At 35.2% G+C, this 72089-nt stretch overlaps 1 pseudogene across 1 annotated transcript; it reads right to left on the reverse strand.

The window, feature by feature from the left end:
- Positions 1 to 1093: 1093 nt before the first annotated feature.
- On the reverse strand, positions 1094 to 36731 carry LOC100412499 (induced myeloid leukemia cell differentiation protein Mcl-1 pseudogene; annotated as a pseudogene). Its single transcript, XR_013520603.1, has 4 exons — positions 36725 to 36731; positions 34185 to 35125; positions 12572 to 32091; positions 1094 to 2700 (listed from the first exon to the last, which is right to left on the reverse strand). The product of XR_013520603.1 is annotated as an induced myeloid leukemia cell differentiation protein Mcl-1 pseudogene (transcript).
- Between the last annotated feature and the right edge of the window lie 35358 nt (positions 36732 to 72089).

Below are 72089 nucleotides of genomic sequence, written 5' to 3' on the forward strand. Positions count from 1 at the left end.
AATATGCGTTGAAGTCATTATTCACAGTTGAATATATTTTACTTCTGATAAACTTCCGGGCTTCTCAGAGTGGCTACAAGTAGTAAAACTTTTTGTTTACAGGATTGGATAAAAATACGTACTAACAATCCTAATTACAAAGAGGTGTCTCAAGGAAAGAGTTGTTTGTATAAGACCCAACAGGAAAGATGGACTTTATCACAGCTAATAATTTGAGGTCATTTCTTATGTAATTGTCCATCCTATATTTCCTCATGAGTATTGCACGAGGAAAGAGGAAAGAAGAAGGGCTCCCAGTAGAAGAACATTTTCTTTTCTTTATTGATCTTGCTATAAACTGATTCGTGTCCCCACCCCCCAAATTCATATGTGGATTCCCTAATTTCCAATGTGACTGTATTCAGCAATAGGGCCCTTAAGAAAGTAATTAAGGTTAAATGAAGTCATAAGGGTAGGGTAGGCCCCTGGTCCAGTAGGACTAGTGTCCTTATAAGAAGAGGCACTAGGATTATAAATTGTTCTATTATAAAGACACATGCATATGTATGTTCATTGTGGCACTGTTTACAATAACAAAGACCTGGAACCAACCCAAATACCCATTGATGATAAACTGGACAAGGAAAATGTGGCACATATACAACATAGAATACTATGCAGCCATCAAAAATGATGAGTTCGTGTCCTTTGTAGGGACATGGATGAATCTGGAAACCATCATTCTCAGCAAACTGACACAAGAACAGAAAATCAAACACTGCATGTTCTCACTCATAGGCAGGTGTTGAACAATGAGAACGCATGAACACAGGGAAGGGAGCATCACACACTGAGGTCTGTTGGTGGGGGGATAGGGGAGGGAGAGCAGTGGGTAGGGAGGTTGGGAGGGATGAAATGGAGAGAAATGCCAGATATAGGTGATGAAGGGATGGAGGCAGCAAACCACATTGCCATGTATGTAAGTATGTACCTATGCAACAATCTTGCATGTTCTGCACATGTACCCCAGAAGCTAAAATACAATTATATATATATATATATATATATATATATATATATATATATATGAGACACTAGAGAGCTCTCTCTTGTCTCTCTCAGGTCTCTGTCTCTCTTTCTTTCTTTTCCATGTGATGACACAGCAAGAAGGTCCTAAATGCAACTCAGGAAGAGAGAGATCTCAACAGAACCCAAACATGCTAGTACCCTGATCTTGGACACTCAGTTTCTCAGGAACTGCAAAAACAAATTTCTATTGTTTAAGCAATCCAGTCTATGATATTTTGTTATGGAAGCCCAAGCTGATTAATAAAGGTCTTGAACAATTAGGTTCCTATGAATTTATTAATAAAATGGACGACATTTACTTTCTTTGGAAAGGTAAATCTAGAGCATTACTTGAGAATGTAGTATAACCCCAAGGGAACTCTTATTGTATGTCTTCCAACAATACACTCTATTTTCCCTGTACTTGGTTTGCTCAATCTTAGTACCCTTCCAGTGTTGTTTAGCACCTTTTATTAGATTTGCATCTTAGGCCTTCTACCAGATGGCAGACTTCTAATTCAGATTTTGTTGATGCTATGTATCTCCATAACTTATTATCAACTCTGGCACTATAGACTCCTTAATTAAGACATTTAGCCTGTTGCATCAAACATTAAAAATGCTATCATCAACTCCTGAACTACTCATACCAAATTTTGATATTTAAATAATGATCCTCTGATCATAGGATAAATTAAACAAAAATAACACAAGTATTATGTAATGAAAGCTTACTATATTACTAATCTCTCGTTACCATCCTGGCGATAAAGTCAAACATTCTTAAAGGCAAAGAAAACCCATAATACCTTTGGATAACTACACAGTCATCTCTAATTATTTTCCTCCTTTTATACTATGTCATAATCATAATATTTAAGTTCTGAGTCTGTAAGACTGTAAAATAAGCGCAGTTATTTCAGCTCTTTTCATCAAGTATAGCCTGTTTCCCCTTCCCTTGAATCTTCCTTGGTCTTGTGATTTGCTTTCACAAGTAGAATGCAACAAAACATTTGTGAAGACTGAACTTGGGCCATAAAAAGCTTTGTATTCTTATATTCTTGATCTTGGAACTCTGCAAGCATCATGTGAGCAAGTCTCGGCTAGCTTGTTGAAGTATGAGTGATCATATGGAGAGAGGCCACAGATGATTCAACTTTCTCAAAGGCAGCCATCATAAAGGAATTAGCCCAAGCCAGTCCACAGGTGATCAGAGATGCATTAGTGAATGTATACGAAGATAAGCTGAAATCAGAAAAAGCATGCACCTGAAACTAGCATAAATTGTTCACCTGCAAAATTATGTTTATTCTTTTAAGCTACTAAATTTTGGAGTAGTTCGTTACGAAGCAAAATCTAACTATACAAGTGCTTCTACTGACCAGATTACTCTCATCAAAGTCTCTTCCCTCCCATTAATCTTCAGAGTTCAACACTGATGACCATTCAAGCCTTGTACTTACCCCATACAATTTTTAGAAAGATAATATGGTTTGAATTGCTTGTATTGTTAAGATTCCTTAACAAACTCTGTGCATAAATAAAAGTCTCTGATTGGCATGGTGTGTGTCATGTTGCTTCAACAAAGGAACGAGCGATGATGATATCCCATGACTAACAGACGAATCCAAACCACATAGAATAGAGGAATAGCTATTTTCAAAAAAAAAAAAAAAACAGAGTTAAGCTTTCCAGAGAATGAAAGTTTGAAAGTAATCTGGGCTGTGGAAAGCAGTAGCCTCTACAATTTATTTCTCTCTCTTCTCTGTGTGTGCGTATGTCAGCCTGGGCATGCTTCTACATATTATACCCTAGACATACTTATATTTATCATATTTTATCTACTTATCTGTCTTCACACAAAATTATCACTCCCTGTCAGATAGGGGCAACATTTTATTCATCTCTATTTCCACAAAAATTAACACATTGTAAGACACATTTTAGATAACAAGATATTTGTTGAATTAATACATGATTATTATGTCATACTTTGTATACATAGTACTTTATCTTCACGACCTTGCAAATTATTTTTTATTTTAGATGTGAAAAAGATATTTATTGAAACTGAATAAACACTTAAAGTAAAAAATCACCTGAAGAAACTTTTTTTTCTCCCTTTCATATAGAGTCTTGCTGTGTCCCCTAGGCTGGAGCACAGTGGCGTCATCTCGGCTCACTGCAATCTCTGCCTCTCTGGTTCAAGCGACTCTCCTGCCTCAGCCTTTGAGTAGCTGGAACTACAGGCTAATTTTTGTATTTTTAGTAGAGATGGGGTTTCACCAGGTTGGCCAGGATGGTCTTGAACTGAACTCAGGTTATTCACCCACCTCAGCCTCCCAAAGTGCTAGGATTACAGGCTTGAGCCACTGTGCCCGACCAATAATCCTTCTAAAAGGCACAGATATTTACAATTAACTGGGGGCGGGTGGGGGGGAAGGATGTGGGAAAGCATACTCCATCTGTGAGGTGCTTGCCAATGTGTATGGTTAAAGATGCTCACAGATGAATATTATGAAATTCCCAGAGCACTCTCTGCTTCCATCCTTAAGCATGATTAAAGCTAACCTATGACATTATAGATAATAATATTAAGCTCATTAAAATATTTATAAATAATGATGGTAAACTTTCCAGCAAGCCCAGGGCCTAAAGGTGATAATAATAAAAATGCTACCCCCCTTTTATTTCTTTAAAAATACACTGATTTCCTTGTAAACTATACTTAGTAATAGAATGTAGAAACATTTTATGGTCTGAATTATTTCTGGTAAAAAGAAGCTGGATCGAACAAAATCCTTCAATTTCACTGATTTTCTCTGTCAACTACTGAATATGATCACTGAACAATTCTTAGACTGCTCTGGGACTAATGGGTAGCTGAAATGACTAATTCATAAGTTCTTCAGAAAATGGAATATGCATTGCCAATTTGTACAATACTTTCAAACTTAAAAGCTCTATGTCCAGTAGTTCTGCAGTCCTGATGGAGATAACTATATTTTTTAAAAACTAAAATCTTGATATTTTTATTCATGGAATAATGAGACATTAAAGCACCTTGGAGTTCACCAGTAATTCTAACCCAGTGTATTCCTGCCTTAAATTCCCTCAACCACATGCTATACAAGTTCTTTTTTTCACATCTCATGCAGTTTTCAAACATACAGAAAAGATTATGAAAAAAGTGAAAACCCGTACATCACTGCCTACATTTTTCAATTAACTTTTTTGCTGTACTTTCTTTCTGACAAATCCATTCTTTTATTCATTATCCTATACATCCATTGACCAATCCTTTTATCTTTTAGATTTTTAGTTGCAAATAGTATTACAGTAAAGCCTTCAGCATGCATATAAGTAAATCAAGAATGTGACTTCTTTAAAATTCTTTATATTATGTGATTATCGCAAATAATGAAACATTATTTCTTTTCCCCAAATGCATCAAGCTTTTTTGAAGACATGGGCCTGTGCATATGCTATTTTCTCTGGTTTGAAAATTTGAATTCTTCACACTCTCCTAGCAATAAAACTCCCACTTATCCTTCAAATGTCACTTTAAACTTCATTTCTTAAGACATCTTCCTTATGTCCTGAGTCTAAACTAGACACACCCTACTAGTCTGTGTCAGGACATCTTGTTATTTCAACTATGTATTTACTATTTGTTAGTTATTTGTTTTATATAGGATTCCCCCAGTAGCTTATAAGCGTAATAGTTCTCTGCTATAGACTTGTCACCTAGCCCAACGTCCAGCAGATTGTTTCTGAAAGCTCCTTGTCACATATATACATGGAATATACAAACCATCCATCTACTACTAAGGGATTAATAACCAGAATATGTAAAGAGCTTAAACAACTCAACAGGGAAAAATTTGGTCATCTGCTTTTAAATGTGCAAAATATTTGAATAAACAATTCTCAAAGAAGACATACAAATGGCAAACAGGCATATGAAAAAATGCTCCACATCGTTGATCATCAGAGAAATGCAAATCAAAACTACAATGAGGTATCAGCTAACTGCAGTTAAAATGGCTTTTATCCAAAAGACAGGTAATAATGAATGTTGGCTAGGTTGTGAAGAAAAGGGAACCCTCATACACCCGTTGGTAGAAATGTAAATTAGTACAGCCACTGTGAAGAACAGTACGGAGATTCCTCAAAAAAACTAAAAATATAAGTACCATATGATCCAGAATCCCATTGCTAGGTATATACTCAAAGGAAAGGAAATCAGTATATTGAAGGAAAATCTGCACTCTTGTGTTTACCACTCTTGTTTACTCACAATAGCCAAGATTTGGAAACAACCTAAGTACCCTTCAAAAGATAAACGGATAAAGAAAATGTGGTATGGATACACAATAGAGTACTGTTCAGGCATAAAAAGAATGAGATCCTGCTATTTTTAACAACACGGATGAAACAGGAGGACGTTATGTTAAGTGAAATAAGACAGGTAAGGACAGACAAACTTCACATGTTCTCACTTACTTGCAAGAGCTAAAAATTAAAACAGTTGAACTTGTGGACATAGAGTAGAACGATGGTTACCAGAGACTGGGAAGATGTGTGTGTGTGAGTGTGTGTGTGTGTGTGTGTGTGTGTGTGTGTGTGTGTAGGAGGGGGCTTGGAGGAAATGGGGTTGGTTAATGGGTATAAAAATATATTTAGATATAGTAAATAAGATCTAGTATTTGTTAGCACAACAGGGTGAGTATAGTCAATAATTCACTGTATATTTTAAAATAATTCACAAAGTATAATTGAATATTTGTAAAACAAAGAAACGATTAATACTTAGGGGATGGATACCCTTTTTAATCTGGTGTGATTACTACTAATCAAGTGACTATATCATTATATCTCATGTACCTGGTACATACATATACTTAATATGTACTCAGAAAAATATAAAAATACATGAAAATAAAATACAAAAATAGTTGTAAGAAATGATTGATAAATACATTCAAGAGTTATGTGAAAATGGTGAGTGCGATTGTTAAGCAGAAAATTGCAGTTCCCTCCACTTTTTCAGGAGACGTGTGCGTGTGTGTGTGCGTGTGTGTGTGTGTATTTTTAACCATTATTTGTTAAGGCCACACTCTTCTCTTCTCTCATTGCTTATCTCCCTGCTCTTCCCCACGGCTCCTCAAATATGTCTCGACAAAGGACTCTGTATCTGTGTACAATCAAAGAGGGGAGAAAATAAAGCAAAGCCAGAAAAACAATCTCAAATCTGAAAGAGAAAAAATAAAGGAAAATCCTCCTGTGAGCTGGCAGCACCTCACTTGTCAAGTCTACTCCAAAAGATTCCCAACAGAGTTAGTATCGCAAAATTAATTCATCCACTTTTGGCAAATGAAATGCTGAGTCAATGCTGGCAGGCTATTTTAGTTGCTTTCCAAGTATTACTTTCAATAAATATACAGGAGAAAAATAAGGAAAACTAATCCAAACCTGTTTCAATATAGACATCGATCTTTTGATACTGAAGAAGTAGGCCTGTAATAATAGTCTAGGATGATGAATGCCAGTATCTTTCAAATGTTTCCCATCAATTAAAATTTCAGGGGAGGGAAAAGATAAACACTTGGGGAAAGTGAAACGCTGTATCATTGGAGATTGAGAATACGGATTAGCATTTTAAATGCTTAAAAATTCCATTGTAAAGAAGTATGTTCACCAAGTCTAACATTTCCAGCACTGTTGATCCAATAATTCCCTGACATCTTTCCAGTAGTAACTTTAAACAACCCATATTATTAACTCATATTAATAACTTATATGCATAGTTTATAACTCCATGAAACAGTTTGAGAAATGCTGTACTTCTTAAGTTTTAACCCATTTATATGCAGAGTATTGATCTTAGAGTTAGGGTATATTTACAAAATCATGAAAAATCTTAAACTGATTTTAAAAACAATGAGCTTGCTTCCAATCTGAAGTCAATGAATTTATCAGAGATTTTAGTTTTGGGGGCACTAGTGGAAGCTGCCATAATAATTTAGGATAGTAATACTATTGTAGTTTGGCAGAAATATCTTCATTGTAGGTCCATGTTGTCCCCCCTCCTCCCACTATCTACTTTGCATTACCCTTTTACAGTAAAGTTTATATTGTAAAACACCTCTGTCACTGGAATTTTATTTTAAGAAAGATTCAATTCCTGGGAAAAATAAATATTTATTTCTCAAATACTATAATCCAAATTTCTTAGAGCATACAACTTTGGCTATAATTAAAATAGAATATTTCAGAACTATTTTTTAATCTATGTTTCAACTAGAGTGACATTCTTCCTTTTACTGTCTAATACGTATATGATGTTTTTAGGTACCATATAAAAATATAAGTTCTAAGAAGTCTGTGGATTTTTCTAAGTAAAGTCAATTATATTTATCATATATGTAAGCAATAGGCAATATTTACAGACAAATGTGGCACAAATTCTTCAAGCAGGTATTAATAATTTATTAGTCCATTTTGAAAATTGAAACAATTCTAGGGAAAATATGTATTGTCTAAAGCAATACACAATGCATTGAGAATTTTTTGTTTGGATAGTTTCCAGCAAGGTATTGGAATTATGATGGATTTTAATAAAGTGTGAATGATTCTAAAACTGTCATTACTGAAAATTACCATTATTATTTTCATACCATTCACTACCTCAATGATATACAGCTTGTCAAAAGTTCTCCATTTAGGTTAAAATTAGTTGCATTTCAACTGAAGAACTCTAAAGAGATTAGGATAAATGTATCCTATTATATAAAAGCACAAATTGTCCTTTTTTAGTAATAAGGTATTTTATTCTTTATCTTGCCATGAAAATCTTATTTAAATAATGAATATTATTTTAAAGTGATAAAACAATTGAGTTCCAACTCTACAGGAAAAAAGATAATTTAGTACTAAAACGATCTAAAAATCATTTTTAAAAATCTTGAAACCCTTGCTAAAGCTGTACATATTTTTGATAATTTAGATATATATATATGAATTTTTATATATACTTTATATCTATATCTATATGCATTTTATATAGATATAGGTATAAAGACATGTAAAGACAGACACACACACACACACACACACACACACACACACACACACACACATATTTGAAAAATAAGAATTTGAAAAGTTCCCCAGTAGGCTCAGAGGGGCCAACAGTCTTTCTAGAAGAAGGCAGTCACAGTGCAATGATAACAGATGTCCTGTTTTATATAGAAAACACTGAAACTTATTGCATTAGCCATTTGATACAGTTTTGATCTGAGAAGCTGATACTCTTTTTTATCGTTTTGAATTATAATCCTTTACTTCCAGTAATAGCATATCCCACTGAGAAAATGTCCCACTGAGAAAAACTGAAAATACATATAAAACTGTATATGTACACACACACACACACACACACACACACACACACACACACACACACATATATATACACATAAACATTGTATTTTTGAAGGTATTTGGAAACAAACAAAATAATATTAATGCAGTACTAAAAATAAACCTTAAGAAAGACAGCAACTTAGCTTTCAATCATCTTTGTCCCTGATATTGGATTTAGGTTATTCCTGATTCCAGATACCAATAATCATTAAAAACAAATCAGTTTTTGAGGAAGACAACATAATCTTAGCTGACAAACTATTTTTTAACCTGATTTTGCATGTATAATGGTTAGCAAGTAAGCAAACAAACAACAAAAACGAAGTCACATGAGGAGTCAAGGCAATACAAATGAGTAATAAAAAGCAAAATCAATAAAAGATATCCATTGGGGTCTCGCCAGCAATTAATCAATTTTATTAGTCTGTGTTCAAAGGAACCAACTTTGAATCTGCAATCAAAGTATTTTCATTAAGAAAATTCTACACCTGGATGTCTATACCAGTGAATTCTACCAATCTTTAAGAAAGACAAATTATACAAACCCCTCTAGAGTGAAGAAAAAAATGAATGTATTCCAAGACATATTCTGTGAACCAGGTATAACACTGATACCAAAAACCTAACAAAAATTTTAGGAGAATGGAAAATTATAGATTGTTCACAGTTATGAACATAGATGTAGAAACCTTTTTCAAAAGTCACAGTCAACAAAATTAATCTGGAATGTATAAAAATATAGTACATCACAGACAAATTGAAATTATTACATGGATTTAAGGTAGGTTCTATGTTAAATATCAATCAATGCAATACATATTTATATAATGAGGAAAAAAACATTTGACTATTTCAATTGATTTTGAAAAATATATAAAACAAAGGTATAAGCCAATTCATAATGAACACCCTCAGAAAACTTTCTATGGGAATTCTGAGGGAACTCTCTTGTATTCATAATTATAGCAAGGGTATTAAATATTATAGCAAACCCATAAAGTAGTAAAAAGCTTTTCTTCTTTCGTTAACAGACACTAAACAAGAATGTCTGCTGTTATCTAACAAAGCATAGTTTTATAAAGAATGCAATTATAAGCCATCCCACCAGACTATATTTATGATATTTCAATGGTTTCAGCATGAACTGTGAACAATTGATGACCTAACCTAAAAGATGGTACACAATTAACTTTATAATGAAGAACATTTCTGTACTTAAAGAATACTGATAAGAAGTTTCATGTATTCTTGATTTTAGTGAGTCATAGATTAATTTTTTACTATGCTTTCAATCTATTCAAATTTTATACAAATGAGTATTAAACACTCAAATTTTCTAATAAAATATTTGTAGTTATCAAAAGAGTACAAATATTCTCCCAATTTTACCTAATATTCTACAACATAAAATACATATATTAGCATCTGGCACGTAGAAAATTTCCCTTCATAACCTAATCAGGAGTTTCTCTGTACCAATACTTCTTGCTTAGAAAGTATGCTAATTCAATCAGTATTCACTAATTGAGTGTATTCTGTGGACTATAGTCCCTTCTCTTAAGAAGACAGCACTCATAAAGTGTGAAAAGTGTGAAAAATACAAACAACGGTAATATAATATAGAAAATGAAAAGTGCTATTAGAAAGGAACAGAGAAGGGCACACATGTTCAGAAAATCTTGGTAAAGAGGTGAGTCAGGGCTGGTTACAAATGCCATGTTTAGTATCTATTGAATATATCCTTTACAATTCTTTTTTTTTAAATTTTTTATTGCATTTTAGATTTTGGGGTACATGTGCAGAACATGCAAGACAGTTGCATAGGTACACACATGGCAGTGTGTTTTGCTTCCTTTCTCCCCTTCACCCACATTTGGCATTTCTCCTCAGGCTATCCCTCCCCACCTCCCCCTCCCACTGGCCCTCCCCTTTTCCCCCAATAAACCCCAGTGTTTACTACTCCCCTCCCTGTGTCCATGTGTTCTCATTTTTCATCACCTGCCTATGAGTGAGAATATGCAGTGTTTCATTTTCTGTTCTTGTGTCAGTTTGCTGAGAATGATGTTCTCCAGATTCATCCATGTCCCTACAAATGACACAAACTCATCATTTCTGATTGCTGCATAATATTCCATGGTGTATATGTGCCACATTTTCCCAATCCAGTCTATCATCAATGGGCATTTGGGTTGATTCCAGGTCTTTGCATCGTCACTGGTCATCAGAGAGATGCAAATCAAAACCACATTGAGATACCATCTCACGCCAGTTAGAATGGCGATCATTAAAAAATCTGGAGACAACAGATGCTGGAGAGGATGTGGAGAAAAAGGAACACTTTTACACTGTTGGTGGGAGTGTAAATTAGTTCAACCATTGTGGAAGACAGTGTGGCGATTCCTCAAGGCCTTAGAAATAGAAATTCCATTTGACCCAGCAATCCCATTGCTGGGTATATATCCAAAGGACTATAAATCGTTCTACTATAAGGACACATGCACACGAATGTTCATTGCAGCACTGTTTATCCTTTACAATTCTTACCCTGCTTAGTGGAAGTTGGAGCAAGATGGTATTCATCAATGATTCATGAAAATTCAAAATATGTATTTTCCTTGATCTATCATACCTAAAAATGTATATTCTCTTAGATAAAGAGTATGATCCACTAGATGTAAAACATCTGTTTCAGAAAGTTTATACACAGAGTACAGTTTCATTACCTTATAATTTAAATAATTTATTTTCAATGTTGTTTTAGGACTCTGTCAGGGACCATTTTCAGTAGGCAAGAGGGAAGTACTCTATTGTGTTGGTAGGGCTCCCTCTAAACCTCTTCCTTCACAGGAGAGAACTACTCAACTTTCATCTCTTTTACATATTCAATAGTCTTCATAAAATTTTACTTTCATTTTGGAACCACAGGTTTTCTGGTAAAATTAAAAAATGAGCCCATCTCTACTAAAAATTCAAAAATTAGCTGGGCTTTGTGGTGCACACCTGTAGTACCAGCTACTCTGGAGGCTGAGGCAGAAGAATTGCTTGAACCCAGGAGGCAGAGGTTGCTGTGGGCTGAGATCGCACCATTGCACTCCAGCCTGGGTAACAAGAGCAAAACTCCATCTCAATAAATGAATGAATGAATGAATGAAATAAAAAATTTTAAAAGCCCCAAAAAGGTGTAGTCCATTCACTTGCTACTTATAGAAACGCTATCTTAATTATGCAAAATTTCACACTTTTGTAATCAGTGTGCTTTTGAGGGTTTCATTTGAAGTTTCTCTTGAATGCCCTTACTTGCAATCCTGCCTTACTTTCCCAATACTACTGAAATGCCTGCCAATAATCTTCTGCTTTCAGAATATGTGCATTTCATCATTCATTCATTCCTTAATTCAACAAAAAGGTATTTCTTATCTACTACTCGGGAGATAGAAACAATATATTGGTGGGGGGAAAAAGACACTCCCTGGTAACTTTCTCCCTGGATTCAAACATTTGTTTTCAAACTAAAACTTTGATCTCTGCTGTTGGCCATATCTGGCTGTGACTTCTCATCTCATTTTTCTTGCCTTATTGTTTTTATTTAATTAAGCCTCTCACATCAGCCTTTCTCATTGCCTGTGATGAAGGCGTTTTGGCTGTCCTAGACACACAAGGTCTTATTACTATCTCCATCCTTAAGATGGAGACTATTGTTCTTACAATAATTTGTTTCTACATCTTCTCCACCATTAAAACATTTTAAAAGTATTTATCAAAACTCAAGTTCTATTTCTTCACTTTCTTTTTCCTACACACTCTAAAAAATGTTGAACAAATCACTTTGGCATGGCATGTGTACACCTACGTAATAATCCTGCATGATCTGCACATGTACCCCAGGACTTAAAGTATAAATAAATAAATAAATAAACCACTTTGGTCACATCTTCTGCTCAAATCTGCTAATTTCATCTTGTAAAACTCAACAGATTATAATTTATATTATTGGTTAACCTCTTTTCGGCATTTTCAATCTTAACCATTCATTTTTCTAGAGACACCTTTTTCAACTTCCCTTTAGAATACTTCCATCTTGAAATGTTTTTCCTACCTTGGTATCCACCTTCAGTGCACTTTCCTGGATGAACACGCCTCAACACCTCAATAGTGGAGAGTTTCAGCGCTGAGTCTTATTTCTGTTCCACTTTATATCTGCATTAAAAAATTTGGTGATCTTCTCCAGTCCTATGAATTTAATACCAACTCCTAATTGATCACTCACAAATTCACATTAAGAAACAGACTGATATTGGAACATTTAGCATGTCCAAGATAAAAGTCTTTATTTTCTCATCCATACGTAAATGCACACACATACATACACAGACACACACACACACACACACACACACACACCCTTCATCCTTTCTAAAGGTTCTGTAAATGATAGCCTATCACCCGGTTCTCAAGCTAAGACCTCACAATTACCCTTGATTTCTCTTTTCTCATAGAAGTCTCTTCAGAGAGCTGTTTTGAAATAACTTCTCCCTCTTTTACTGCCCCACTTTACTCACTTATTAAGATTTATCATTATATACTGATTATTCTGTGAAGAATGCAACAGGAGGGCAGGGACATTGTATTTTCTGACAGTATTATCAGAACCTAGAAATTCTAGCATATTACAGGCACTGAATAAATCTTAACTGAAAGAATAAATGTGTATGCAATGGAGATTTAAATATATAAGCACATAACTATGTAGGTACCATCTACTTTTCTGTTGATGTTTTCCTTACCCATCTGATTGTCTCCCAACATTTGCAGAATAAAATGCTTCTTGGGCCGGGTGCGGTGGCTCACACCTGTAATCCCAGCACTTTGGGAGGCCGAGGCAGGTGGATCACAAGGTCAAGAGATCGAGACCATCCTGGTCAACATGGTGAAACCCCGTCTCTACTAAAAATATAAAAAATTAGCTGGGCATTGTGGTGCGTGCCTATAATCCCAGCTACTCAGCTGAGGCAGGAGAATTGCCTGAACCCAGGAGGCGGAGGTTGTGGTGAGCCGAGATCACGCCATTGCACTGCAGCCTGGGTAACAAGAGCGAAACTCCAACTCAAAAAACAAAACAAAACAAAACAAAAAAACCTTCTTAATTCTGTCAATAATAAAATAACCTTTTTTGAAGTTTTTTTGGATTGCTCCAGGAAGTTATAGGTGCTTACCCTGTTAGGATTCTGCACCTTGCACAAATCTTCATTGCAGCAGTGACAATGCATGCTGCAATTTCGTGCTTTTATGTCTTTTTCACCTTGAGTATATGTGTTTTTCCAAGGCTCTGGCTTCCATATCTATGGATTCAACCAACCATGGGTCAAAAATATATTTAAAAAATGGATGGTTGCATCTGTACGAAAGATGTACAGACTATTGTTTTCTTATCATTTTCTAAACAATACAATCCAACAACTATTTAAATAGCTTTTAATAAATCTTTAAAAATACTTTTAATGTTTCCTGAAGCTTGTTGTAGTACAGTAACTATCCATAGCACTGGTATTCCCAAGAAGACACTAAAAGTTCCTGGAATTCCAACTGACAGAAAAGATGGATTTGATTAAAAGGAAAAAATACAGAATATAGTCCTTGGAAAGTATGCTGATATGTTATTATTTTTTCTTTCTTTTTTAAATTATACTTTAAGTTCTGGGATACATATGCAGAACATGTAGGATTGTTACATAGGTATACACATGCCATGGTAGTTTGCTGCACCCATCAAACTGTCATCTACATTAGGTCTTTCTCCTAATGCTATTCCTCCCCTACACCCCTACCACCAACAACCCTTGTGTGTGATGTTCCCCTCCCTGTATCCGTGCGTGCTCATTGTTGAATCTCCACTTATGAGTGAGAACATGCAGTGTTTGGTTTTCTGTTCCAGTGTTAGTTTGCTAAGAATGATGGTTTCCAGCTTCATCCATGTCCCTGCAAAGGACATGAACTCATCCTTTTTTATGGCTGCATAGTGTTCCATGGTGTATATGTGCCACATTTTCTTTATCCAGTCTATCATTGATGGGCATTTGGGTTGGTTCCAAGTCTTTGCAGGTGGAAAGTGCTGCAATAAACCATACATGTGCATGTGTCTTTATAACAAAATTATTTATAATCCTTTGGGTATATACCCAGTAATGGGATTGCTGGGTCAAATAGTATTTCTAGTTATAGATCCTTGAGGAATCAACACACTGTTTTCCACAGTGGTTGAACTAGTTTGCCCTCCCACCAACAGTGTAAAAGTGTTCCCATTTCTCCACATCCTCTCCAGCATCTGTTGTTTCCTGACATTTTAATGATCACCATTCTAATCGGCATAAGATGGTATCTCATTCTGGTTTTGATTTAGATTTCTCTAATGACCAGTGAGGATGAGATTTTTTTCATGTTTGTTGATCACATAAATTTCTTCTTTTGAGAAGTGTCTGTTGATTTCCTTTGCCCAACTTTTGATGGGGTTATTATTTTTTGTAAATTTGTTTAAGTTCCTTGTAGATCCTGATATTAGCTCTTTGTCAGATGGATAGATGGCAAAAATTTTCTCCCATTCTGTAGGTTGTCTGTTCACTCTGATGATATTTTCTTTTGCTGTGCAGAAGCTTAGTTTAATTAGATCCCATTTGTTAATTTTGGCTTTTGGTGCCATTGCCTTTGGTGTTTTAGTCATTAAGTATTTTTGCCCATGCAAACGTCCTGAATAGTATTGCCTAGGTTTTCTTCTAAGGTTTTTATGGTCTTAGGTCTTACATTTAAGTCTTCAATCCATCTTGAGTTAATTTTTGTATAAGGTGTAAGGAAGGGGTTCAGTTTCAATTTTCTGCATATGGCTAGCCAGTTTTCCCAATACCATTAATTAAATAAGAAATCCTTTGCCCATTGCTTGTTTTTGTCATGTTTGTCAAAGATCAGATGGTTGTAGATGTGTGGAGTTATTTCTGAGGCCTCTGTTCTATTCCATTGTTCTATATATCTGTTTTTGTACCAGTACCATGCTGTTTTGGTTACTGTAGTTGTGTAGTATACTTTGAAGTCAGGTAGCATGATGCCTCCAGCTTTGTTATATTTGCCTAGGATTGTCTTGGCTACATGGGCTCTTTTTCAGTTCCACATTAAATTTAAAGTGTTTCTTCTTTTTTTTTCTAATTCTGTGAAGAAAGTCAATGGTAGCTTGATTGGGATAGCACTGAATCCATAATTTACTTCAGGCAATATGGCCATTTTCATGATATTGACTCTTTCTATCCATGAGTATGGACTGTTTTTCCATTTGTTTGTGTCATCTCTTATTTCCTTGAGCAGTGGTTTGTAGTTCTTCTTGAAGAGATCCTTAAGTAGCCTTTACATTTTATTAGCTACATTACAGAGATGATCTAAAATACACTGGAGGATGTGCATTGGTTAAATACAAATATTATGACATTTTATAATAAGACTTTAGCATCTGTGGATTTTGGTATTTGAACCAATACCTTGTGAATACTGAGGGGTGACTACTGTAGAAGTTTATTTTTATTTTTTTTTTTCATTTTTCTGGCACATAAAAGACAATAATGAAAAAATCCGTGATGAAGAAATGAGATTTATAATGCTTTGCATTAAGATGTATTAGAGAGATATAACTAAAACTCATTCCACATAGAGTTTATTTCTCAAGAAATTTAAATAATTTCTTCTCAATAGGCTATGATGGACATGTATTATTTTGTACTGAAAGAAGTGTTCAACATTATAATAAAGGCTTGTCCTTCACTCTGCTGAGAGAGATGTCTTCCTAGTTTCTAAATGCTAATTTCTGTCTAGAGATGATTTCTGAATAAGATAAAGTACCTTAGTACATGTTGGGGAAAAGCAATATGCTAAGAACTCGATTAAGTCTGAAAATAAGAATACAGTTTTCTATTGGATTGGTCTATTCTCCCAAAATGGAGAATTAAGCTACTTGTATAATGCTCATTGATAATTTGCCTATAGCTTAATAGGCATTTGACAATACAATAGAAATAATAAAACACATATAATAGTATGTAAAACTTATATGAATGTATCCTCTTGTTAAACAATACAGGATGCAGAAGTCCATATTAGATGACGTGAAAGCTTCAGTTTGCATTTAACAATATAATAGAAATAATAAAACATATAATATTATGTAAAATTTATATGAATGTATCCTCTCATTAAACAATACAGGATGCAGAAGTCCATATTAGATGATGTGAAAGCTTCAGTTCTAGAGTAACAGGAACTGAATGACAAACAAGGTATTAAGAAAAGGGTGGCAGTGCTTCATTCCTTATATTTCTACTGAGGGATATTTTAGTTTACTCAGTGAATCTCTTTATTATTTCAGCTCTACTCTCTTTCCTCCAGAGAAGAGTTAGATATAAAATTGGTAACATTGGGTATATATGTGTATATATATGTGTGTTTATATATATTTAAAAACATGGAAAATGCTTCGAATTTACCTCCATTGACTCAGTCATCTGTATATTTCCTGCCACATTGATGAGTAGACAGACACTGCACTCTTTACCCCCACAGAGTAAACATAGTTGTATCTCATCCCGGATCTGCCTGTCAAAACAATCTGAAAGATTGCTTCCTTCTTGTCATTTTATTTTCTGACCTGGCAAGCTTAGAAGCTGGCTGGAAGTGGGTACCACATGTTTCCCAAAAAGACTCTACACTCCCAACTTCTCTTGCATGTGGGAACCAAGGTCTATTTTGTGTGAAAAGACAGTGGGGAGCTGCAGAAAAACATTGAAAGTTTAAGTTGTGTTTATTGTCTATACTTATTTCCCCATTCCAACTTCACTAATAATAACACTATTACAATATTTTAGTCTTTATCTGGCTTCTTATGTTTCTTCTTAACCAACATCGTCCAATAAACATGTCAGAATCGTGGTCTGAATTCATGATTACTTACTGACATTCTAAATAAAATAATTTGTAGTTACCAGATCTAGAAGATGACAGTCACAGGAAATAAAATAACTAGAATTTAAGACAGAAAGCAAGGTCCCAGAAGCCAGAAATACGCCAACGTAAGTGAGGCAGTCTAACACTGGAGAGTACAGCTACATTTTCACAGAAAGAGAAAATACACCTAGAACCCAGAACCAAAATACCAAAATAAGAGCCCAAAGCCTCTTACACTCTCCTTTCCCCCAAGTATAAGCATTTTTCTCTAACAGAATAGATCAGTATTTTGCTTTGTTTGGCATCTAAAGGGTACTTCTTGGAATGTGACAATTATATGAAAATATATCTCACCCTTCTTGGGTTAAACTGATTTTGTTCGGTGGATGCAGATTATTTATCTTGGATGTTTAATTTGGCAAAGGTTTCTCAGGTTCAGTAGGAAAGCCAGAAAAGTTTTGAATAATACGAAAATGATGTCTTCAAAACTACTAAAATACAACAAAGTGAATATTTGCTTAAAAATGATAGCATTGGATAGTAAAACAAATACTACTTTTGGAGTTCACAAACAGACTAGAGGATATTAGTCAAATTACTTCATCTTTGAGCTTCAGTTTTTCCATCTGTCAAACAGATATAATAATACAATAGAAAACATGGGATTATTGTGCAGATTAAATGAGAAACCTGGTGAAAGCTCCTTGATTATTTATTCAGGGAGATTTATTTGAACTTATATGTTATTTGAATGATGTTGATGACTCCCATAAAATTTGTGATTCACATCAAGGAAACGTAGAAAATAAGTTATGGTTTCATGTATGAATTTGGTTGAATGTAACCATTTTTTTCAGAAATTTAAAATATTCTTCACTAGAGAAAAATTTTTGATGTTAAATTACATACCGGGCATTTTAAGTATGGTTCCCTTGGTTTCCACAGAGAATAAATTTTAAAAGAATAAACAATTCCCCGGGTTTTTTATTTAAAGCTTTGTCCTTTGAAGTTCCTTTGATGAATATTGTATTTATAGGCTCTGATGGCAGCCAGTTTAAAATACAAGGTTTCTCTAACTGCCTCTTTCAATTGTTACATTAGAAATGTTCAGAGAACTGGCAGCACAAAATAGCATGATTTGCATTCAATGCAGTATCTGCACAGTTAAACTTTCAAGTCTTAATGAAAGGTCATAAAATCTTACAGTACTGACCAAATAGATTTCCTAGAACACTAAATCCCCCATGAATCCTCCTGTACCACTTTAAACACAAGTTAAAATTGCAAATCATAAATACTGAATGCTTTTTTCCTTAATGTAAGTTCACTATTGTAACCTTGTCTGGCAGAGATGCTCCACTTAAAGGTCTGTAACATTTTCATTATCAGCTCTATCTCTGAGGGGTTGGTAATGCAGCTCTTTTTGTTTGTAATGGGTTGAAAATGCTTATACTGATTTTTTCTTTAAGTCAGTTGCTAGTGTAGCTCTTTCTGGGTCCTCAAAGCAAATAAAGTTTCTTTAGTTTTCAGTTGTCTTTTCTATTACTGCCCAGTTAAAATTATAATTCTGAACTGAAACACAATTTTCTGTTAATATATTATATCTAGAGCTTTATTTTACATATATATTGGGTTGCTTCTTTGTGTGTATTTATATCTGTATATATGTGCATGTATGTATGTATATGTGTATACATATGAATGAACAGTATTTTCTCAAAGCTTAATATTTTTGTGGTAAAAGAGATTCAAAGGAAAAAAAAAGACTCCCGTTAAGATGCATGAAATACCTCCACAAATGAAGTTCCCTACTTGTTGGGAAGAGGAGGCTTCTAGTAGTATGAAGTGTGCTTCAAGCGTACAAAATACTAAAATGTTCTAAACTATACTGCATTTTCACAAAAGCAATAGCTTCACTTTTTGATGAGGCTATATAAAATACATTTTTAAATGAAGTGAAAAGTTAATAGGAAATTAGTTTTACTTCTGTGTTTGCTAAAATGCATTTAGTCTTAGCAATGTCACAGGATTCCAGGCTGGGTTCTATAACTAAGAAACCTAAACCACTAGAGTTACCAAGATATTTTGTGCTATTTATCCACCTATGGACAAATGAAACAGGAGGGAGATGCTGAATGGCCAATGACGGGGCTCACTGGATGGCTAAGTAGTCCCTGATTTCATCTCTGAAGTATTGCATGATTGTGTAAACATATTTGTTATCAGAGACAAAACCCAAAACCCATCATCCCATTTTCTATGACTTCTTAAGTTCCTGGAGAAATTCACTAGAATAAAGAGAATAATCTGACTCTCAGACTCTTGGAAGGGTTTACTGACAACCCACATTCACCCAGCCATGACAGTCAGGCAATGATCTCATCTTACACACAGGAAAAGAAAACCCCACTGTTACAATACATTCTCTCATCAGCTCCAATTCCACTAATTATTGTCACCAGATAACACACAGGTTAGGAGATTGTTTTTGATGTTGTCCTGTCCAGACACTATTTCATTCCTTGATGTTTAAGGTCTACAATATCAAAAAATAAGCCACATATAGAAGACTTATGGCATCACATCATATACCATGTATTTCAAGTTGTGTGGATTTAATATATTATATAAAAGTTTATCAAATATTGAATTCTTGATTAACCCTAGGCAAATATTTTGCTAGATTTAAGAAAACGTAATATAAGTAATTATCTTTGGAGAGAAACATGTAGTTTTAAATTAAACTTATAGAAAAAAAAATTGATGCCTATTTTAGACACTTACTTTGAGAACAAAATGCCAAATTTCTATCAGGGTTGAGCTGTGCAAGATCCAAAGTTTTCTGTTCAGGAGAATTTATGTCAATTATTTTTGAATATCTGATAGAGTTATTCTTAGGTCTCTACTATGGCAGGCCTCTATAATGTGTGTATAATAACGTGTTACATAAGTTTGTGCAAAAATAACTAAGTTTTTACCATTTAAAGTAAAAACTGTAATCACTTTTGCACAAACCTAGTGTACACATATATATACACACACACGTGTGTGTGCATATACATTACATACATAGATGATATATACGCATATATATTTGAACTTGCAACAAAAATAAATAGCTCCTGAGCTTCCCTTGGAAGACATTCTGCAATCTGATGCCACTTGAAATCTTTTCCTTCATTTATCAAATAACAACTTAATTATTCTTTTTATTTATTTCTTTCACTGAAATACTTGAAACTCTAATAGATTCTGTCTTACCAATTCAGAAGGAATAGTTAACTGTGGTACAGAATCAGAAAAGAAGCAATTAGATTCACCAGGGGCTCTTTTAAGACTTTTATTTACACACCAGGTAAATGTGAAAGGACCCCATTGGGTCCCTTTAGTCCTATCTCCCTCCTCTACTTCTATCACTGAGACGGTAATGCTCTGACCCTGCAATCCACATCTCCAGATTAGGTAACTTATTTCACTCATTTTCTCCATTATTGAATTGTGCCAGTGCTTAATGCTCTGGTCAAGGGCATGCCTATCTCTTTTTTCTACCTGAATTGGAAGTGCTAGACACTTGTGATCACTCTTGCCTTCACAGTTAGGGTAATTTGCATTTTGGCTGGCTGCCCTACCAGACAGGTGGGGCTGCTACGCTCAGCCACAGATAGAAGTTAGAGATCACTGGGCTAGTATAAAGGGCTTTAAGTTCAGAAAGAAGCCTGGACCATGCATTTTTTTTGAGATAGTGTTTCGCTCTTGTTACCCAGGCTGGAGTGCAATGGCGCGATCTTGGCTCACTGCAATCTCTGCTTCCTGGGTTCAGACAATTCTCCTGCCTCAGCCTACCGAGAATATCCATTTTTGTAAGATAAGCTTGGAATCTTTTGAGATTGTAAGAGTGAGTGAGTGAGTGTGTGTCTGTGTGTGTGTGTGTGATGTGAGCCTATATGATAAGCTTTACTTTGTAAGCTGTAAGCCCATTGTAGCTGGGCATGTAAAAATAAATTAGCTGATTTCACTGACCTTTATCTTCCCTCTACCATGTTTCTTTGGTATTGTTTACCTCATTACAGAGATCCAGACGCCTTCCTCTTCCTTGCAGCACTAAGAATGGCTTCTTATGCCAGGTCTTGTATAGTTTTGACTAGTAGACTTTTGTTCCAATCTTTATTTTCTGTTCACCCTGATTCTATAAAATCTGGTCTTAGGTATTTGGTAGAAAAACAGAATTTAAAAAACCATTTTAAAAGCTGTTAATACTTATAATAAAATTTAATATTAATACACACTTATATATAACTTAGTAAGTGACAGTTACCAAAAACAAGGCTCAAAATTATAATTACTAAGTTGAGAAAAAGATTTCACTTTTCAAAGAATAAATTGTAGAAAAAAAGGTTATTCTAATCATTCATGTCAACTAAATATAATTTGTTTACTTGTATCATTCTGGGATAATTTTCTTCTCTCCCTGCTAGTTCATCACTTCAACTCAAAATTGAATATTATCTTTACATGTATAACAAATACATATTAGAAAGTCATGACTTCATTCATATGACACCTAAAATAACATTATACACTGCCTAGTGTATGCATACCACAATTTAAGAAACTTTCTTTTATTTATCATGTGGCCTATTGGCCATCCAGGGAAAACAAGAAAAGGGATTTAAAAGAGGGCATTAGTTACAATACTGTCTGTACACACAAACACACACACACATACACACATACATACACACAATTTTATATATCAATAAAAGAAGAAAGCTAAAGATTAGCAGTTAGAAAATTATGTGTTTATACACTAGAAAAATATCATCAGATTGTAAAGAGAGAACAAGAAATCAGTACAGAGTAGCATCACAAAGTTGAAAGAATGTTCTAAGGTAGTTATGATCAACAGTTCCAACAGACAATTAAAAATGAATGGCATATTTCACTTAATGCAAAGTCCTCCAGGTTCATCCATGTAGTTGCAAATAATGTTTCCTTCTTGTTTAAGGCTTAATAGTATTCCACTGTACAGATAAACCACATTTTTTTACTCCATTCATCTGTCGATGGCTGTATCTTGGCTCTTAAGAATAATGCTGCAATGAAAATGGGAGTGCAGGTATGTTTTTAACATGTTGTTTTTATTTCCTTTGGATAAATGCCCAGCAGTGGGATTTCTGAATCATACAGTAGGTCTATTTTTACTTTTTTGAAAACGGTTTTTATAATGTTTGTACTAATTTGTATTCCCACCAATAGACTGCAAGGGTTCTCTTTTTTTCACATTCTCTTCAACGTTTGTTATCTTTTTTTCTTTTTAATACATTCTAACAGGTGTAGTGATATCTCCTTGTGATTTTAATTTGCATATCTTTGATGACTGGTAATCTTGTGCATTTAAAAAATATACTGTTGGCTACTTGTGTGTCTTCTTTTGAGAAATATCTACTTAGGCTGTTTGTCCATCTTTTAATCATGCTGTTTGTTTCCTTACAATTGAGTTGTTTCAATTCCTTATATATTTTGGACATTAATCTCTTATAAGATATATGGTTTGCAAATATTTTCTCTCATAATGTAGGTTGTCTCTTCACACTGTTAGGTGTTTCCTTGACTATACAGAACCTTTTTAGTTTGATGTAGTCTACCTTGTCTTTTTTTTGCTACCTGTGCTTTGGTGGGTTTATATCCAAAAAATTATTACCCAAATCAACATCTTATATTTAAGATGTGTTATTAAATAATTACTATATGCTGTTTCATTTATATTATGCTATATCAAATTAACCAGGCACAAGAAAGGATTATAAATCTCATGATCTCACTTACAAGAGGAATTTAAAAACATTTTACTCACAGTAGAGTGTAGAATGGCTAACAGGAACTAGAGGGAGAGAAGGGGACATTAAAGAGATTTTGGTCAAAGGATATAACATTTTAGTTAGATAGGAAAAATAAGTTCAAGAGATCTATTGTGCAACACAGTGCTATAGTGTAATAACAAATCTATTGTATACTTGAAAATTGCTAAGAGTAGATATTAAGTATCCTCATCACAAAATATGGTAATATGTGAAGTAACACATGTTAATTAGCTTGGTTTAGCCATTCTGCAATGTATGTGTATTGCAAAACAACATATTGTGCACGATAAATGCATACAACTTTATTTATAAATTAAATAGATAAATGAATTAAAAAAAAAAAAAAACAAAACAAAAAAAAACGAGGGCCGGGCGCGGTGGCTCAAGCCTGTAATCCCAGCACTTTGGGAGGCCGAGGCGGGTGGATCACTAGGTCAAGAGATCGAGACCATCCTGGTCAACACGGTGAAACCCCGTCTCTACTAAAAATACAAAAAATTAGCTGGGCATGGTGGTGCATGCCTGTAATCCCAGCTACTCAGGAGGCTGAGGCAGGAGAATTGCCTGAACCCAGGAGGCGGAGGTTGTGGTGAGCCGAGATCGCGCCATTGCACTCCAGCCTGGGTAACAAGAGCGAAGCTCCATCTCAAAACAAACAAACAAACAAAAAAACGAATAGCAGCATTTTGTAGTTTTAATATTATAGACTTTGACTTTAAACTAACAACACAGGCTGACAAAAAATTATGAGACTGAAAAGGTGAGCTCCTCGATTTGGTGATTAATTGATCATTGGCAATCCTTCAAATCCTAGCATTAATGGGAATAATGTACTAGTGGACCCTTGGTTAAAGTAGGCAAGAGTTCTATGTCACTTTACTATTAATAAAAGAGGAGAATAATAGCAGTTTAGATCACTACCATTTTCAAGGATACACGCATTTTTGAAGATTCAGTTTCAAGGGTCTGCCAAAAGTATGTTTGATTGATGGACTTCGATACTGTCAGTTTTCATATTTCATTTAATGTGCAACTTCTAAGTTACTATGGTGTTCGTAATCATTAATCCCTATCAATGTACAACTGGAGAACTTGTTAACACTTAGATTGCTGTAATCCACCCACAAAGTTTATTGTTCTGAAAGTGTGAGGCGAGTCTGATAATTTGCTTTACTAACAAGTTCCTAAGTCATGCTGCTCTGGGTACATGGACTGCACTTTATATATATTCAAAGAGGCTATCATAAAAGGGCACTTATTTTTTGTCCATTCCACTAGGTAAAGCTACAGATCATCTTAAATTTAGTTCAACTGAGAACAAAGCAGGAGAACAGGATCATTCAAATTATTATGGTGATGGAATGGAATGAAAATAAATACTATTTTGATGGAATGGAATGAAAATAAATACTATTTCACCTAATACTGAAATATAACTGACCATGCTGCGATAGTTATTGCATAGTCTTTCATTTTTATGGGAAAAACTGTTGACCTGGACAATATTCTTTTGCCAGATCCCACTGCTGAGGATTTATTTTTCTAGGTACATAGATTTTGAAGCTCATAATCACTCATAATTTTCTCCTCTGTATTTACTTATAAAGACAGCAATCAAAATATAGGAATCAATTTTTGGCCATTTGCTGAAATTTAGAAAAACAGTTCATACATAAATAAGTGTTATTTATATATTACATTAGTGATTCACTATGCCCTTTGTTTATATCAGAATTTTTAAAATTTTATGTATCTTGAATCAGGATTTCTTCACATGTAGTTGTCTTAAAACTTTAATGGCATGAAATAAGAGCCATTTTAGAAAAAATAAATCAGATTTATTATTTTATTTTGTAATTAATTTGGCTTTTTGTGTTAGTTAAAAACATAATTAGAGGAGCATTTCATTTAAAAAATGCATTTTTGATGGTTAAGAAGTAAACTGTAGAGTTTCTGGGGCAAAAGCACACCTCTATTACACATATTTGACCCTTGAACAACACAGATCTGAGTTGCATGGGTACACTTACATGTAGATTTTTTTCAACCTAACAGGGATCAAAAATACAATATTCATGAAGTGAAATGGTCCTGGAATGAGTTCCCCTCTGCGTATACTGAGGGGTGATTTTATTCTGATATGTTTACAACTTTTGGGCCATTTGTTAATTGATAGCTCTTCAAACGAGCAGGCAGAATAGGAAGAAAAGACAGCATAAGAAGTAAACATCAGCAAGTTCTCTATGAACTTGGTGGTGGGTAAATGGATGTGGTATTTTTGTTTGTTTGTTTGTTCATTTTCTGAGATGGAGTCTTGCCCTGTCACCCAGGCTAGAGTGCAGTGGCACAATCTTGGCTCACTGCAACCTTTGCCTCCCAGGTTCAAGCGATTCTCCTGCTTCAGTCTTCTGAATAGCTGGGATAACAGAGTCTGCCACCACACCTGGCTAATGTTTTGCATTTTGAGTAGAGATGGGTTTTTCCATCTTGGTCAGCCTGGTATCCAACTCCTGACCTCAGGTTATTCACCCTCTCGGCCTCCCAAAGTGCTGGGATTACAGGATAAGCTACTGCTTCCAGCCTAGATGTGTCTTTTACTGATCTTACTTCTATGTTACATACGTTACAATGTTTTAGCATATATTCCATATTTAATAAAAAATAAGAATAAAATTAACAAGGCCTCTGCTTTCTTAAGTGGTAATGCATAACCCAAGGCAGCCAATATTTTTAGATATGAAAGATTTAAAGATTTGAATCTTCTTCTAATGCCCTAATCATACACAGTAAATTCATTTTATGTTTTGAACACACTAGATGACTTTGGATAAAACATTTGCTTGATGGTAGATGCTTCCCTTACTTTGTCTGTAAAACAAATGTTTGGACTAGATGACCTTTATATTCCTCACAGTAATAACATACTTTGCTCTTCTGATATATTTGATTCTGAACTTGTACAGCCGTCATAAAGAGAAGCTGAAGAATTGGACAACAGCATTATGAAAATATATTTTGAGTGTTTTTGAATATTATTAAGACAAGTTCTTACCTTTCTATCTTTAGATTCCAATTACTGAAATGTTTCAGACATCATATTTTTCTTACCCCATTTCTATTTTTATGCTGATGTAGTGGGCTTTTCTAAAATAGGATAGCTTTTTCAAAAGCAGATAGAAAACTACACAATCTGTGCATGTAATAGGATTACATTTGTACCCCATAATTTTTGTTAGTTTGTTTGAGACAGGGTCTTACTCTGTCACCCAAGCTGGAGTGCAGTGGCATGATCATGGCTCACTGAAGCCTCAACCTTTCAGGCTCAAGTGATCCTTCCACCTCAGCCTCCCAAGTAGCTGAGACCACATGTGTGTACAACCAGACATGGTTAAATTTTTAATTTTCTGTAGAGAGAAGGTCTCACCCTGTTGCCCAGGTTGGTCTTGAACTCCAGGGCTCAAGCCATCCTCTTTCCTTGGCCTCCCAAAGCACTGTGATTAGAGGAATGAGCTGCTGCTCCTGGCTTCGTAAATTTATATACACACAAAAGAGAAAAACTTATCCATTCAGGAAACAAGACATTAGATCAAATTGTCTAACTGTTCTTTACATTCCCTTATAAACTAGAAAACAATTAACAATAAATTGCATCTTTTAAGTGTGTGTGTGTGTGTGTGTGTGTGTGTCTGTGTGTGTGTGAGACGGAGTCTGGCTTTGTTGCCAGGCTGGAGTGCAGGCATGATCTTGGCTCACTGCAACCTCTGCCACCTGGGTTCAAGTGATTCTCCTGCATCAGCCTCCTGAGTAGCTGGAATTACAGGTGCCCACCACCACACCTTGCTAAGCTTTTGTATTTTTGGTAGAGATGGGCGTTGGGAGAAGATCTTGACATTTATGTGATAAAATGTATATTGTTTGCTAAGCAGCAATGGCAAGGAGCACTGAGCCATCCCCAGGCAGAAACTGCTAGAATCAGCAAGCAATACGTACCGGTCATGCACTAGTAAAACCGGTTCCCAAAACCTTATTCTCATTACCGACCCACAAAGAGTGCTTTCTAGCTTATTTCTATTTTAGAAATGAACAGGCACTATCTGCGTGTTTAGTCTATCTTTTTTCAATGAAGAAACACTGAGCACCTGCTTATTAAAAATAATCATTTGTTCACAAAGAATAAATACATGGGTCAGAGTCTGCTCTGGGCTTTCAGCTGGGAAATGCTGTCAGCCCCCTGGCATCCCACTCACATCCCACTTTTGCACTCTTATCTTTGTTTCTTAATTCCTTCAATGTCGCCTGGGTTGGGGTCTCTATGATGGAGCTTGTCTCAGCAGACAGGGTTTCACTATGTTGGCCAGACTGGTCCTGAACTCCTGACTTTGTGATCTACCCGCCTTGGCCTCCCAGAATGCTGGGATTACAGGTGTGAGCCAACATGTCCAGTAGTAATTAATTTTTTAGAAAAAATATTTATGGAAATAAGTACACTGAGAAATGGAAAATAATATTTAACATATGTTCCTTATACTCTGGACATTCCATAAGAATTTTTTTAATAGAGAAGATACGATATGTACAAAATATAATATTCTTGCTCTGTAGTTACAGTGGTACTCTAAACCTGTGAAAACCACAATTGGAAAACTGACTTAATGGAGAATTATCTTTGTTTAAATTCGCAGAGAAAATTATAGTATACTATTCCACAATTAGTATTAACATAATTAGTATACATTAACAATATTTCAGAGTAAGGAAGTCATTTTTCAGTAGTACCAACTGATTCACACCAGAAGTTTAAGTGACTTGTCAGTACTTTGGCAGTGGAAGAGTTGACATTTTACTCAGATGATTTCTTTCCCATTAGTTTACATTAGAGTTTGCAGAGATATATTTTAAATTAATACATTGTAATTGGATTGTAAACTTCCTGCAGGCATATGTTGTCAGTTGTATTGCTCACTTTTGTTTATGTGTTGGATGTATTCTAGAAAAGTCATGTAGCTGTGAAAACAGCAGATAGGTGAGGCTCAATAAAGCTTGATAGATTATGTTTCCACCACCTTCCCTTGCTTGACATATGCCTTTGTCCTAATTGTGCTATCCTACCTGTACCAGTAATACAAATAATTAACAATATTCAACATCTCAAACTTGACTTCACACTTCTTAGTGAGTTCTGTGAAATTTCGATGCTTCATCATTTACATCTACCCACAAAAAGTATGTGTGAAATAACTGTGAAGGCGCAGAAGCAAAATATGAAGAAGTAATAATTCATCTGTAAAAAATAAATCTGTATATGGTATGTGAACACTGACAGAACTTTTTTCTTGGCACTCAGTTCCAACACTATAGAATTCTGCATCTGCCTAAGAAACAGAAAAATGAGTATTACAGGGTTGCCAAAACAAAGTGATGCTGTAATTATCAGGCCTTTTTAAACTTCCCCATATTTTTCCATACACTGACAATGACTTACGCATAGTATAATCATGTCTTATCCGGTGAATTATATGTTTTTCCCCTTTTAACTAAGCTTTTTAAGCAATCCTCTGTTAAAATTCAGCTTCAAAAAAATTTTTTAATTTTATAATTTTTCTCTTTTTATATATTATTATACTTAACTCACTGACAAATACTAAGTATGCAGCAATAGATACAGTCTCCAATAAAGAAACATAATTGACATCATTATTTATGAGCTTTTCTGGTATACAATTCATACTCCTCTCAAAAAAACAAGCACTCACTTTTCCGTAATGTGTGTTTCTGATATCTGTAAGAATGATATCTTACTTCAGGTACATTTATTGAACACTACTGTCAAAAAGAAAAGACTGAGAGCTCAATTCTAATTATTAATACAAATATTCTGTGTTCAATGTGTATTAAAGGAATTTCAATTCATCAAGAACTAATCACATTTTATTCTGTAGTTTTTATTCTTGTTATGGTCAGCACATACAAAGCAGTTAAGGTGTATGATAATCAAAGAACTGTTAGTGGGTGAATAAATTTAATACTCTTGCTTCATCTGCGCAGCATATTAGAAAGTCCCCTGGCATATTTAGCTTGATTGGTTACGATATTACATAGGATTTCTGATATTACAAATTTCAAATACAACAGAGGTGGAGTGAGGAATTGCTTTCATTCATCTCTTACATGACATGAAAATTGGCATGAAAATAATTTTCTTTTCAAAAACAAACACAAATAAATTAATAAAACTATAATCCAATCTTCATCATATTAATGGAAAAATAAATAAATATTCATTTTCTTTTATAAGAAGGGATTACCATAAATATCTCATGTATACTTGGGACTTCAAAAATAATCCAGTGATGTAATACAAGTGGTAGATGGTTTTCTCAGCAACCTCATATTTTTTAAAATCCAGCATATTTTAAATATTAGGTGGGCTATCATGGTCTAATATAATATGTATCTAGCAACATATTATCTACCTCCATATCTTTTTGTAGAGTTATAAAAATTCATGTATTCATTTTTACTTTCTAGTCTTCCTCTCAAAATATTTATATTCTATAAAATTCCATTGCTAATGCACACACAGACAAGTTTTGCAAGAATTTTTGTCTTGTTAAAGTTAAGAGAACTAAACACAAAACAATGACAGAACCACAAATAAAAAATATTTATTCTTACATATATAAACTTCTCAAAACTTTCATTTATGTAGTTTATATATGCTATTCTTCCTTCTGGATTAGAATTCTTTTGGAACAATGTATTTTACTTATTTGATTCCCAGAGTTTAATATGATATGATATATGACACATAGTAACACAACAGAAGACTTGTTTTCTTTTTAAAATTATATTCAGAAAGAACTATTTCATTTTTTGTCTCACCCTCATTTTCCCTCATCTGTCCTGCCCCCCATTCTTTCATTAAAGTAAAATAAGACATGGAAAATAATTCATAATATACTATCTTCAGATCAGAACCAACAAACTGGCATTTGATGTGTCTTCTTCATCAAATGGAAGAAAGACAGGGCAATTAAACAATTATTAGTCAAACTATACATGAACACAAATACTAAGAGTAGAACATGACTTCCAATCAAGTCTTAGGTATACTCTATGGGAATATAATGCCAAAATAAGTAATTGGTAGTTATTACTAATTAGTAAAATGAAAATAGATGAATAAAAATAATTTTCCACTTACTTAAACTTAGTGGCTTACAATAAATGCTGAATTGTAAACTGTATTAAAAATAAACCAACACACACATTTTCTCAGTGAAGGATTGTTAAGATACTAATAGAAGTCCTAAGAGAGCAATATACTTGATGTTTAAGAAACTTGGGGAGAAAGAGGAATACAGTGAGCATATACATTTTGTTGGTGGAATGGCATCAGCATTTTGAATGTATATTGTAACCGCACTTCTTTATAGAAATTCCATAGGTGAAACCTTTTTTTTTTTCTTATATCTAGAGGTTTAGATCTAGCTGACTTACATGTTCCTTAGGTAAATATAAAGGTATTACACAGCTATTGAAGTGTTTGCTACCCAGTGGTATTAAACTACTATATTTAAATATGATATTTAATACCTTAATCTTAAAAAGACCATCAGTGAAAATCAAGTTTAATAATGTATAATCTGAGCAGCTAATTATACTGAGACTTTAGAAGTGCAGGCTTAAACGTGTATGTGATATTCATCTGACACCTCAGGAATAGCTAATTAGATAACTCATAATTCCCTAGGAAATAAGTAAAGGGCACAGGAGAATGGATATAGCTTTGGTTCAAACATGATTTTATTACAGTCTGGACATTTAAAAGTGCTTAAAATGATGTAGAAAGGCAACTGGAAGTCATTTGACTCTTCCTCTCTAATTAAACCTGCCTGATATGGATTAGTGATCCATGAAATAGGGACAAGCTTAGTCCTTCTAATATTAGGAATCTTGACCATTTAATTGGTCCCCAGCATCTTGTTAATGATGCTGTTTTCCAAAAGATCATGCTTTCTTACCAGGTGACAGTGATTTTTTTTCATTTTGGTGGTGTGTTATACTGTATAAATGCTGTCTATTACTTTTTATATCAAGACTGATTCTCCTATAGTTAAGAATTTTCAAGATACACCAATCTTTGTGTTTTCTGTCTATAAAGTTTCAATGAGCACTGGCCATAATACACAGTAACAGAACGACCTTATAAAATGCTCAGTGTCCTCAGACTAAGCAGAGAAATTAAAGGATGGTGAATCATTAAAACTGCATGAAGTTGAATGGGGTCTGAACCTTGGCTACCAGTTCATTAAATGTTTGACTTTGGGCAATTCACTGACTGATCTTGCTTACTCAGTTTCCTCATTTATCCAAAGTAGATGATAATAGTTACCTCCTATTGTTGTTGTGTAGATTGGGGAATATTGGTAAAATATTTGGCCTATTATACTATAGCTGGCATTTAAATTATTCTATTGATTGGTAATGTATTTTATAATTTTTGTAATATATTTTACTGTTAGCAAAGTAAACAATTTGAGGACATTTAGTAGCAGAAGGTGGCAGCACAGGGACTTTTATCCAGTTAGTCCTGGTATTAAGCACTATACTGTACACTCTTACCTGGATCTATGATACCAGGTTTCAATGAGGCTACTTTGGGCTGCACTTCCCTCCGAAGTTCTGACCTGTTACTCTGAAGTGGCTCCCTTTCACTGCCATGGTGGCTGAAAATCCAGTGGTCCTCTTCTCTGCTGCTTCTAGCTGCCAGCCAAGTGTTCTAAAGAAAGAGCAAGTTTTATCCACCTTGAAAGAAAGCAATTATTTTTTTTCTTATGGGTATTAGCAAAGATAAATACTCTTATGTATAAATCCTGACATTTTCTTGCTTACCTTTTCATTGATAATGTTCTTAAATTCTGGATTCAAGAATATACACATTTTGAATGTTAATGAATTCTGGCAAATCATATTCTGAAAAGGCAATGCCAAATCTTACTATCACTAATAATAAATGAAAGGGCCTATTTCACTACATATTCACTAAAAACTGGATATTCTCAAAGTTTTTAAAAATTTTTCATCAATTGTATGGGTTTAAAAATGTGTTATTATATTTTACAATGAGGCTGAAAATATTAAGTTTATTGGACACTTTCTGTTTTCTAAATTAGTACACAAAAGTTAACATATGTGACATACATTACAGAATAATTGGCATGTGTCTGGTCCTATGCTAAGAAGATTTTATTGATAGCCTACTGGGTATTCAAAAATTTTGGGTATGGTATGCTGTATTTTTACCTCTATTTGACTGAAAATTTACAAAAAATGTCTATAGTACCCTCCAGGTCACACAATCAGTAAGAATTGAAGCTAGATACAAATTCATATTTATAATCCAGCTACCTAAATAATTCCACTTTCCAAGCTCTAACCACATATGTTTATATCCCTTATCTATTTTCTTATATGGCTTTTTGTTCTTGATTTATTAATGCAAAGGAATTTGTTTTTTTTATAGAAACAAAACAATAAGTATTTGTTTTATTTAAATACTAGTTTTAGACCTGTGTGTAAAACAAGCATTTCCAAGCCATGATTTTACAATATATTAAGCAAACAAGGGATCAAATTGTCTCTCCCTCCATCTGATGTGATCTTTTTTATGCACACAGCTAATGAGTTCCATTCAGAACAGCTGAAAATCTTTTAGTAGCAGCTTTAAAGATGAGCTCATGAATTCAGTTTAAATTTCACCAATTAAATTAGGTCAAATGAAAGGAACTCAAATGAGTATTACCCAATCAGAGCCCATTATTTGTAAGTGATCGGTAACCTTAAAACTCCACTTAGACCTAATTATTGAAAACCTGCTTATAACTAAGTGAAAAGATTAATTTCCCTTTATCAACCTCTCAATCCCTATAGGTTTTCAAAGAAAAGCCTATCGAAGGAATACTTACCAAAATCAGACAGGAAAATTAAAACCTGCCTAGTTTATCAATCAGATTTGTTCCACTACAACCAGTTTGCATAGTTATACATCAGTTCATTCTGTATACACTCTAGACTGACTAGAGCAAAGTTTAGCATAGAAAAGCTTTAAGAAACAGATTCCTAATTACAGAAGTTGCAAAGTTCAAAAGAGTATGAAAAAACTAATGTGAATTCAAGACTCCATTTCCTTTGTTTCAAAGAAACTGACTTTCCATAAAAATATGCACAATTTTTATAAACACATTTACAAATTGTCTTAAAAACTGAGAATATCCATATTCATAACTAATTACTGAGCCTTCCGTCAAGTATTCTTGGCCATAAACTAGGCTAATAAACTAAGAATCATGGAAACCAAGCCAAAGTATAACAAGTATAAAAATCCTGAACACTTGGACTTTCTATTTGAAGAAGTATACTGGGAAAGCTAATTATAGAGAGGAAAAGCTTCCCTTTTGCTGTACGGAAGCTTACAGTCATAGTTCTATTACTTGTAGCTTTTACACAGATCACTGGCATTATTACTGCTTCTCTTGACACTACAGAAAATTAATGAATTCGGCGGGTATATTTAATCAATTCTGTGAATTGCCTGGCTACTGGCCACTCTCCTGTTCTCAACAAGGAAATTAAGTCTTTCCACCCTACCATCTTCACTAAATCTAAAAGCCCTCCTCCGTAGCCTCCCAGACAAAGTTTGCTTCTTGCAGAAACTGAACTTTGCTTCTTTCAGACAGTGCCTCTTCAATCAAGGGAGAGATCTTTTCCCATGTATTTATTCTTGTTAGCCATAATGCGTGCCACTTGGCTAGGTTGCTAGAGCACAACTCTTGGAAGTTATAGCTGGAGTCCAGCTGATGTTACAGATGTTACCTGGTTTTGGTGGTGGTGGTTGGTTAAAAGTCAACTATTGCACTTACAAGGCTATCTTATTAGATATGCCAAATCAGCTCCTACTCCAGCAACACCTGCAAAAGCCAGCAGCACATTTCTGATGCCACCTTCTAGGTCCTCTACATGGAAGAACTCCACAAACCCATCCCAGCCTATTTGTTTAACTAGCCAGTCCCGTTTTGTCCTAACGAGAACGTCTGATACTTTCTGCTAATGGTTCAATGCAACTTTCTTGGTTTATGGTTTTCAAGTGTTTGGACACAAAGGCACCAAAAGAAATGAGTCACAATCCTACCCGTTTGTTACGCCGTCGCTGAAAACATAGACCTCACTCGAGACAAAGATTTGACATCGTCTTTGTTTTTGATGTCCAGTTTCCGAACCTTGTAAGGCCATCTCATGGTTGCGGGTCACGCCTTCCCCAGCTCGTCGTAAGGTCTCCAGTACCTTCCTGTTGCCGGCCCCAGACCTGCCCATTGGCTTTGTGTCCTTGGCACCAGTCGCCTGCTACCCAAGGTACCGAGAGATAATCTCCAGCGACTGCCAGTACAACTCGTCCTACTCCGACCCGTACGTACTGGAGCCATTACCAGCCTCCCCGGCCAACTCCAACAGCGGCAGGACAGCCAGCCGCTTCCCGACAGGCTCCGGCTCGTACTCATCCAGCTCTTCTTCAGGCGACATGATGGCGTCGACGGCGGGGCTTCCATTTCCTCAAGCGGGGGCCGCGGGTGGGCAGGAGGAACAGCAGCCTCGAGGGGTCGCAGCGACGTCAGGACCTCGGCACCAATGGGCGGCTGCTGCACGGCCCTCCAGGCGTCAAGCAAGAGGGCAGAGCCTCTTCCTCTCGCTGTGCCCAGGCCTCCTTATCCGTGGCCAAAAGCCGTGATCCTGGGGGGTGGCGCCGCCGCTGCCGGCACCTCAGCAGTAGAGGTTGCGTCTGATTACCGCTTTGGAAGCCAAACATCGCCAGTCACCACTGCCGCCTGGTTGAGAAACTGGGGAAGACCCTGACTCCTTACTGGAAGAAAGCTGAAGTGAGAAATTTGTTTGTTTATTCAACAAAGGAGAGTTAGATAAGGGCATTTTAGTTGAAGTTTCCCCAGTGGTCATTAAGTCCATTGACTGGAACCAACAATTACATATATTGGGAATCGAATCACCTCTCTCTCTCTATATATGGGCCAACAGGAAATCAGATCACGAGAACTACAATCATACCTCATGCAGGCCTTCTTCCCTATTCTTTAGGAATAATGGAGGAGCTCCAGAAACCTACCTCATCCTAGACCCCAATATTCAGCATCCAGGCATGACTATCCCATTTCGATCCTTCGGGACTAATCACATTATGTCTTTTATTGGTGCTTGAATCTGCTACAACAAAGTCAAGGATGATACACCGTAAATTTCAAAATAACTAAGAGTAAATTTCACGTCTCACTAGAAATAATGGTAATAGATATGTTGATCACTTTGATTCCATCATCCCACATTGTATACATGTATTAAAACATTACATTGTACCCCATAAATGTATACAATTATTTGTCAAGTTTTTTTATTATACTTCAAGTTCAGGGGTACATGTGCAGAACGTGCAGGTTTGTTACATAGGTATACAAATGCCATGGTGGTTTGCTGCACCCATCACTCCGTCATCTACATTACATATTTCTGCTAATGTTATGCCTCCCCTAGCCCCCTAGCTCCCAACAGACCCCAGTGTGTGATGTTCCCCTCCCTATGTGCATGTGTTCTTATTAGTCAACTCTGATTTATGAGTCAGAACATGCAGTGTTTGATTTTCTGTTCTTGTGTTAGTTGCTGAGTATGATGGTTTTCAACTTCATCATGTCCCTGCAAAGGACATGAACTTATCCTTTTTATGACTGAATAGTATTCCATGGCATATATGTGCTACATTTTCTTTATCCAGTCTGTCATTGATGGGCATTTGTCAAAAAAATTCTTAAACCCCACATTCTGAGCTTACCAACTATCCCCAATTCCCTACTCCTCATCCTTCCAAAGTTCATAAAATTCTTCCACTCTGTATTCACAACTTCAGTTTATTATCAGTAAAATCTGCTGTTCTTGAACTCTTTCTGAAAATTCCCATTACTGTTTTGCTCTTGAGAAAAGCTGACTATGCAGTAAGTACGAAGTGTTTTCTGCATCTTCTCAACTGGTAGCTTTTTTCTCTCCATAAGGCTTTCATTCCTGGGCTGGAAGGAAGAAGATACCTTTGATCCTCATTTTTGCTTTTGGACTAACCTCCTTCCGTAACACCTTCTATATTTGTATCTCATGTCGTCATATTATATGACCCACTACCCCTCATATCAGATGTCAACCCCAGGTCCCTTTGCCTTCTATTCTCAATATTGCTCTACTTTTCATAATGACTTTTTCTAATATTACATGTATTGGAATTCTTAGCAATTTCACCATATATACAATAATCTTTTAACGTATCAGCCTTTAAATTATTAAACTCTTCCCATGAGAGATCTTACCTTCCATTCTATCTGGTGGAACTGCAACACTTTCATAATCTTAATTTAATGCATTCCCTTTCGGAAGACCACATAATTCATACCAGCTCACTTTTAGCCAGCGCCTGATTCAATCTAATAACTTCCAATCTATCAAGCACAACACATTTTCATTGTTTTCCACTCACTCAATGTCCCTGCTTCCTTCCTTGCCCAGATTATTCTATGGCTAATCATTAAAATCATTTGTGTGCATATTCTCTCAATTATCCTGTACCCTTATCTCACTTCCTTACATTTGTTTGATAATGAAAATCACCAATTTAGTTATGTTCAAAACTCTACCTCCCTGCTCCTTGCCTCTTTCAGCCAATAACCTTAGTTTTCATTGCATTGAGCTATAAAATCATCAGACTCTCATTCCCCCATAGAATTGACAACCAACCTCCCCTTATCTAACCATAGTCCAGATTCTCTACTTTGGAACAACTGATATTTTGTGCTAGATAATTCTTCATTGTGGGAACTGTAGGATGTCCAGATAATTCTTTGTTGTGGGAACTGTAGGATGTCCATTTCTGATCTCTATACACTAAATGCCAGTAGAAACTCCCTCCCAATTGTGGCCATCAAATATATCTCCAGGCTTTGCCAGCTATTTTTGGCAAGGGAGGGTGGATGCTCTTTCTTGATGAGAACTGCTGTCATAGATGAATTTTCTGTAGTACTAACTAAAACCAATTATTTTGTTTGCTCTCTCATCTTTTATTTTCTTCTTTCTCCTGTATCATTTATTTTTCTATGCATCTTCATAAGCATACAAATGTGTTTATCTGTCTTTGTTAAAAAAAAAGCAAAAAAAAAGTCTTTATCTCATTTCCCTCTCTATCGCCTTTCCTATGTTTTGTTCTGCCATGAAGCTTAAAAATATAGAGAGAAGAAACTCAAACAACTACCTATTAGCTTTAGTAAGCATGTGTAAAAAGCCAGTGTTTCAGAAGAGTTGACTCACAGGAGTTTTCTTTTAAGGTATTTTTTTAAAGCCATTTTTTTAAAGCCAAAATTGGTAACAAACATTTCAGTTGGGATAATATTTGGGTAAGTGTTTGATTAATAGACCAGATTTTCAGTTTTTTAAATTAGAAAAATACCTAAATTGTTTATATTTTTATGGCTTTTCTCAGTATGAAATATTTTCAGTATCTCTGCTTTTCATGTCTATCTTAGAATGAAAATCTTTTTTTTTCTTTTCTTTAATTGTACTTTAAGTTCTGGGGTGCTTGTACAGATCTTGCAGGATTATTGCATAGGTACACACATGCCATGGTGGTTTGCTACCTCCATTCCCCCGTCACCTACATCAGGCATTTCTCCCAGTGTTATCCCTTCCCAACCTCCCCAACCCCTGCTGTACCTCCCCTAGTCCCCCACCACCAACACACCCCAGTGTGTGATGTTCCCCTCTCTGTGCCCATGTGTCCTCATTGTTTAACACTCACCTATGAGTGAGAACATGTAGTGTTTGGTCTTCTGTTCTTGTGTCAGTTTGTTGAGAATGATAGTTTCCAGATTCATCCATATCCCTACAAAGGACACGAACTCATCATTTTTTATGGTTGCATAGTATTCCACAGTGTATATGTGCCACATTTTCTTTGTCCAGTCTATTATTGATAGGCATTTGGGTTGGTTCCACATCTTTGCTATTGTAAATAGTGCCACAATGAACATACATGTGCATGTGTCTTTATACTAGAATGATTTATAATCCTTTGGGTATATACCCAGTAATGGGATTGCTGGGTCAAATGGAATTTCTGTTTCTACATCTTTGAGTAATTGCCACACTGTCTTCCACAATGGTTGAGCTAATTTATGCTCCAGCAACAGTGTAAAAGTGTTCCTATTTCTCCACATCCTCTTCAGCATCTGTTTTCTCCAGATTATGTAATGATTGCCATTCTAACTGATGTGAGATGGTATCTCAAAGTGGTTTTGATTTCTCTAATGACCAGTGATGATGAGTATTTTTTATATATTTATTGGCCTCATAAATGTCTTCTTTTGAAAAGTGTCTGTTCATATCTTTTGCCCACTTTTGAATGTGTTGGTTTTTTTCTTATAAATCTGCTTTAGTTCTTTGTAGATTCTGGATATTAGCCCTTTGTCAGATGGGTAGATTGCAAAATTTTTTTCTCATTCTATTGGTTGCCAGTTTACTCTAATGATTGTTTCTTCTGCTGTGCAGAAACTCTTAAGTTGAATTAGATCCATTTGTCTGTTTTGGCTTCTGGTGCCATTGCTTTTGGTGTTTTAGTCATGAAGTCATTGCCTATGCCTATGTCCTGAATGATACTGCGTAGGTTTTCCTCTAGGGTTTTTATGGTGTTAGGTCTTGTGTTTAAATCTTTAATCTGTCTGGAGTTAATCTTAGTGTAAGATGTAAGGAAGGGGTCCAGTTTCAGCTTTCTGCATATGGCTAGCCAGTTTTCCCAACACTATTTCTTAAACAGAGAATCCTTTCACCATTGCTCGTTTTTGTCAGGGTTGTCAAAGATCAGATGGTTATAGATGTGTGGTGTTACTTCCGAGGTCTTGTCCTGTTCCACTAGTGTATATCTCTGTTTTGGTACAAGTATGATGCTGTTTTGATTACTGTAGCCTTGTAGTATAGTTAGAAGTCAGATAGCATGATGCCTCCTCCATCTTTGTTCTTTTTGCTTAGGATTGTCTTGGCTCTGTGGGCTGTCTTTTGGTTCTGTATGAAGCTTAAATTGGTTTTTTTCCAGTTCTGTGAAGAAGGTCAATGGTAGCTTGATAGGGATAGTGCTAAATCTATAAATTACTTTGGGCAGTATGGCCATATTTCATGACATTGATTCCATGAGCATGGAATGTGTCTCTATCTGTTTGTGTCCACTCTTATTTCCTTGAGCAGTGGTTTGTAATTCTCCTTGAAGAGGTCCTTTACCCACAGCCAATATCATACTGAACAGGCAAAATATGGAAGCATTCTTTTTGAAAACTGGCACTAGACAAGGATGCCCTCTCTCACCACTCCTATTCAATATAGTATTGGAAGTTCTAGCCAGAGCAATCAGGAAAGAAAAAGAAATAAAGCATATTCAGTTAGGAAAAGAGAAAGCAAAATTGTCTCTATTTGCAGATGACATGATTGTATATTTAGAAGTCCCCATCATCTCTGCCCAAAATCTCTTTGAGCTGATAAACAATTTCAGCAAAGTCTCAGGATACAAAATCAATGTTCAGAAATCACAAGAATATGTATATGCCAATAACAGACAGAGAAGCAAATCATGAGTGAACTCACATTCACAATTGCTACAAAGAGAATAAATGCCTCAGAATACAACTAACAAAGGAATGTAATGCTTTTAGAAATGAAATACCTTTCCATGATATATTGTGGACTAACTTTGTCATAATGTCTAAGGCTGAGGGAAAGATGCTAGATTTTCTTCTAAATTACACAAGTTCTTTAAGAATTGTTTCTACTTACAGTGTCTAGTGTCTCTCCTTTTTGAGATACATTGTAATTTTTTTTTTTTTTTGAGACAGACTCTGGCTCTGTCATCAGACTGGAGTGCAGTGGTGCAATCTTGGCTGACTGCAATCTCTGCCTCTGGGTTCAAGGAATTCCCCTGCCTGAGCCTCCCGAGTAGCTGGGACTACAGGCACACACCACCATGCTTGGCTCCTTTTTTGTATTTTAGTAGAGACGGGGTTTCACCATGTTGGCCAGGATGGTCCCAATCTCCTGACCTCATGATCCACCCACCTTGGCCTCCCAAGGTGCTGGGATTATAGGCGTGAGCCACTGTTCCTGGCCACAGTCTGGTTTTTTATTCTACCAATACACATAAACTGTTTTTGTTAGTCACAGATGACATCCACGTGGCTACATTCAATTGTCAGTTCTTAGTTTTCTTTCTGCTACACTTATTAGCAGAATGGGCACAGTTGATTCTCTGATGCATTTTCTCTGCACATCTTCCATTGTACTGCATACACTAAATTTTTATTTCTATTTTATTGACTGGTTTCAGGAAATTTTCTTTAAAATCTGTTATCATTTTTCTGTCTCTTGAATGTAAGACAACTTCAGGGCTTAACTCTTGCCGTTTTTCTCTCTTCTATCTATACTCACTATTATGGTGGTCTTACTTAACCCAGGTAATTTAAATATCAGTTATAGACATTAACACCAAAATGCATTTCTCTAGCACAGATCTCTTTTATAGCCTCCAGATGTGTTCTTTACTTGAACTGCTACATCTAATGCATTCCTTGAACTTACCATGTCCAAAACCAAACACTTGATTTTTCAACACTCCACCTATAGTCTTTCTCATCTCAGTTACTGATACCTCTCTTCTCCCAGTTATTAAATAAAAAAGAAAACTGGGGCCAACTTTGATACCTCTCTTTCCAATATATCAGGTATTACTCTCAAAATATTTGCAGAAACCAACCACATATTTCCACCTCCACTGTTATTACCTGCTTTGAGCTGCCATTACCAATTACCTGAAATATATCAACTATTTATTACTGTGATAGATTGCATTCTTGTTTCTAATCCATTCGTACATTCACTGATCTTTCCTCTGAGAGTATTATTCAGAGTTGTTTATTTCATTTTGACTTGTATTCAGGCCCAGCTTCATGAGTGTGCCATCTTCACTCAGTTTAATGCTCTGTTATTGCCGCCTTGAAATTCCTAATGGTTTTTGAACAAGGGATAATGTATTTTAATTTTGCATTGGGTTTCTCAAATTATGTAGTGAAACCTGCTTGTGGTGTCACTCTTTGAAGGAGAAGAGTTGGCTAATAAAATTCATGGGTATGCCAGGTACCATTTCCTGGGATCATCTTAAAGAGAAATTGTGTAGTGCCACCATTTATTTTATTTCTTTTACTATAAGAATAATATGCTCAAGACATGAGCTGCCCCTTTATCCTGAATCTAAAATTGAAGGAGACTCAGGGTACTGAGCCATAGCTAATCCCAGCCAACAGCTAAGTTGAATGATCAATACATCTTTTTTATATAAGCACTGAGATTTTGGAGCTTGGCTATCTCAGCATAAGCTAGTTAATGCTGACTAATATAAAAATTTCCCTGCTTCACCCTTGCCTTATAGAGTTTGTTCTAAACACAGTAGTCAAAGTGATCTAGTAACGGTGAGGTTAAATCATATATTTCTTTGATGAAAACTAGGCAATGCCTACTCATTTCATGAAAATGAAGAGCCAAAGTTCCTGAAATGACAAGGATGATTTTCTTCACCCAGACCATTACTTCTTCAACTTCATCTCTTGCTATGCTCCCACATTCTCACTGCACCCCAGACATATTACCTTCCTTGCTGTCCCTTGAAACTGTCATATACACTTCCAATCTTAGACCTTTTCTCTAGCAGTCACACTTTTAGATTGCCCTTCCTCAAGTTATTTGCAGGGCTAACTTTCAAATGGTTGCTCAAGTCATATTTTCCCAAAGAGGTAAACTCTGAGTGCCCTAAATAATACTGCATCCTTCAACCTAGTATATCTGATTTAGCTTTTATTATTCTACATTTTTTTCCAATATCATTTCTTATCTGTTAACATATTAATGTATTTTAGTGTATTATATATTTTTATTCATATTCCATCTCCCTCCATTAGAATGTAAGCTTCATAAGAGCAGTAGTCTTTGTTTTTACTGATGTTTGCCAAGTGACTGAAATACTGCCTAATACATAGTTGGTGCTCTATAGTAATTTATTAAATATTTGGAGATCCAAAAGTTCCGTTTATGAATGTATTATTATGAACACACTACTCTCTGCCTATATGCTTTTAAGTCTCTTGCTTTTTTCTGTCTCCTCATAGTCTTTTGACAACACCTTAACTCTGGTTAAAACTTATCCTATAACTGTTCACTGACTGTATGTTAATAAGGAAGTGTTGCTGGAGAAAAATAATCATATTGAGTGGTTTTACCTTAAATTTAGGACCACAAACAACTATTGGGCCCTTAATTCTGCCAGGCAGATGTGCTACATTTCCTTGTTCCATCCTTTCTCCCTTTCCCAGATAAAAATCAATTGCTTTTTGTTTTCTTTATAAATATCCATCCTCTTATTTTTATTCTCACTCATACTGCAATTTCCTGCTTTCAAATTGGACTAAAAAATAGAAACATCCATAAGAGTACTTCTAACAAACTACACCGATTACATACACAGACACTTACATTTCTACTCACATACTATGCTTTTCCTCCAGTCACATTGGATGAACTCTTCACACTCATATCAGAAGCCAACACTTCCCATTATCTAGTGAATACTATCCTTTGCTTCTTCAAGAATATCATTCTGGCATCTGCTCTTACCCACTCTAGAATATAATCAGGCTTTCACTCTCTAGAAGGTAATTTTCATTAGGATTCGCAAATGATATAATTCTCTCAACTTAAAAGAAAAATTATCTATATTTCCAGTTATTGTATTAGTTTCCTACTTTTTCTTATTATGAAGATCCTTAGCAAAGTCATCTGTCTCTGCTGCCTCTAATTCCCTGCAAGGCAGAATTTTCCCTTACTACTCCACTATTCTACGTTCATGTTTAATGAGTACACACATATATTCAATGAATTAATCAATGAAAACAAAATATACTATAAAGGAATTAAGACTCCCATCATAATATAAATGGATAAAATTACTTACTAGGGGAGTAACATCAGCGAATTGGAGAACTAGGAAGCTTCAGGCCTTTGTTCCCCCACAGAACATGAAAACATTACTAGAGACTGGCTAAAGTAACTTACAGAAGCTCTGGAAATAAGTCACAGATCTATAGAAACCAAATGAATGTCCAGTTATAAAAACACACATTAAAAAAAAATTGGGTGACATTTTACAAACCCTGGCCCCACTTCCTCCCTGGTGCAGCAGGATATGGTTTGAAGGAAGTGTTGTTTCAGTCCCTAGTTCCTTTTTGAGAACTATAGAAAATCAGAGCAGAACTAATTAGTGACATTGAAGCCTGGCTACTGGCTGCCTGAGGAATTGATCTATTGAGCTCTGTGTTGATTAAACTGGAGCTCAGAAAGCCAAACCTGGCACATGTCAGATTACAGGCTAGGTCTTTACCTATAGCTCTTGAAAGCTGTAAGGGAACGAACTATAGACTGCCGATAACCTGGAGCAAGAAATCACTGATGGAAGAATACAATAGAACAGTTAAGACCACAAGAAAAAATAAGAATGAGACTCTTTAGAACATTGAGAAACTTTAAAACAACCATCTATGCAGGAAAATCAGAAACAAGTACACAAACAGGCCTAGGGAAAACATCCCCAGAAAAGACCTGAGAAGACCATTAGCCTTACACAAGAATGATTCAAACAAGCTAATGGCTCAAACAAGCTAAGTAGTGAGGGTCTTACCCTGAACAGAAACAGACTACAAAGATTTGGAAAGCTGGTTGAATTTTAAAAGTCGGATTTTCAACAAAAGGTCACAGGCATAAAAAAGACACAGAAAAAATGTCCATTTAAATAAATAATTAAATCGTTAGTGATCATTCCTGATGAAATATAGGCATTGGACATGGTAGACAAAGACTTTATAACATATGTCTTGAGTATGCTCAGAGAGGTAAAGGAATACACACGGAAACTGTAGAAATAGAATAGTACTGTTTCAACAAAATAAAGGTCATCTATCAAAAACCCCTCAGATAACATTATTTTTAATAATAAAAAAATGAAAACGTTTTCTGTACATTCAGGAATAAGACAAAAATGCCCACTTTCACCTCTTCTAGTTACCTTCAAAGTAGAAATCTTACAGAGCCATTAGAAAAGTAAAATAAATAGAAGGCATCTACATTAGAAAGAAGCAAAATTACCTTTGTATACAGACCACAAGACAAAAATCTTACAACTAGACAATTCTAACAATTTCACAAACACATTTTTAGAACACGTAAACAAACTCAGCCAATTGCAGCATACAAAATAGACAATCAAAAATAAGTTGCATTTTATATAATAACCATAAACCACCTGAAAAGAAAATTGATAAAATAATTTTATTTATAATAGCATTAAGAAACCCAAGAATAAACAAAGAAAACTACCCCCCTTTTTTTTTTTTTACTGAAAACTACAAAACATTGCTAAAAACGTCAGGATGACACCAACAAATGGAAAAACAGGAAATGTTCGTGGATCAGAGATATTTAGATTTTAATACTACCAAGAGTGATCTACAAAATGAAATCATTATAAAAACTTCTACAATGTTTTATGTAGAAATAGAAAAATCAATTTTAAAACTTTTATGGAGTCTCAAATATCCAGAACATATAAAACAGTCTTTAAAAAAAAGAGCAAAGTTGGATGTCTTATGCTTTCTTATTTCACAACTTACTGTATATCCACAGTAAATAAAAGAATTCAATAATGAGATAAAAACAGACAGGTAGACCAAATAGAATAGAGAGTTCAGAAATAAACCCTTATATATATGGTCAAATGATTTTTGACAAGGGTTCCAAGTCCATTTAGTGGGTAAAAGCAGTCTTTTAAACAAATGGTATTTGGAAAACTGGATGTCTACATACAAATATAAAAGATGTATCCTTATCATATACTATATACAAAAATTAACTTTTTAAGCTAATGGATCAAAGTCCTAAACATAATAGATAAAATTATGTAACTCTTTGAAGAAAATACAAGAAAAAAATTTCATGGCATTACACTTGGCAATAATATCTTGAATATGGCAACAAAATCACATGCAACAAAAGAAAAAAATATTAAAATTTAAACCTGTGTATCACAAGATTTATCAACAGAGTGAAAAGGTAATCCACAGAATAAGAGAAAATATTTGCAAATCATATATCAGATAAGAGGTTAACATCCAGGATGGATAAATAACTCATATGGCTCAAAACCAAAAACCAAATAGCCCCATTAGAAAATTCAAATCTTTAACAGCTTTCTCCAAAGAAGACATTCATATTACCAAGAATCACATGTTCATCATCACTAATCATTAGGGAAATGCAAATCAAAATCATGAGATACTTCACATCATTAGGATAGATGTTTAAATGAATACATAAATTAATGAATGAAGATGTGGAGAAAAGAAACTGTTTAGAATATGGAGAAATTGTAACCATGCATTACTTATGGAAATGTAAAATGTTTCAGCCTCTATAGAAAACAATATGGCAGTTCTTCAAAATATTAAAAACAAAATTGCTATATAATCAAGACATTCCACCTCACATTATATACTCAAAATAATTAAAAGGAAGGTCTTGAGGAGATATTTGTACACTCATGTTTATAGAAGTAACCTAGCTGTCAATGGATGGATAAATGGATGAACAAAATGTGGTATATACATACAGTGAAATATTATTTAGCCTTAAAAAGAAATACAATTTGGAAACATGGTCCAACAGGGATAGACCTTGTAGACATTATGCTGAGTGAAATACATTAGTCTTTAAAGGAAAAAATACTGTATTACTCCATTTATATGAGGTATCTAGAGTAGTCCAATTTCATTATGTGTTTGAAATGTTCACGTCAGAGGAGTTAATCAACTTGCCAAAGTGTATACAGATGGTATGTAATAGAGATTGTTTTCTATTTCAGATTAGACTTTATTATCTAGAGAGAGTTTCCTGATTCCTTAATCTGGGTGGGGGATCTCTCCAATATTTCTCCCATTCTTAGCATTGCCATTTATCTTGTCACTCAGGATAGTAACTTATTTAATAAATTGCAAATTCCTCCAGGAAAAGATGATGTCTTTTCTTATTTCACAATTCAGTTTCCAGATTTTATTAAAAATTGTTTCCACTATCATGGTTACTCCTTTCTTTCTTCAATTCTACCTCCATTATTCATAACAACTGTCTTTCATTTAGCATTCACAATTTTCCTGGCACCATGCTGGCTTTCTTATATATTAACTCTTTTATGCTTCCTAACCCGTCTTGAACAATAGATAGTACCATTCTCATTTTAAAATGAATCCATAGCTCCATTATTTACTTAGAGTCATAACCTAATGGAGTCCCTAATGTCTTACCAGAACATCCCAGTTATTGCATGATGAAATAATTAGCATATAATTCTTTCTCTTTCTGTTGGAGTTTCATAACTTTTCTTCAAATGACCATAATGGCCAGGTATCCCTCAATATTTCTAAGAACAGCAGCAGCCAAAGGATTTCAAGGCCTTACTTCAAAAAACATCGAAAATAGTACCTATGACTCCTATTTTAGAGGAACTGACACGTATTCACACTTGCATTTTTCTTTTGGAAACAGATTTACCTCTTCTCTTTGTTTCTCCTTTTATCCTCAATATTACTTTCTTCTGAAAAATAATCTATGGGATGGTAGTACATAAAACATATTTAGTAAATGAAAATATTTTATTCTTTTAAATTGTGATTCATAAGATAGATAAAAGGGAGATGAGTTAAATTCATCTCAAAATTAATGAAAATTTTAAAATATTAATGTATTAATCAGCATATGACTACTGAAATATATATCAGCATAAAATGAAAGTGGTTCTGAAAATTTCAAATGCATACTTTTCCTTTCTTATGTATTTATTGTACAAATGGAAATTATGCCTTCTCATTTTATAATGCTACATAGAAATTTGAGTTTTAAATGTGAGCTTTAACCTGTATTTCTAAGTATTTGGAAAATTTATGGAATGGCAATATAATGTTAGAAAAAATAGATTATAATATTTGCAAAATTCTGCCTTGTTTCTTTCTTTCTCTCCAGGACCAGTGAGCCTAAATATTAAATACATATATTTGGATATGATACTATGTATGTACATTATACACACACACACCCATAATTATATCACATTTTATGTGAATAGTATTACCAAGCTATGAGAATGAGCACTTTTTTTTAATGAGACAGAAAAGACACAGCACTTTCATATAGCAAAATTCTTCTTCTAAATACTTTAGTATGGTCTCAGAGATTCTTGCTTAGTCAGCACTGGTATTTGGATGCTTACACTTAGAATTCTTTAGGCCTTAGCAGCTTATTTGATTTGCAACCATTGCTGCTGACCCAGAAACGTTTACTTATGTAACTTCTTATGAAGTGCTCAAATTGCACTGAGTAGGCCCTGGAAATACATCACTTTGGAGTACAGTGCTCTATACCTTAAAACAGGACATTGCATAAATCATAGTTTTGAATGAAAAGAAAACAGGTGAATCAGACCTTACAAGCTTGCTTTAGTTTATGATAGCATAAGCTAGGATTTTTGAGTTGAGCGGTTCAGGAAATAACTCAAATGACCTCATTATTTTACATATATGAATTCTGAAAAACAGTAAGAGGTGATTTTACTAAGATTTCACAATAAATTTGAATCTGGACTGAGCAATTGTGTGACCTGATACCTACTCTAGTCACATGTCTTTGTTATGAAGTAATATTGGTTAATTAACATCATGGGCACTGCAAAAAGCTCAGTTGGGTTCACATTCTAGCTCTGAGACCTACTAGATCTCTGGCAACTTGTAAACCTCATTTATTCATCTATAATATATGTGCTAAAACTGTATTGGCTTATTACGAGATGTGAATGAAATAATGCATACTTGGCACAATGCAGGACACATGGTAAACACTTAAGAATTTTTGTTGTATTAGTGAATCTTATGGGTTCTTTTTCTTAAAAAATATTTTATTTTTACTTCTAGTTGTCAGTGTCCATAGCCAGAAATGTTAAAGACAGAAAAAGATTTGCTTACTTAAAACGATAAAAGTGTAGGGCCAGACAGGGTGGCTCACACCTGTAATCCCAGCACTTTGGGAGGCTGAGGTGGGCAGATCACCTGAGGTTGGGACTTTAAGACCAACCTGACCAACATGGAGAAGCCCCGTCTCTACTACAAATAGAAAAATTAGCTGGATGTGGTGGAGCATTCTTGTAATCCCAGCTACTTGGGAAGGCTGAGGCAGGAGAATTGCTTGAATTCAGGAGACAGTGGTTGTGGTGAGCTGAGATCGCACCATTGCACTCCAGCCTGGGCAACAAAAGTGAAATTCCTTCTCAGTGATTAGTGGAATCATAAAATTATTACATTTTTATACCCCTACTTGAAGATTAAGAGTTTGCATTTCCTTTGGGCAATACCTAATTCCTTTTATACCTTTGTCACTTACTATGAAACTTTAAAAAAGTCTATTGCATGAATGTATAAAAAGTAGTCTTGAATGTTAAATTATAAATATTAAAGACATAGGTGTAGCTTTTGAAGAACTGAGGGTGATCTAGTTTAAAATGGGGGATTAAACAGTGGAAAAATTAATAAATTTAAGGCATGCCTTTTTGCACTCTTAGGTTATTAGAAGGAAGGAAATCTGTAATAAACTCTTTACAGTTTCTGACCCTGCTGCTGATATTGAACTGACAATTACAAAAGGGAGCTTGAGGGAATAAAGTGTGATGCATTGGCATTGAAACTAGGGCATCTTTTCCGCTTCTAGTACCCTCACTGTTTAAGCAAATTTTAAGGGTCTAACAGCTTGATATGCATTCATGGCCCAGAACCCTCCAATTATACCATGTGTCTTGACATTGATGAAAATGCAATCCTCAACCATTTGAGAAAAAAGTTTAAAAAAATTACTATTGTGACAGTGCATTAACCTGCTCTCAGTTGCTCAGCAAGAGACAGTATAAGTGTTTGTCAGTTAAGGACGACACAAACCTTTGCCTTTGAACTAACACTGTTATTAAGTTAAACAGTGCTTTAAAAAAGGTATTTACTGTTGGTTTGAAGACTACTACTGTGTCATTATGTTCTGTTAATGAATTTTCTTATTGTAATAATGACTTGAAAGTGCAGAATTCTTTCCTGCAGGTTCCGAACTGCAGAAGGCAACACCAAACTTTGAGTTCCCTCAGTGCATTCTGGTTCCTCTAGGTTTATACTGCACTGTAATATAATACCTCCATTTGATAGTTCTGGGGATGAGAGAGGACTTGCTCAAAGAGTCATAACCAGAAAGAATAAACTGTTTCATTGTTCTGTGAATGCCAGCTTGCTTAAACTGTGCTTTTATCTCAACTTCCAGGCTCATAATTATGCATAATAATAACTTTTTAAAACATAAACTCTTGAAAATCAGAGAAACATTTCAAAAAACAGCTGTGCCCTAATAGTAGACTGATTAATTTCTGATTCTCTTTAACATAACTAACTAGGACAAGTTGGCTCCATTTCAGCTGAAAATGCATTTCTTCTAAAACTACATTGGCATTTATATAATGACTTTAAGGAAAGCAAATATTACATGTTAATATTTCCACAAAAGTGGCAGGAGCTTAAGAAAATCAAAGGCACTTATTACTTGACTTTGAATGATCAAAATTATTCCGAAGGCTTCCTCAGAGGCTTATGATGATTCAAAACTATTGTCTCTGATTTTCCATTGTGGTGACTTGTATAGCAATAACTATCATTTTAGTAGAACAAAACCAGAGGTGAGTTGCCATATTTTAAGAGGCTGTTGTCCCATTTGATTTTCTACCTATAGCCAACTAATTTTCTTTTAAATCAAGTTTATATTGTGATGACAAAACTTTTGCAGGATTTAAAGTCCTATAATGTAATTTTCACACATAAGTGATAGAAATTGGACATTCACCAATGGGAAAACTGGTTTGTGCCATAAAAAAAATACTTGGTAATTCTGGTATGTAAAAGAGGTGGGTAGCTACAAGCTGGGCACAAAATCAATTTCCCTTCATACACAATTGCTTTTTATAGTGTTTTATATTATTTACATAATTTAGTATTGAGATATGTAAAATAACATTTAAAGACTGATTATTTTTTACAATCATTTTAAGTATTATGATGATTTTTAAGATAGCTCTAGCTACCCTAGCTCTTATGAACATTGAATCTTCACATTGCTGTTGATATAGAATCTAACTACATAGACAGCTGGGTTAGCATGTTAGTTTCCAGTGCATTGGTTATCATTGATACATTATCTAACTTTAAAAAGTCACAGGCACACATACACACAAACCTTCAAATTGTATAACTTTACAAGGAAACTATTAGTGAGCCAATTTCAGCTTTGTATATTGAAGAGTTTTCTAATTTAAAAAATGTAAAATTGCCTGAAATTAATATGTTCCTAAATCATTTTTTGTGATCTTATGCAAGAACCATATAGTTTACATATATGTTAAGACATCACAGTTATAAACTTGAAGGGTCTGCGTGTCTATGATTCTTTAGCTTTTAATTTTCTTTTCTTTAAATAAGTGAACCAAAGTAGATGGTTTTTAAGGGACCTTATACATGAAGTACCTAGACCACATTCCCTTTCATTATCATGAGAATGAGATTCCATGATTGCTGTGCTTTTGTCTTCTCTCATTCCTAAAATGTTTATTTTCCTTTGTCAGAGGATAGAATAAATTTATTTCTTTTATCAGACTATCAGATTATAGATTTGATATTAATTAACTGATTTTGAATTTCTGAGACACTCTTCTACAATTTAGAATTGGTTTGTTAATGATTTATGGTATAGTACTGTCAAAGTACTGGAAAATAGAGTAAGGTGTGGTGGCTCACACCTGTAAACCCAGCACTTTGGGAGGCCAAAGCAGGTAGATCACTTGAGACCAGGAGTTTGAGACCAGCCTGGCCAATATGGTGAAACCACATCTCTACTAAAAAGACAAAAATTAGCTGGTGTGTGGTGGCAGGTGCCTGTAGTCCCAGCTACCAAGGAGACTGAGGCAGGAGAATTGCTTGAACCAGGGAGGCAGAGGTTGCAGTGAGCTGAGATAGCACCACTACACTCCAGCCTGGGCGACAGAGGGAGAGTCCATCTCAAAAAAAAAAAAAAAAAAAAACAATGGAAAATATTGATAAGCACCTATTATCATATTTAGTTAGGAGAATCAGAATGTGTAGTGTTAGTATGTTTCCTTTTAAAACACAGACTTTACTATATTAATAGAGATAACATTCTCCTTTTGTAGACCTGTTCTTTGCAGTACTATGTTTGTTAATGCTTCACTTTTTTGTAGGTCATTATTGTCTTTACTTAAGTAAAGCTCATGGCATTACATGAGGAGCAGAGTTCTATCATGTAGAAGTTCATTCACCGAGCACGCTTCCTTTTTATCATCTCATCCTGTGCCAGTATAGAAGTGAGATCAGCTAGGTGAAACTAGCACTTGACAAACCTGAGCTACAGTTTTGGTTGGCTTTCCCACTTCCAATTGCTCGATATTGAACTAAGCCTAATTATCTCATGCAGAATTAGGGTAAATATACATAACATATAGTACAGCTGCAAAATGAGATAATATATAGTGGGGATCTTGTATAGTGAGTACATTTGTTGCTTAATATATAAGCGTTAATATGGTAGCATCATGTTTACTAGCAAACACGTCATTTATTCTATTTTCCCAAACTTAAATTTCCCATTTGTAAAGAAATTTTAAAATATTTATATAATTATTATATTATTTACTGGTCTGATAAGCTGGTTTTCATGAACTCAAATTTATATCCTGTGAGTTTCTATTACTCAAACTGGATATAGTTTTATGGGTAATTTAATGTTTAATATCTTGGTTTATTTAAACTGGTATGTTAGTAAATATACTCTGTGAGATAATTTATTTTTCAATTCTGTATTTCAGAAACACATTTTGCATCAATGTCTGTGTATTTGCTATTGTTATTTACCAATAATGATGTGGTTCACAAAGATGTGAATAATCTAGACTCTCAAAGACAAATTGATAAATTATGTTCATCATTAATATGTCTGACCTAGTGGAGCTGTTGTACTTGAAAAGCAGTCTATCTATCTATTTATCTATCTATCTATCATCTATCATCCATCCATACACTCATCATTTCCTCGATATTCTTTAGTGAGTAAAGCTAATACCTGTGTGATTCTTGGATTCTTCTTGGCTTATTTTCATTATTGCTAGCCTCTTTGTCACCTCAGTTCAAATTTGTTACCTGGAAAGTCTTTTATATCTGCTTTACCCCATCTTTGTTTGAATATGCAATGCCTATAATATGTAGCTCTTGTCTAACAATTAGTCATATGCTGTCTTTTGACATTCTTTGAATTGGTATTGACTTCTTTCATGGTTATTTAAATTTTTAAACAGGTATGTTTAACTTTTATTTAAATCTAAAGTTGTGAAAACCCCAGACTATGACTTGTGCTTCTTTATATTATTTTACTTTAGAGACACAATAACTATTTGTTTATGGTTTATTCTAAAAGCAAAGGCTACATATGTAGACATGTCGACTAGTTTCACAACTGAAAGTACTCACACTATTAAATAAACACTCACTAGAACCAAGGACTTAGTAACTTTCTGGAGCATTGATCTTTCATTTTACAAATTAGACAGCAAATGCCAGGTTCTACTTTCTTGTTCATAGAGCAGGAAGAAAAGATGTCCGGCCTACGCATAACTCAACAAAGCATGATTTAGCATTACTATAAAACTTAGTTTACTTTAAGACAAAATATTTATGAGAGTTTAAATATCTATTGAAGTACTAGTAGCTACTATTAAAACATGCTTTGGAGAAAAACTGCTTCTCTTAGCCTCAATTTGACTTTGCAGGCTGTACCTCATTTCTCTCCACCTATATTGTGCCACAGCTGCTGAAATCTCTAGGGAATATCTCTCCATGGAGACAGAGCCAGACGGTTCAAGTCTCTTCTCTGTTCTTGAGTTCCTGTTTTTAAGTAATGATTTGGATAAACCTGAGACCAGTTTCCTTCCCTCCAACTCTGGCAGCTGAAATTAATTCTCCATAGACTCCTCTTTGGAGGCAAGCAGATGGTGCACAGGCACATGTTTTAGTTTTGATTGTACCAGTTTTGAATAATTTAAAGTTCCAAATCTCTATAAAACTACTGTATTCCCATTTCCCAATACGTTTTTTTTTCCTTTGCCTCAGAAATTCTTTCGTTATATTTTGACATTTGGCTGAAACTTCGTTCACTTTGTACTGGCTTCATTGTCACACACCTCCTGCTGTTCTTTGTTACAATTTTAGATAAGTATGGCTTTAGAAAACTAAGATGCTTTCAGAAACTATTCTGCTGGTGATTTTCCTCTTACCATTTGCAAAGCATTTTGTGTACATAAACAGTACATTAGCCAAATGATGTTGTTATCACAGTTCCTGTTGGTCTTCACTTGGCTCTCGCTTTAGAATTACCCCAAATAGGTTTGCAGAATTTTATAGTTGCATTATGAGGCACTCAATAATATGTATGAACTTAGTCATTTTTTTTCCTGCCATTCTGTTTGAGAAACTGCCCATCCTATTTCTGCTGAAGATTCACTGCTGTTTCAGGTAGAACGTGGTAAGTAAGTAATATTTAGAACAATATTCCAATAGATTTGAGCTTTTCTGTTCAACTTTGAAGTTTCCCCATTATTAAATTGAGAAAACTGGCCAATCATGCTCCAATTTTTTTGTGTGTGAGGTTTATTGATTTATGAACAAGTACGTGTCAATTCACACATATATATGCACACGTATACAGCTACTCAAATCAACTTCATCCTATAGTTACTAAAGCTATGATTCAGTCCCAGATGAGTTTCACTGTTTTATCGCCATTGCCTTCTTCTCTCACAATGGCTAACACAGCTAACACACAAGAATAGTTATGAGAGTGTGCTATATTAGCACAAGTCATCACTACAAGAAAAAATGAGCAAATATATAATCAACGTAGAATGAAACAGTAATCTCACCTGTGAAGATGAAAACAGTATAATCTACACTATGTAATTGGCCTTTACCAAATTATGTTTTATATTATTTTATGGTTCATCCAATTCTTATAAAAATTATATTACTGTAGATCGACATATTATGAATGCATAAACTAAACCTGGAAAATATTAAGTGGTTTTAGTATATACAATTGTGTGGAAATAAGGATACAAACCTGAGGAACTGTGATGCCAAATTTAATTTTTTTCACTGAAGTGGGACAAAATAATGCACAATCTGTAGAATACTCTAATAAATTTGTTGAAAATAGCATTCTGTTATTTTAAAAATATAACTATTTGGAAATAGAATATAACACATTGTTCTTTTGTTATTTCTATATAAAGTCTAGAAAACAGAAACTCAGAATAACTGAAGAGAGCCTCAAAAATCTCATCTGTTTGATAGAACACTTCCCTTAGGGACTTTTAACAATTGCTATGCAGAATCAACAAATAAATAACTTTCAGTGGTATTTTGTCTCTCTTGATTTCAACCATTCAAGTGATGTGACTTCTACCACTTCCCTTGAGGGATAATTCCATATTCCAGCAGTTTTCACTGTCAGGAAGTTTCTCATACTCTACCCAAATTGTCTTTTCTCTGACTTCATTCCATTTCTCAGAGTTAAACCAAATCTAAGCACATCACTAAATGACTTCTAATGTCTAGTGAGGGTTACACTTTTAAACATTTGCCCGACTAGTGTTTTATTTCTCACTTTCCCAAAAGTTACATATTTACCTCTAGCATACTTCTTCTTCAGTCAGTCACTCTACTGCCCTCATCAATTTCGAGCCCTTCCCTGAATAGCTTTACGTTTGTTTCCTAAATGGTTTAGAGTGAGTAGGAAGATTGTAGCTCTTCACTAAAAACCACTTAAAACATCACCAATATTTATGATTTTCAATTCGCAACAAAAGCCAAGAAATCAGAATGTAGATCCCTAACAAAATAAATGAAGGCATAGAACTTCCACCTTAGGGACTGCTTTAATTTGAGAACTAAAAGATCACTTCTCGAGAATCTGGTGCATAAAGAGTGTATTAAAAATGGAATTTCAAAATTCACAGAATTACAAGGTAAGTTACACTTAAAATCATCCATTCTTTCATGATAAGAGACTTAGAATACATTTGTGGCTGTATCATTGCTAGTTACTGCTAAGATGGAAAGACTGGCTTGTGAATCGTAGTTGGACAAAGACATGGTGATTACGGTGTTAAATGAATCACTATTAGTTCGGTGCAAAAGTAATTGCAGCTTTTGCTATTAAAAGTTGTAAGTCTAAAATATAAGTATAAAGTAATTATAAGTAATTAAGCATAAAGATAAATATTAATGCTTACCTTTTTAATGCTATACCTGGAACCTTGATAATGTCACAGACTGATGGATTTTTTTTTGTGTTGTTTTCCTCCTATTCCTTAAACTCTAATTTCATCTGTGTTTTATTTTACCAATTTTTTTAAAATTTAAGTTTCCTAAATTGTGTTTCATCTGTGTCTCCATGGTTCTATATTTTAAATTCTACTTTGATTATCTTAAAGCTGAAATGCTTATATTGTGACTAATCATGACTTATAGGTATTATTTTTAGGATACAGCTTAAGCAGTGCCATACTTTATATATGGTTACATATTAAAAAACTCAGTAGAGCCTATCTTGGCAGAAAAATTATTTTCACATTTAAATTGGACTCAAATTTACTTTCTCCAAAAAGCAATTATTATATGTCTATGGTGTTCAAGCAAGGTGTTATATTCTAGTTACACCACCTATTCATAGGTAACATGGAGGGATATGTCAATAAACTGCAATTATTTATTTAAAATTGGATAGTAGCAGCCCACAGAGGGTGTACTGAGGCACAGCAGTGGGAGACCAAGTCTAGAAGCAAGGGGCAGGGAGAGAACGATGGGAATGTATTTTTAGGTGATGCTTCAAATGAGTGTTCACTTGGAATAGGTTTTTACCAAACACTTGGAAACCATTACCAGGTTGATGAAGCGATGTGGGGGTCACAAAGCATGAACCAACCTGGTATGTTTGTTCAAAGAACTGGTAACAGTTTGTATTCCTGGAGCATAAGATACAGCGGAGTTTGGATAAGCTTCGAGATGAAACAGGAGAACTGAAAAAGACCAAATATATGTCATAGAAGAGATTCTGAACTTTAACTTTAGGGTTATATCAAATTATAGTCCTTGTACCAAATCCAGTCTCTCTTGTTTTTTCAAAGGAAGATTTCTCGGAACACACTCATACCATTTGTTTTACATATTATCTGTATCTGCTTTTACACTGCAGTTGAACATTTGTGGCAGATATTACATAGCTTGCAATGCTTTACGTATTTAATATCTGGGTCTTTATAAAAATCCTTTTCTGACTTCTTCTCTGTGCAATATAGAGGCACTGAAATATTTGAGCTAAGAGATAGTATGATTGGTCTTCTCTTTCAAGGAGTTGGATTTAGTGGAAGTAAGACAGTGGTTTGGAGGTGTTATAAAACTGAATAGCCCTGTAATAGCACTAATACACATGTAGTAGTGCTTTATATGTGTTGTTTTTAGTTCCTTTCTTTTCTTTTTTTTTTTTTAATTTTTTATTGGATTTTAGGTTTTGGGGTACATGAGCAGAGCATGCAAGACAGTTGCGTAGGAACACACATGGCAGTGTGCTTTTCTTTCCTTCTCCCCTTCACCCACATTTGGCATTTCTCCCCAGGCTATCCCTCCCCTCCTCCCCCTCCCACTGGCCCTCCCCTTTTCCCCCCAATAGACCCCAGTGTTTAGTACTCCCCTTTCTGTGTCCATGTGTTCTCATTTTTCATCACCCGCCTATGAGTGAGAATATGAGGTGTTTCATTTTCTGTTCTTGTGTCAGTTTGCTGAGGATGACATTCTCCAGATTCATCCATGTCCCTACAAACGACACAAACTCATCATTTCTGATTGCTGCATAATATTCCATGGTGTATATGTGCCACATTTTTCCAATCCAGTCTATTATCAATGGGCATTTGGGTTGATTCCAGGTCTTTGCTATTGTAAACAGTGCTGCAATGAACATTCGTGTACATGTGTCCTTATAGTAGAACGATTTATAGTCTTTTGGATATATATATACCCAGTAATGGGATTGCTGGGTCAAATGGAATTTCTATTTCTAAGGCCTTGAGGAATCGCCACACTGTCTTCCACAATGGTTGAACTAATTTACACTCCCACCAACAGTGTAAAAGTGTTCCTTTTTCTCCACATCCTCTCCAGCATCTGTTGTCTCCGGATTTTTTAATGATCGCCATTCTAACTGGTGTGAGATGGTATCTCAATGTGGTTTTGATTTGCATCTCTCTGATGACCAGTGACGATGAGCATTTTTTCATATGATTGTTGGCCTCATATATGTCTTCTTTCGTAAAGTGTCAGTTCATATCATTTGCCCACTTTTGAATGGGCTTGTTTGTTTTTTTTCTGTAAATCCGTTTGAGTTCTTTGTAAATTCTGGATATCAGCCCTTTGTCAGATGGGTAAACTGCAAAAATTTTTTCCCATTCTGTTGGTTGCTGATCCACTCTAGTGACTGTTTCTTTTGCCGTGCAGAAGCTGTGGAGTTTGATTAGGTCCCATTTGTCTATTTTGGCTTTTGTTGCCAATGCTTTTGGTGTTTTGTTCATGAAGTCCTTGCCTACTCCTATGTCCTGGATAGTTTTGCCTAGATTTCCTTCTAGGGTTTTTATGGTGCCAGGTCTTATGTTTAAGTCTTTAATCCATCTGGAGTTAATTTTAGTGTAAGGTGTCAGGAAGGGGTCCAGTTTCTGCTTTCTGCACATGGCTAGCCAGTTTTCCCAACACCATTTGTTAAACAGGGAATCCTTTCCCCCTTGCTTGTTTTTGTCAGGTTTATCAAAGATTGTATAGTTGTAGATATGTTGTGTTGCCTCTGATGCCTCTGTTCTGTTCCATTGGTCTATATCTCTGTTTTGGTACCAGTACCATGCTGTTTTGATTACTGTAGCCTTGTAGTATAGTTTGAAATCCAGTAGTGTGATGCCCCCCGCTTTGTTCTTTTTGCTTAGAATTGACTTGGCTATGCGGGCTCTCTTTTGGTTCCATATGAAGTTCATGGTGGTTTTTTCCTGTTCTGTGAAGAAAGTCAATGGTAGCTTGATGGGGATAGCATTGATTCTGTAAATTACTTTGGGCAGTATAGCCATTTTCACGATGTTAATTCTTCCTAACCATGAACATGGAATGTTTCTCCATCTGTTTGTGTCCTCTCTGATTTCGTTGAGCAGTGGTTTGTAGTTCTCCTTGAAGAAGTCCCTTACGTTCCTTGTGAGTTGTATTCCAAGGTATTTTATTCTTTTTGTAGCAATTGTGAATGGCAGTTCGTTCTTGATTTGGCTTTCTTTAAGTCTGTTATTGGTGTAGACGAATGCTTGTGATTTTTGCACATTGATTTTATATCCTGAGACTTTGCTGAAGTTGCTTATCAGTTTCAGGAGTTTTTGGGCTGAGGTGATGGGGTCTTCTAGGTATACTATCATGTCGTCTGCAAATAGAGACAATTTGGCTTCCTCCTTTCCTATTTGAATACCCTTTATTTCTTTTTCTTGCCTGATTGCTCTGGCTAGAACTTCCAGAACTATATTGAATAGGAGTGGTGAAAGAGGGCATCCTTGTCTAGTGCTGAATTTCAAAGGGAATGCTTCCAGTTTTTGCCCATTCAGTATGATATTGGCTGTTGGTTTGTCATAAATAGCTTTTATTACTTTGAGATACGTTCCATCGATACCGAGTTTATTGAGGGTTTTTAGCATAAAGGGCTGTTGAATTTTGTCAAATGCCTTCTCTGCGTCAATTGAGATAATCATGTGGTTTTTGTTTCTGGTTCTGTTTTTGTGGTGAATTATGTTTATAGACTTGCGTATGTTGAACCAGCCTTGCATCCCCGGGATGAATCCTACTTGATCATGGTGAATAAGTTTTTTGATTTGCTGTTGCATTCAGCTTGACAATATTTTATTGAAGATTTTTGCATCTATGTTCATCATGGATATTGGCCTGAAGTTTTCTTTTCTTGTTGGGTCTCTGCTGGGTTTTGGTATCAGAATGATGTTGGTCTCGTAAAATGATTTGGGAAGTATTCCCTCTTTTTGGATTGTTTGAAATAGTTTTAGAAGGAATGGTACCAGCTTCTCTTTGTGTGCCTGGTAGAATTCGGCTGTGAACCCGTCTGGACCTGGGCTTTTTTTGTGTGGTAGGCTCTTAATTGCTGCCTCGACTTCTGACCTTTTTATTGATCTATTCATAGTTTCAGCTTCCTCCTGGTTTAGGCTTGGGAGGATGCAGGTGTTGAGGAATTTATCCATTTCTTCCAGGTTTACTAGTTTATGCGCATAGAGTTGTTTGTAATATTCTCTGATAATGGTTTGAATTTCTGTGGAATCTGTGGTGATTTCCCCTTTATCATTTTTTATTGCATCTATTTGGTTGTTCTCTCTTTTATTTTTAATCAATCTGGCTAGTGGTCTGTCTATTTTGTTGATCTTTTCAAAAAACCAGCTCTTGGATTTATTGATTTTTTGAAGGGTTTTTCGTGTCTCAATCTCCTTCAGTTCAGCTCTGATCTTAGTTATTTCTTATCTTCTGCTGGGTTTTGAGTTTTTTTTTTATCTTGCTTCTCTAGCTCTTTCAATTTTGACGATAGGGTGTCAATTTTGGATCTCTCCATTCTCCTCATATGGGCACTTATTGCTATATACTCTCCTCTAGAGACTGCTTTAAATGTGTCCCAGAGGTTCTGGCATGTTGTGTCTTCGTTCTCATTGGTTTCGAAGAACTTCTTTATTTCTGCCTTCATTTCATTGTTTACCCAGTCAACATTCAAGAGCCAGTTGTTCAGTTTCCATGAAGCTGTGCGGTTCTGGGTTGGTTTCTGTATTCTGAGTTCTAACTTGATTGCACTATGGTCTGAGAGGCTGTTTGTTATGATTTCAGTTGTTTTGCATTTGTTGAGCAGTGCTTTACTTCCAATTATGTGGTCAATTTTTGAGTAGGTGTGATGTGGTGCTGAGAAGAATGTATATTCTGTGGATTTGGGGTGGAGAGTTCTGTAAATGTCTATCAGGTTTGCTTGCTCCAGGTCTGAGTTCAAGCCCTGGATATCCTTGTTTATTTTCTGTCTGGTTGCTCTGTCTAATATTGACAGTGGAGTGTTAAAGTCTCCCACTATTATTGTGTGGGAGTCTAAGTCTCTTTGTAAGTTATTAAGAACTTGCCTTATGTATCTGGGTGCTCCTGCATTGGGTCCATATATGTTTAGGATCATTAGCTCTTCTTGTTTTATCGATCCTTTTACCATTATGTAATGGCCTTCTTTGTCTCTTTTGATCTTTGTTGCTTTAAAGTCTATTTTATCAGAGATGAGAATTGCAACTCCTGCTTTTTTTTTGCTCTCCATTTGCTTGGTAAATCTTCCTCCATCCCTTTATTTTGAGCCTTTGTGTATCCTTGCATGTGAGATGGGTTTCCTGGATACAGCACACTGATGGGTTTTGGATTTTTATCCAATTTGCCAGTGTGTGTCTTTTGATTGGTGCATTTAGTCCATTTACATTTAGGGTTAATATTGTTACGTGTGAATTTGATACTGCCATTTTGATGCTAAGTGGCTGTTTTGCCTGTTAGTTGTTGTAGATTCTTCATTATGTTGATGCTCTTTAGCATTTAGTGTGATTTTGGAATGGCTGGTACTGGTTGTTTCTTTCTATGTGTAGTGCCTCTTTTAGGAGCTCTTGTAAAGCAGGCCTGGTGGTGACAAAATCTCTGAGTACTTGCTTGTTCACAAAGGATTTTATTTTTCCTTCACTTATGAAGCTCAGTTTGGCTGGATATGAAATTCTGGGTTGAAAGTTCTTTTCTTTAAGAATGTTGAATATTGGCCCCCACTCTCTTCAGGCTTGTAGTGTTTCTGCCGAGACATCTGCTGTGAGTCTGATGGGCTTCCCTTTGTGGGTAACTCGACCTTTCTCTCTGGCTGCCCTTAGTATTTTCTCCTTTATTTCAACCTCGTTGAATCTGACGATTATGTGCCTTGGGGTTGCTCTTCTTGCAGAATATCTTTGTGGTGTTCTCTGTATTTCCTGCATTTGAGTGTTGGCCTGTCTTGCTAGGTGGGGGATGTTTTCCTGGATGATGTCCTGAAGAGTATTTTTCAGCTTGGATTCATTCTCTTCATCCCCTTCTGGTACACCTATCAAACGTAGGTTAGATCTTTTCACATAGTCCCACATTTCTTGGAGACTTTGTTCGTTCCTTTTGCGCTTTTTTCTCTGATCTTGGTTTCTCGTTTTATTTCATTGAGTTGGTCTTTGACTTCAGATATTCTTTCTTCTGCTTGGTCAATTCGGCTATTGAAACTTGTGCATGCTTCACGAAGTTCTCGTATTGTGTTTTTCAGCTTCTTTAATTCATTCATATTTCTCTCTAAGTTATCCATTCTTGTTATCATTTCCTCATATCTTTTTTTAAGTTCCTTAGTTTCTTTGCATTGATTTAATACATGTTCTTTTAGCTCACAAAAGTTTCTCATTATCCACCTTCTGAAGTCTAATTCCATCATTTCGTCACAGTCATTCTCCGTCCAGCTTTGTTCCCTTGCTGGTGAGGAGTTTTGGTCCTTTCTAGGAGGCGAGGTGTTCTGGTTTTGGGTGTTTTCCTCCTTTTTTCACTGGTTTCTTCCCATCTTTGTGGGTTTATCCGCTTGTTGTCTGCATAGTTGCTGACTTTTCGATTGGGTCTCTGAGTGGACACCCAGATTGTTGATGATGAAGTATTTCTGTTACTTGGTTTTCCTTCTACCAGCCTAGCCCCTTCGCTGTATGACTGCTAAGGTCCACTCTAGGCCCTGCTTGTCTGGGGTGCACCTCTAGCAGCTGTGGCACAGTGAGGGATGCTACCCGTTTCTTTTTCTGCTATCTTTGTCCCAGGATGATGCCTGCCAAATGTCAGTCTTTTGGATATAGAGGGGTCAGGGAGCTGCTTGAGGAGACAGTCTGTTCTTTTTAGGAGCTCAATTTCTGAGCTGTGAGCTCTGGTGTTCATTCAGGGCTGTTAGGCTGCTATGTTTGATTCTGCTGCAACAGAGCTCATTAAAAAAACCCTTTTTTTCTCAAATGCTCTGTGTTGGGGGGTTCGGGCTTTATTTTTTGATGTCTGTTGAGGTGTCCTGCCCAGCTATGAGGCAGACTAGCCACTGTTTGCCTGCCGAGTCTCCGCCCTGCTGTTGTGTGATTCGCCCTGTTCCTGCAGGCTCTGCTGTGGTCTCCGCCACGCCTTGCGGCGGAGTCTCTTCATTGTAGCGTGTTGCCTCGGCAACGGCTGGCTGCCTCAGCAGTGGGCGTGTATCTCAATTGGGGCGGGTTGCCTCGGTAGTGGTGGACGCCCCTCTTCCACAGAGTGTCTCAGGCCGTCTGCTCGGGATAGTTTTAAATCGCGGTTTTGTTTGTCCCACTGGGTACCCCAAACGCTCTGTCCCTGCAATCCCCTGGGCTCGCCTACTGTCCAAGTCTCGTTCAGTCTCAAGTCCAGCCCTCTCAAGTCTCAGGTTGCCGGTTCAACAGGGCACCTGGACAGGCGCGCCCTGTGGGGATTGCTGGGTAGGGCTGGCCGCCGCCGCCCCGGCTGCTAGCTTCACCAGGCAGACTTACTGCCTGGTGTCCCGTGTCTCCCTTACACTTGGGAGTTTCCCCGTTCTGTGGGCAACAAAGATCAGTCTGGAAATGCAACTCCGACTCACCTCTTTGCAGATTCAACGAGAGCTCCAATCCTGGGTTGTTCTCACAGCACCATCTTGAGTCCTCTCCCCTGTTCCTTTATTTTCTTTTTGTGTGACATCTTCAACTTAAATCAGTGGTATCTAATATTTTGTCTTCTTACCCAATATATTAATAGCTAAGAAAATTACCTCATAAGTTTAAAAGGAAAAGCAGTAGTTTACAAATGCAATTTCAAAAAGAAATTTATAACTTATGGTTTGTAAAATCTAAATGTCTATTTTTGATTATACACATTTTCTATTTTTTAATAAAATTACCACCAGCAGCAATAGACATTTTGTTTTGTTTCGTTTATCTCATCTTAAGGCTTAGACGTTGATTGTGCACTTTGTATAAAAACAACATTCTTGATACAGATTTAATATAATGAACTTTTGTATGTTGAAGGGAAATGTAATTTGATAAAAATGCTTAAATATTACATTCTTCTGGTACACATTTTCTCAATCACAGCAAAATTGACATTTTGGGTGAGATTAATTATTTGTTATAGGGACTTTCATGTATTGTAAGATGCTTAGCAGCATCTCTGGCCTCTTATATGCCAGAAGCAACCCCCTGCCCCAAGTTGTGACAATCAAAAATATCTCCAGACTTTTAACAGATGCCAAACATCCCCTGAGGGGGCAAAATCAATACTGGCTGAGAACTACTGAATCTTGTTCTTTACTGTTCTACATTCTCACCGAATATATCTTTGATAAAAATAACAAAAGAAAATAAAAGCTGTATGTTTTTAATCACAAAGTTGAGACCACAGGCTAATGGTATGGTGATGATGTGCTGTGTCCCAGTCTATTCTTAAAAATTGACTTCATGTTGTGACATTTTCAATACTTTCAAAAATCTTCATCATAAAAATGAGGTATCAGATTTCAATTGTCTCATTTTTATATTCCTCCACTGTAGTTTGTTGACCTTTTCAGTATTCTAAGGAAGATTTTGAAAGAGTTGACCATTTCCTTCTCTTCCTATTAAAAAGTACAGTAACCTGTTGCAAAGACTGAAATGACTGGCCAACAGAGATGAAGAATTTTAAAAAGGTCAGAATGGTTCACTACACTATATATTTCACAGTGTTTGTAAAGCATTTGAATGTGTGATTTAACGTTGTTGAAAAATAAAATCTAATCTATTGGTTAAAAAGAAATAGAGTATGGGCTTTTTAATGCTCTTTTTAAATTGAGTCTAACTTGTTTTTATAGCTTTTGCCTTGTGGTCATCTTAGAGCACTGGACTTTATATAACCCCATGTTAGAATAATTACTGTCTTAGCCAACTATTTATAGTCTTCCTGAGCCCTGGAATACTTACATCTCTGTGGGTCTACTCAACCATACAGAATTTCCAGACAAAAAGGTAAAACTCATTCAAAGAAGAGACATTAAATTTTCTGCTTCTTCAGCAACACTGCAAGAATTTTCGTTTAACGAAGTGTCAGCATCAGCAATACCATTATCAATGGACATCTGGTTTTCATTCTCATGTACATAGGCAGCAAATTTAAGGTCCAGTTTAGCATATTCAGTGAAGTAAATGTATTTGGGAGGGATATTAGAGAAGGTGAATGAGCTTCAACACTCTTTTGAGGCAGCACTGAATTTTAAATTACTTGTGTATTAAAAAGGCAAATGCATTAGGACATAAGACTTCTGTTAGCATAGGGATTTTATAATACAACATTTGTGACACGTGTAAATGTCATGAATTCTTGAACACAACAATCATGTTAAATTTTGTTTATTTTCTTTGTGTTTAGTACCTGGAGGTTTCAAGGGACACAGCTGCTGCCTGAATACGTAACTGTGCAAATAGTGAATTGAAACAAAGGGTAAGAATTGGATATTAAAATGTATTTCTACTTATAGCATATGAAGTCAACGTACAGGTGTCACAACTGAGAAATGTGCATGCAAGGATAATGTAAACTAAAAAAAATTTGTGCTGCCATGTGCTTTGCTATGTATGGAAGAAAAATAACTTTACCTTCAAATTTTACATGAAAAATTTTAATAACAAAGTTATTTTTGACTTTGCAAGTTAACATATTGCATCTCCTAAGACTGAAGATTCAGAAAAGGCAATATGGTCAGTGCATATTTTCTATCTAGGTATGTCCAGAGTCCCATCCTTAAAACAAAATTCCAGGTAGGGGTCATAGAACCTGGCTTCAAATTTAGGGGGTGTGATTGTAGCTCATCACTTTATATAGATAGATAGACATCTGATAGACAGATAGATAGACAGTTGATAGATATATGATTGATGATAGATATATTGTAGCTCATCACTTTATATAGATAGATGATAGACAGATATATAGACAGATGATAGTTATATATAGATATATAAATAAATGTAGATATATAAATGTCTCTATATAGAGAGATATATAAACAAATATATCTATTATAACATTTTCTCTCTCTCTCTCTCTCTCTCTATATATATATATATATATATATATATATAGTAATCTAGATGGATTTAGATATGTATCTAACTTCTTGGCAGATTTCTGTATTAAAATGGTGCTAACAACATATATTTTAATTAAAAGAAATTGTTTTAAAAGATACACATACTAATTTAATTTTTTTTTTTTTTTTGAGTTGCAGTCTTGCTCTATCACACAGGCTGGAGTGCAGTGACGCAATCTCGGCTCACTACAACCTCCATCTCCCAGATTCAAGTGATTCTTCTGCCTCAGTCTCCTGAGTAGCTGGGATTCCAGGCACCCACTACCATGCACAGCTAATTTTTGCATTTTTTGTAGAAATGGGGTTTCACAGCATTGGCTAGACTGGTCTTGAACTCCTGACCTCGTGATCCACCCACCTCAACCTCCCAAAGTGCTGGGATTACAAACATGAGCCACCACACCCGGCTGGTTGTATTTTTATATTAAATACTTGGAATTATCTAGGGACAGAAGTGCTAGCAATATAAAAACTCATTTACTAATAAAAAAACTTAAACAATATCTATTACCATGTCCATGAAGTAAATTTAGATCAGAATAGAAAATTGTATAATAGCTTGTCTCTACCTTGAAAAAGTATGTTGTCCTAAAGAATTTTTAGGACGAAATGGAAGAGTGTTTGTGGGTAAACTGTTTTATATTTTTTGAAACAATATTCAGTTATTCAGATCTCATCAATTAATATTTGATTATAATTGTGAGCCAGATACTCTAGTTAGCCAGGAAACAATGAAAAAAATAGTATGTGATTTTGAGGAACATATAGTCTAATTGCAGCTGTGGAATTGTCTTATCACCACTTGGAACATGGTAAAAATGTGATAGTGACAAGGTGCCAGGAAGAAGAGTCTGGTATTGCTATAAGTAATCTCAAATGTAAAACATTAAGTTTAAAATGGTTATTTCTTGTAGTAAAAAATTGTGATATATAAATTAGAATTCAAATATTCTGCTTCCTAATCAAAAATTCTACCCATTAAAGCCACTATTTTTAAATTGATAAACTTATTTTTTAAGGTAATTTAGAATCATAGCAAGACTGAGTGGAAAGTAGAGTTCCCAGATAATTCCGTTCCAACAGGTGCACAACTGCCCATATCATTAACATTCTGTACAAAAGTGGTATATTTGTTACATCTGATAAACCTACATTGATTCGTCATTATCAGCCATAGATTATGAGGTACAACACCAACTGGAGTTGCAGCAAAGCAAGTCCCATGGAACTTTTTGTTTTCCAGTGCATATAAAAGTTATGTTTACACATACTGTTGTCTATTTAGTGTGCAGTGGCATTATGTCTAAAAAAATTGTCATATCCTGATTAAAAATACTTCATTGCTAACAATCATCAAATACTTCAGCAAGTCACTTTGTACTGATGGAAAGTCTTGTCTTGAGGTTCATGGCTGCTGAATCAGTGTGGTGGTTGCCAAAGCTCGGGGTAGCTCTGATACTTCCTTAAAATAAGACAATAAAATTTGCCACATCAATATTCTTCCTTTCGTGAAAGATTCCTCTGTTGCATTTAATGCTGTTTGATAGAATTCCACCCACAGCAGAATTTCTTTCAGAATTGGAGTCAATTCTTTCAGAGCCTGTCACTGCTTTATCAACTAAGTTATTGTAATATTCTATACCTATATTGTTTGCTATCATTTCAATAATGTTCACAACACTTTCACCAGGAGTGGACTCCATCTCAATAAATCACTTTTTTTGCTCTCCTGTAAGAAGTGCATCTGTTCAAGGTTTATCATGAGATTGCAGCCACATCTTCAGCCTCCACTTTTAATTCTAGTTATCTTCCTATTTCCAAAATATCTGCAGTTACTTCCTTCAGTGAAGTCTTAAATCCCTCAAAGTCATCTGTGAGGGTTGATATCAACTTCTTCTGAACTCCGGTTAATGTTAATACTTGACTTCTCTCCATGAATCATCAATGTTCTTAATGGCACATGGAATGGTGAATCTTTTCCAGAAGGTTTTCTATTTACTTTGTTTAGATTCTTCAGAGGAATTACAACCTATCACAACTATAACTTTATGCAATATATGTCTTAAATGAGACTTGGTGGTCAAAGTTACTTTTTGATCCATGGCCTACAGAATGGACATTGTATTAGTAGGCATGAAAACAACATTCATTTTCTTGTTCATCTCCATCAGGGCTTTTGTATTAACAGGTGCCTTGTCAATAAGCAGTAATAATTTGAAAGGAATCTTTTTTTTTCTGAGCAGTAGTCTCAATAGTGGGGTTAAAATATTTAGTGAACAATGCTGTAAACAGATGTGCTGTTATCCAGGCTTTGTTGCTTAATTTATAGAGCAACAGGAGAGTAGAATTAGCATAATTTTTAAGGGCCCTAGGATTTCCAGCAAGGTAAATAAGCATTGGCTTCAACTTAAAGTCATCAGCTGTATTAGCACCTGACAAAAGAGTCAGCCTGTCCTTTGAAGCTTTGAAGCCAGGCATCATTGACTTTTCCTCTCTAGTTATCGAAGTCCTAGATGGTATATTCTTTCAACAGAAGGCTGTTTGTCTACACTGAACATTTGCTATTTAATGTAACCACTTTCATCAATGATATTGGCTAGATCTTCTGGATAACTTGCTACAGCATCACAATCAGACCCTGCTGCTTCACCTTACACTTTTATGGTATGGAGACGACTTCTTTTCTTAAACCAACAACCTCTGCTAGCTTCAGAGTTTTATTCTGCAGCTACTCACCTCTATCAGCCTTCCTAGAATTAAAGAGAGCTAGAGCCTTGCTCTAAATTAAATTGTGACTTTAGGGACTGTTGTGACTGGTTTGATCTTCTCTCCAGATCTCTAAGACTTTCTCCATATGAGCAGTAACTCTAGTTCACTTTCTTATCATTTGCATGTTCATTGAAGTAGCACTTCAAATTTCTTTCAGTAACTATTCATTTCCATTTACAACCTGGTGAACTCTTGGGCACAAGAGGCTTAGCTTTTGACCTGTCTTTGCTTTGACATATTTTTTCACTATGTCAAGTCACATGAAACATTTGGTTTCACAGTGCATACAGAAATTATGTTTACACATTATACTGTTGTCTATTTAGTGTGCAATGGCATTATGTCTAGGTTTTGATTTAAACTCTTCCTTTCACTTGAACATTTAGAGACCACTGTAATGTTATTAGTGTTATTAATTGAATTACAATATTGTTGTTTCTCAGGGAAAAGGAAGTCCTGCAGAGAGGAAGAGATACAGGAAATCACCCATCAATGTCGAAAGGCATACAATATTTGTTTGTTTATTTATATATTGTTTATTTGTTTGTTTTTTTCAGAGGAAGTCTTGCCCAGGTCGGAGTGCTGTTGCAGGATGTCGGCTCACTGCAACCTTTGCCTCCTGGGTTCAAGCAATTGTCCTGCCTCAGCCTCCTGGGTAGCTGGGATTACAGGTGCTCACCACCACGCCCAGATAATTTTTGCCTTTTCAGTAGAGACAGGGTTTCACCTTGTTGGCCAGGCAGTTTTCAAACTCTTGATCTCCAGTGATCTGCCCACCTTAACCTCCCAAAGTGCTGGGATTACAGGTGTGAGCCACTGCAACCAGCCAATACTTATTGATTTAGTGCACCATATTACATGGGCACTGTTCATGGCACTGCAAAACAATCTTAATAGTAACAACAGAGATCACTGACCATAGATCACCCTTACAGATATGATAAAAATAGAAACGTTTGAAATATTGAGACAATTACCAAAATATGACACAGTACTTGCTATTGGAAAAATGTTGCCTACATATTTGTTCTTTACAGGATTGCCACAAACCATCAGTCTGTACAGTTCATGATATCTGCAAAGCACAATAAAGTGAATGACAATAAAAAAGCATACACCTGTAATGACATATATCTACCACATAGTCTCATATGGAATATTTTCACTGCCCTAGAAATCCTCTGTTCTCCACTTATTTATCACTCTCTCCCTACTCCTTCCTGTCACCCTCTGATCTTTTTATTATCTCTGTAACTTTGTGTTTTTAATAACGTGTTGTAGCTGAAATCATGCAGTTTGTAGCCTTTACAGAGTGGCTACTTTCTCTCAGTAACATGTATTTAAGTTTCTTCCTTGTCTATTCAATGCTTGATAGCTAGTTTCATTTTCATACTAAATAACATTCAATTGCCTGTTGGTTGGATATACCACAGTTTATTTATTCATTTAGCTTCCAAAGGGCCTCTTGATTGCTTTCATATTTTGGCAATTATAAATAAAGTTGCTCTACCTGTCTATGTGCAAATCCAGTTGTTGAATTGTGTGATGAGAATATACATAGTTTTATAGGAAACTGCCAAACACTCTTCCAAAATATCAGTACCAATATGCTTTCCCACTACTGATTAATGAGAGTTCCTGTTGCTCCACATCCTTACTAGCATTTGGTAATGTCAGTGTCTTAGATTTTGGCCATTCTATTGGGTATTTAATAGTATCTCACTGGTGTTTTAATTGGCAATTTTTAAATGACATATGATGCCCCAAATCTTTTCACTGCTTACTTGCTACTTGTATGTCTCTGGTGAGGTGTCTGTGTCTGTTCAGGTGTTTTCCCATTTCTTTGTCAGTTTGTTAATGGTCTTATTGGTGAATTTTAAGAGTTCTTTGTATATTTTGAATAAGATTTGTTTATCAGATATGCCTTTTGCAAATATTTTCTTCTAGATTGTTGCTTATCTTCTTTTTCTCTTGGCATTGTCTTTTGAAGAGATTTTTCTTTATTTTAATGAGGTCCAGGTTATCAACAGATTTTTAATGGATTATGACTTTTTTTCATGGATTTGGCATTTCATGGATTGTGCTGGTGAGGATGTGAAGCAAAAGATACTGTCATTCATTTCTGCATGGAAAGCAAACCGGTACTGCTCACTTAAGTTTTTCTCCTGTGTGATCCTCTAGAAGTTTGATGGCTTTGTATTTGCATGTAGTAGTCTATGATCTGTTTTGAATTAATTTTTTAAATGGTAAAGGTCTGTCTAGATCCATTTTTTTTCTGAATGCCTAATTCTTTCAGCACCATTTGTTGAAAAGACTATCTTTTCTTCATTGCATTGCCTTTACCAATTTTCTTTACAAAAAATCAACTGACTATATTTTTATTGCTCTATTTCTGGGATCTCTATTACATTACATTGATATTAATCTGTCTATATTTTCTTCAGTACCACACAGTGTTTATTACTAAGTAAGTTTATAGTAAGTCTTGATGTGAGGAGTGTCAGTCCTCTAACTTTGTTCTTCTCCTTCAGTATTGGATTATCTAATTCAGTTCTTTAGCCTGTCAATGTAAAATTTAGAATCATTTTTGGTTTTAAATTTAATCATGGTTATATTGAGCATATAGGTCCTCTTCAAAGAGGTTAACATCTTGAATACATTGAAACTTCCTATCCAAGAGAACGGATTATCTCTCCAATTATTTAATTCTTCTTTAGTATCTTTTATCAGAGTTTTATCATTTTCTTGATAACAATCTTCTACATATTTTGTTAGATTTACATCTAAGTATTTCATTTGGGGGTGTTCACATAAATGGTAATGTGTTTTTAATTTTAAAGTCCACTTTTTCATTATTGGTATATAAAAAGCAATTGACATTTGTGTTTCCTCCAGCTTTGCTATAAGTGCTTATTAGTTCCAAGAGCTTTTTTTGTTTAGTCCAATTTTCTATATAGAAAATAATGTCATCTGTGAACAAAAACACTTTCATTTATTCCTCAGCAATCAATATTTCTTCTATTTCTTTTTCTTATCTTATTGCGTTAGTCATTATGTCATTATGATATTGAAAATCAGTGGTGAAAGGGAAGATTCTTGACTTGTTCTTGATCTTAGTGAGAATGCTTTGAGTTTTTTCATTATTAAGTATGATATTAGCTATAGGTTTTTTGTATATGTTCTTTATCAAGTGGTGAATATTATCCTCTATTTTTAACTTGCTGGAAGTTTTTTATCATGAATCATGACTGGTGTTGACTTTTGTGAAAACAATTTTCTGCATCTATTGATATGATCATCTGTTTTTTCTTCTTTAGCCTGTTGATGTGATAGCTTACATTAACTTATTTTTTAATATTGAACCAGACTTTCATTCCT

Source organism: Callithrix jacchus, chromosome 7 (assembly GCF_049354715.1).
Source record: "Callithrix jacchus isolate 240 chromosome 7, calJac240_pri, whole genome shotgun sequence".
NCBI classification, from domain to species: domain Eukaryota; kingdom Metazoa; phylum Chordata; class Mammalia; order Primates; family Cebidae; genus Callithrix; species Callithrix jacchus.